Source organism: Lactuca virosa, chromosome 9 (genome assembly GCF_052849685.1).
Source record: "Lactuca virosa cultivar CGN04683 chromosome 9, Lactuca_virosa_CGN04683_v6, whole genome shotgun sequence".
In the NCBI taxonomy this organism is placed as follows: domain Eukaryota; kingdom Viridiplantae; phylum Streptophyta; class Magnoliopsida; order Asterales; family Asteraceae; genus Lactuca; species Lactuca virosa.
Genome location: NC_136434.1, coordinates 287,166,557 through 287,238,645, shown reverse-complemented (window position 1 = coordinate 287,238,645; position 72,089 = coordinate 287,166,557). Strand labels below are relative to the sequence as shown.

The window sequence follows — 72,089 nt, the reverse complement described above, 5'->3', positions numbered from 1 at the left end:
ATTAAATATATGGGTAGATTATGTAAATCTTCCATATCTTATATAGTGGGCTAAGAGGCTCCATGGATTATCAAGTTGGGTTCCACCCATAGGATGCTCCATGGATGCTCCATGGGAGTTACAAACCCATGGGTCATGGAAATGAAGAGTCATGACACATTAGGGTTTACATGGTGTAACCCTAGATGTGTCAACACTATATAAGAAACCCATTCTCCACCAAAATAGGCGACACTAAGAAACAAGAGGGCTAGAGCCGATTTTGCAAGTGTAAGATTCTCTCAAAGTTTACTCCTTTGCATTTGGTGTTGTGTGAAGCATTTGAAGCATCACACTTGGGGTGCTAGGCTCACAAGGTTTCAAGGATCATAATCAACAACAAGGTAAGTTATTCTATCTTTCATTCAAGTTAAAAATGTTCCCCATGTATGCTAGATAGGAATATAACCTTGGAATTCAACTTTGCATGATTATTAGACAAACATAGATCCAAGGTTATTAGGGTTGCATGTACACTTAGGAAGTGTTAGAATGCTCAAAACCCATCAGGTACAACCTATGTAAATCTCGTTAGAACTCTCTGTCTTTCCGTTAGCCATTTCTACGACGAAGGTTTCTTTTAGTGCTTCCGGTGCTTGATTAAGTAAGTGTTTAAATTTTTGGTTTACGAAGCTCCTCTCTGCCCCACTATCAAATAAGATACAAGCATAAGAGTTATCGAGAAGGAACGTACCCGTGACTACTTTGGGGTCTGCCACGGCTTCATTGTGGCCAATAGCAAGTAGTCTTCCTGCTCCTCCCGCATTCCCAGCTTTCGGACAGTTTCTTTTGAAGTGCCCTGTCTCGCTGCACCCGTAGCAGGCCTGGCTCACTCCTGCACCGGGAACCTGGGTGATGGGTTTGGGTGGTGTTCTGCAAAACCGGACGGTATGGCCCTTCCGGTCGTAATTAGTGCAGTGCATTTCCCGGTAGGGGCCGTTATGATGGAAGGAGCACTTGGTGCACTTGGGTAGGCTCCCTGCATATGGTTTGGCTGGTACAGGGGCAGCAGGAGTAGTGGCAGCATGGACAACCACCGTCTGTTGGTTCTTGGAAGAGGGTTGAGCTGATTTGCCCTTCTTTCGGTCCCAACGCTTCCTCTTGTTGTCAGCTGTTTTGGTTGGTGCGGGGGCAGTCATTGTAGTTGTTGTTGGAGTAGGAGGAACCTCGTGATCGATGAGCCTTTGGGCCAATTCCTTGGCACTATCAAAGGTCGCAGGGTGTGATGCTAGAACGTTCCCTCGATATGGGGGTACCAGACCCCAGATGTATCTTTCGATTTTCTTGCTTTCGGTGGGGACCATGTTGGGGCATAGAGTCACCACGTCGCAGAACCTGGCTGTATAATCCACTATGTCGGAACCCTTCATTTTGAGGTTCCACAGTTCCTCCTCGAGCTTCTGAACTTCGCCCCTCGGGCAGTACTCCCTTGTCATTAGGTCCTTCATTGTATCCCAACCCATGGCGTTAACTGCTACCAGTGAGAGTGATTTGACATGGCCATTCCACCACGCCAGGGCCCTTTCGGTGAAGGAGCAAGCAGCGAACTTTATCTTGCTTCCCTCAGGGCATGAGCACATCTCGAAGATTGCTTCTGTTCTTTCGATCCATTGGGATAGCGCAATGATCCCTCCGGTTCCGTTGAAGTACGTTGGTTTGCAGCTGATGAAATCTTTATAGGTACACTCCCGTGTACGTGGTTGGATTTCACCATGGCTGGAGTTTGTGCCAGTTCCAGCTCCACTAGCACCACCAGAGTTTACTTGGGCCATGGCTGCGGTCACAGCTGCAGTCACCGCTGCTTGAAACATCACCGCATCGAACTGGGGAGGGGGTGGTGGTGGTGGAGTTTGATTTACAGGCGTGTTTCTGGTCGGACGCTTTCGAGGCGGCATCTTTTACTGAAAGTTTATAAAGATGATGATAATAGTAAGAATCAATTGTTAGTATGATGAGAATGTTTCATGGACTAAATCGCCATAGTCCAACTACTAGATAGGGGCATAACAATAGAGTAGGGAAACACAAGAGTAAGGACTTTCCAATAGATTGGATAACTGCCAATATTACTGGTATTAGTGGTGTAAAATGAGTCCGGGAAAAGTGACCTAATAGTAAGTCTTACATCAAACCATAAGGGAAAATGTTGGCAGCTTAGAAGTCTAGTTAGAGCACTTTAAAAGTTTGGAAGGTTTTACAGACAAGTGCTCCATAGAGCACAGAAAAGAAAGGCTATTCCTTAACCAAAAGAGAAAGATGAGTCGACATCTTCTACCGGCGACGGGTATCCCTCGGGCGAACCCTCAGTTCTGCCAGTTGGAGTACAACTTCCTGAAGACGTCGCTCATGCGCCCTCTGACGCACTCGGAGTTCCATGACTTCAGCTCGGGATGCAGCTAGCTGTTGCTGCAGAGCCTCGTTGGTCCTTCTAGTTCCTTCCATAGCCTCTTCGAGTTGGCGAATGCGGACTGTGTTAAGGCCAGAGTTGGCGTCAACTTCCATTACTTGGTCGATGGCTGCATGACCTTGCTCGACATTCCGAGCAATCCTGCGGACCATAATGGGCAGGACTCGGTCAGCTGAGCCTCCCTCATCTTCAAGCCATCCACCAATGCCTTGGTTGGGATAATACGGATCGTCGGGGAGATGGAAGCCAACCATGTTATCTACGGGAGAATGGGGAAAAGAATAGTTAATAGACATACTAATGAAGATCCTTTTTAGTTGGCACATAAGTAATTATAGTAACACAAAATACTCCTATAGTATTTTGGGTTTATGTTCTGTTCTAATGTTCTTGTTGTAGTAGTGTTGGTAAGTTTTTAGACTTCATGCAACACCACAATCATTCTTAGGCACATGCCAGTCACTCGTCGGAAAAAATTGTTGATCAGGCTATATCCCCTTAGATTTGACTATATGTCTCTAAGCCTAATTGTGTTGTTCAACAATCGTAATACTTTTGTTCTGTTCTAGTATGATACTGACACTGGTATCAATAGATTTATATATACTTAGTTAAATATTTTATTATTTAAAAGTATATATTCTTGGTTAGAGTGTTTTAATCCCGTTGCGTTTATAGTTTGTATATCTTTTATGGGTTGATATACTCAATTCACTATAAACAATGCTCTGATACCAATATGTCACACCCCAAAACCGGAACGGCGGAAATGTTCTGGGGTGGAGGACGTCATGTACAATTTCATAACAATGCATAATAGTAAAGACAAGCAACAACATCCATTGCATTAATATAATAATTTTAATACAAGCGTGTTCTGTATAGTATGTAAGACACCAAAAGTATGATCAAAATAAAAGATGAGTCTTGTATGTGCTCCATCTTCTCAAAAGCTTCATCGGTACCTGTCTACTGATGACCTGAGAATACAAGTTATTTTGAAAGAGTTTATCAGCATAAAGCTGGTGAGTTCATAAGTACTTAGTGTCATTGCTTGTATAAAAATGTTTGTAACAACATAGTGTAAATGCTAGTAGCTACTTGTAAATCTTTGTAAATGGTTGTACTCCCTAGAAAATCCTATATTTTCTAGTGAAATGTAGTCTTCTACCAAAACCCGACTGTTTGTATGTTTGTTCTTTTGTAAATGTAAGAGTTTTCCCCAATAAAACTATCACTATGAAAAATATAGTTTACTTAAATGTGTATGTGACAAAATCACAAAGTAAATGTCATAGGAAAATAATGTCTTTCCTCAGCAGTGACACTGCTGATCATAAAGTGATGAAATGCAGACTCCAGATAGTACTAAATGTACAGTACACCTCGGGGAGTCTAAAGTAATAAAAATGTAGACTCCAGGTGTTATTAAATGAACAGTACGCCTAGGAGTGTCTATTTTGCCTTTAATTCTTAATTGGTTAATTAAAGGTTTGAATGTGAACTCGTATGTAACCATGCTGATCGACGGCTGAATAACTGATGACCCTCCGGTGTCATATGTAGTGAGGTAACATTCTGTCACCCCTTGGCCTTATCGGCTGGGACTGTAGCTAGCAGTCGAGATGTGGGAGTGTCTGTCCCATATAGATCTATACAAACAATGCCCGCTCTCCCTCCAGGAGACTCTGGTTACAAGGTGATACCACAATAAAGTGTCGTATCGAGAAATAGTATGTCACATTCTGTTTATCATATTCGAATGTTTGTATAGTATGTCATAGTGTAGTGATGTTTTCTCTGTACTAGTATATAGTATATTCTCTTGTATAGTATATAGTGTGTTCTCTTGTATGGTATATAGTGTGTATTGACTCATAACTGTACTGACTCTTGTATGTGTAGTTGTAATAGTAGTAGTGAGTAGTAAACCCTTAACTATACCTATTATAGTTAAATAGTAATGTTGTTTGTATGCCTTCGTTATAGAAAGGTACTGAACTGAAGTGAAAGCTTTTATATCCAACACACACACACACACACACACATATATATATATATATATATATATATATATATATATATATATATATATATATATGATATATAACTAAGATTTCAACGACATTCGGACAAATAACAGGATACCCTAAGTCCACAACCAAACAAGGAACATGAAATAAGGTGAGCTATCAGTCCTAAGTCCTTCAAGTCTTACTTATATAAATATATTGGTGTAGATATGGGTTTGAAAATAATGTAAGTTTAAAAGAGTTTGAAAACAGTTTTAGCATCTAAAAGAGTTTAATAAAAGGTTTTGAAGTGCTTGAAATCCATGAGTTTGATAGCAACTTGAAAGTAATAGTAAATCTTTTCTGTTTGTTCTAGTTATTCATCACATGTGATTAAAGAAATAACTAGAATGTTTCAACTTGTATTCCCCCCCATAAAAGCATTTAAAATCATTTCAAAGGTTGATTAAGGGGTATGAACTCACCTGAAATGAGTGATGCGAATGTAAGATCGAAAAAAGGATGCTAAGTGTCAAGTGAAGTCTTGAGCACACGTACGGATCCTATTTGGCATATAATGACATATATATGTATACAATTAGAGTATATTCAACTAATTAAGAAGGATAACACCCTTATAGTCTAGGAAACACTTATATGGAAGTGTTACAATCACCAAGGATTGCATACAAGGAGTGTATGGTCACTAAATGGAGCTTTCGGTCCAACTGGTATGTTCCTAGGAGCTTTCGGTCCTAATGGTTGTCGGTCCGAAGGGTTGTCGGTCCGAATGGTTCTCGGTCCGAAGGGTTCTCGGTCCGAATGGTTCTCGGTCCGAATGGTTCTCGGTCCGAAGGGTTCTCGGTCCGAATGGTTCTTGGTCCGAAGGGTTCTCGGTCCGAATGGTTCTCGGTCCGAAACCGAAAACTCAAGATATTTGGTGCATGTGGTGATTTTCAAGGGCTTTCAAACATGCATAGGGGTTCTAAGTTTTATCCAAAGCCTTAAGTGAGTTTTAAGGTCTTAAAGGCACCTTTCTTTAGGGTTTTCGGTCAAAGGAGATGCACTATACCGAAAACTCCTTTTGTTCTTGAAAAATGACGATTTCAAGGTCCTAAATCAAGTATCCTTACTAGATAACAAGTATGGGAGATAGATACTTACAATATGGAAGCAAATAAGGGTGTTTTCGGCCCAAAACACTAGTGTGTGTTCTTGAAGAACACTTGAAGATCTAAGAAAAAGAGGAGATTTCATGGATGAAATCATGTATAACTACTAGATGAAGTGTTTTATCAACAAATCAAGAGAAGAAACACTTACATTTTTGGAAGATTTGGAAGAAGCTCTTATGATACTTGAGAGAGAATGTGGGTGTTCTTGAGTTTGGAAGTAAGAAATGAGGAAGGAAGGAGTAAACTCATGCCTTAAGCATGAGTTCTCCGTCAAAGGGGGGTTTTCGGCCCCACCCCTCATGTTTGGTCGTAACACCTTATTAAGGTGTTATTTGTTTTATTAGTTCCCCAATAATCCTAAAAAAAATACTTCCTTTCATTTGTTTTTTCGAAAAATAAATATTAAAAATACCCAACCGGACTTTAAATCGAGCTAAAAATTAGCGGAAGTGAATTTGACTTTTAATTTACGCGTTTGACTGTAGAGTTCGTACAAATGAAAATTTCGGGTTGTCACAAAGTATGGCACCCAGAAGACGATCAGCAAACCCATCATTCACTTTGCCGCACTTCCCACAATTGCGGACCTTCTAACCCCCAGATCTGACATCAGCAATCTTAAACCACTTTGGCGCATGATGCAACTGCGCCGGGGCCGACCTCTGCTCCCTCGTCTGCAAATCAATCTCAATCTCATGCCGCCTGGTGGCCTCCTGCATCTCCAACAAAGTACCGTAGTGCTGGGTGGAGACAAACTGTCTGATCTCCGTCTTGATCATGCTCAAGTAACGGGTCATCTAAGCCTGCTCAGATGCAACAAACTCAGGAGAAAACATAGCTCTCTCCGTGAACATCTTGGTGATCTCCGTTACCATCTCAGAACCTGCCTCAAATTTCAGGTACTTCTGGGCCAAACTCTCACGCTCCACTAGCGGCACATATCGGGAGCAGAGCATCTCAGAGAACTGCTCCCAAGACACAACAGCTCTCTGCTCAGCAGAATATGAACTAGTAGCAAGTGAAGAAACACCCCCTTCACATCAGATAGCCACCTCATCGTGATGATAGGGTCATGCACTCCATCGAAAGTCGGGGGCTTCATATTGTCGAAGTCCCGATAGTGAAAAACCCGACCCGATCCAACCCTTGCAGCCGCAACGGCTGCAGTGGCTACAACAGCAATAGTCTCAGACAAAGTAACATAGCGCTCATCAAAGTACTCAATCATGGCGGTCTCGAAAGACCCAAACATCTCTGGAAACTGAGGTCGGAAACGAGCAATAACCTCCTCCTGCAGGATCTCCCTGATCTTGTCATCCAACGCAGCTGAATTACCCTGACGACCAGCTTCTCATCCCGAACCGGACCCAGCCTCAAATCGATGCGTAGTCACCATACTGAAAATGAACTAGGAGGATATCAGATAACACACATATCATAATAGGGGAACCAAGTCCCCGATAAAGCCCTAGGGGTTGTTACTTCCTTGTTACGCGTACGGGTCCTGTGCTTTCAGTAGTACGAGCCCATGCTACCTTCCACACCTACCCGTATTTGTCTTATAGGATCATCACAACACCCTAACAATACTCACTAGCATAAACAAACACTCAATCCCCACTCCCTAGAGGAAAGGCTACACATCTCGCAACTGGCCGGTTGACCCCACACAACTCATTCATGAAACTTCCACCAACCCTGCAGCACTCGTGTATGCTAGCCATACATAACACTGGACCCTATAGACAATCGAATATATGATCCTACCCTAATCCCTTCATCAAACAAGAACATGAAATAAGGCCAGACCGAACATCCTCAGGCTATAAGATCTTAGTTATGCATGACCATGAAGCATACACTAAGCAACTACAGTAATGATATCAATTTCATTAGAGAAGAAACCTAGGCTATCAGACATCATATAATCATGCAATTCTATCATGCAAAATCCTGAAGATCCCTAGCCTATCGCAACCATGCTGTTCTAACATATCACAATATCAAATAGCAGTATGGTATTTTGGGGTCTACTTACTGGCTCCGACTGATTGTACACATCGCATCCTCCTTGATTATTTTTAAAACCATTTGAAAAATCATTTTAAAAATCTTTTTCCTTAGTTTGAGACTGGATTCCCATGAGTTTTCCGCCAATTCACTCAAACCAAGGCTCTGATACCAACTTGTAACATCCATAAAATTCATGAAAATTTTAAACTTTTTAAAACAACCCATAAATCATCATTGTTTACAAATAGTTTTCAAAACAGGTTTAATATCAGAGTTTTCCCAAAATCATAAAATCAAAACTCGAGGAGGTGCACGATCACGCCTTTGCCTTCCCACGATCCTCTGAGGTACCTAAAACATAATCGAAAATTGTAAGCCCAAAGCTTAGTGAGTTCCCCAAGATACCAATACACAAACAAATAGCACATATATAATAACAACATGCAATGGGTCCACAACTAACAAACTGGATTACCCGACCTGGAATGCTCATGAGCCCTCAGTATGAGTCTGGTATGCCTTCCCCGACCCTTAACTTATATCTGGTTTGCTCCAGGGTTTGTTGGCTACAACACGAAGCAGTACAACCTCAACCCAACCCATACGATATTTCGACACACAACATATAATATCATATCATAGGTAGTCCTACAGATCTACCAGACTAGCATATCAAAACTAGCATGCATATCTATTCCATACTCGAAATATCAACAATATCAGGTTATCAAACCAACGGTTCGACCTTGGTGTCTTCAACCCAAAAGTATTATGAGGAAAACTCACCTCACAAGCTGAACAAAACTGATAAGGCCCGACTCCGAATCTCAGCTCTATACTCAATGGCTACATCCACCAAGTGACCAATTCCATCAAAATCCCAACAATACTCAAAATACCCTCAAAATTCAAACTTGGTCAAACAGGTCAAACTCAAAGTCAACTGGTCAAAGTCCATAAACCTACTGAGTCAACCCGACCGAGTCAACCCAACTGAGTTAACTCAACATGGGCTGACCTATGCGAGTACGCAGGGTGTACTCCGGAGGTATGCTCAACGTATACAAGGCTTCGTAGAGAACCACCATCGGGGTGGCTGAACGGGTACGCAGGGCGTACACAAGGCTACGCCGGGCGTACCCTCACAGATACAACTTCTTCATTAAGTGCATAATATCTTTAGCACTTGTGCTCATACTTCAGATCCAAGGTCCAGAGGCATACTAGGGTCATAAAGTTCCCAACTTTATGACTTTTTCACGTCCAAAAAGTCCTTAATGCAAGGTATTAATCTATTAAGACCTTTTACAAGAATCATGGAGCCAAACTAGCAAAAGGGACCTCATTTTTATAGCTTAGGACCCTTCCTAGGGTCCGAAAGGACAACACAAAACATCCAAAACCAAACATGCATAGAAATGGGATTTTTGAGATAAGAAGAACAACATAAAGCTACTAAAAATGAGATCCACGCAAATAAAGCATCAAGGTGAAGACTTTTTACCTTCTGGAGCTTCCCAAGTAGGTAATGATGCAAGATCCAAAAGCTTGCTTCAACTTCTAAGCTCCTTGATGCAACTCCTTCTTTAAGCACACCAAGAACACACTTTTAGCTCAAAAACACTCTTAAAGGACTAGGGTTTTCCAAAAATGACTCAAGGGCTTTGGAGGCTGGAAAGGCGGGGATAAATGAGCCATAAAGATGCTTAAATACCCCTCAAACCCTAAAACTTAGGGTTTCATTCTGACATGAGCACGCCCAACGTACATATTTGTACGCACAACGTACTAGGGTACGCCCTAGTATGCTTAGCGTAACCACATGTACGCTTAGCGTAATCCTCCTACATCAAAATTACAATCTTGCCACTAGGGCTTCCCATGGCCACTTCCTTCCAATTCAAGGACCAAAATGATATAATTTAAAACCAAGGGATGAATTTGAAAATACCTGAAAAACGGAGTGTTACAACTCTCCCCCAATTGAGTTAGACTTCGTTCTCGAAGTCTGCTGCAAAGAACAAATTTGGGTAATGCTCCCACATCTCAGCCTCCAGCTCCCAGGTCTACTCGGAGCCCCTCCAATGCTGCCATCGTACCTTTACCAAAGGCACTTCCTTGCTACACAAAACCTTTACTTTCCTCTCAATCCTTGGTGATAATAAAATTCCCCTGGCACTTCCAATAACCTAATGACTCATATCACTGACATCACCAGCTCCTTGCTACCGCTCCTTCCCTAGCAATGATAGTGATTGAACCCAAAGGTTCTCTCATGGACAACTGTCGGTCCCACTTGAACAAATGTTATCATGCCCGAACTCCAACTTCACTGATGAACTATTCCTGCTACTTTGACCATAGATCTTCCAATCCATACCCCTAAACTAGATCCACCCAAGGAACCAGAACAATCCACTGAACCACTGAATCCCGACCAACAAGATACGATCCACCGATGACTCTTGGCAAGCGAAATGGCATATGAAGATTCACAATACATAAATCAGGCAACACAGAGAACTAACCCAAAGACACTACTTACCAACACCCAACAAGATTCCAAGGCAGATACAACACTGATCAAGAACAGTTTCGCCATAATATCAATACAGAATTGGGAATTTCAAATTACATACCAGAGATTTCTTACAACTCGACCTTGACCTCCTGAGGAACGATGAGCGTTGGAACTTGAACTCCCTCCGCCTCCAAAGCAGGACAGATGGACCTGAAATGACCTGACTGGTGACAGTGAAAGCATATCTGATACTTGTTACAATCCCGTTGCACATGCCCTCTTTCCCCACACTTGAAACACCTAAACTTTTGAAAAGCAAATCCGTGAGTTCCCCCACACTTGCCATACACCTCATGATTCTTCTGACTTCCAGTACCCAGGTCAGCAGCCTCAGTCTCCTCGTCCTCTGCTAAAAGCTCCCTCCTCCTGTTTTCTAGTTGTGTCCCCACAACTAGATCTCCCCTAGTAGTCATCTCATTAGCAACACCTCTCACAGTCTGCAAAGCTGCTGTTTGCTCCTCGAGCCTGGAAATTACCCTATCGGTGATTCGATTTACGACACCGGACAATTCTACTTGCAAAATCTGAAAAACCTCCATGATAATCATCTCCCGCATCTGATCGATGGACAACACCGACCTATCCTAGCCACTAGCTCCTGATCCTGATCCAGATCTTGCCTCTAATCGTCTCGTCATCACCATACTGAACATAAACCAGGGAGATATCAAATGAAACACATATCATACCAGGGGAGCCAACTCCCAACAAATCCCTAGGGTTGTGACTTCCTTGCTACGCGTACGAGTCCTGTGCTTTCAGTAGTACGGGCCCATACTACCTTCCACACCTACCCGTATTTGTCTCAGAGGATCATCATAACAACCCTACCAATACCCGCACACTAGCATTATCATACACTTTATCCTTACTTCCTAGAGGAAGACTAAACATAATGCAACTGGCAGGCTGACCCCACATTACTCACCCTACCACTAACTGCCACACGACCCTCTATTGGTGCTAGATAACTATCGCATGAATACAATCACATGCCGCACAACTTAAACAATATTTGACTAAAAGATTCAATCATACAATGGTTAGACTCAGACAAGAGTTGCGCAGCAGGAGCAAATCCCTTACCCTAAGATCTTTTAACCCATGAAGCATGTGACTTAGCATATTCACTCAATAGTTAGTTCACACGCGAAAGATTCATACAACAATCAATCAAGTATTCTATAAGAGATATGGCATCATATATCAGACAATTCTATCATACAATTCCTAAAGATCCCTATCCTATTACTAGCATATTGTTCTAACATATCATAACATAATCTCAAATAACTATGTGGTAATTTGGGGTCTACTTACCGGATCCGACTAATCGTACGCATCTCATCCTCCTTGATTATTTTGAAAACCATTGGAAAATTGTTTTAAAAATCTTTTTCCTTAGTTTGAGACTGGATTCACACGAGTGTTCCTCCAATTCACTCAAACCAAGGCTCTGATACCAACTTGTAATATCCATAAAAATCATGAAAAATTTAAACTTTTAAAACAGACCCAAAGTCATAATTTTTTACAGCATAGCTTTCAAGACATGTTCAATGTCAGAGTTTTCCCAAGATCATAAGTCTAAAACATGAGGATGTGTACGGTCACGCCTTCGCCTTCCCACGATCCTCTGAAGTACTGGAAACATAACTCAAAAATGTAAGCCAACGCTTAGTGAGTTTCTCCCATGGTAACAACATAGCACATAATCAAAATAACAACATCAAACAACATGCATACATAGCCTTCAGTCTTACTGGAACGCCTCACCGGCCTACAGTCTATCTGGTACGCTCATAGAACCTTCAGCATGACTGGTACGCCTCACTAGGCCTTTAGCCTATCTGGAACGTTCTACGGGCCTTCGGCCTGACTGGTATTCCTCTATGACCTGCAGTCTATCCGGGATGCCCTGGGTCTCCCGGCCTTCAGCACACAGCATGACCGCCTCAACCCAACACACCATCACGTATCAACATATACCATATCAAACCCTAGATAGCATATACATACATTCATACAGATCTAACAGACCACTAATCCATAGCATCATACTCAATACCAGAACACATATATAACAGATCACCATCGCATACAAATCTAATAGATCACTATAGCGCATCAGCATACTCGATACCATAACACAGATCTAACAGATCACTATCGCATAACATCATACTTAATACCAGAACACAGATCTAACAGATCCCTACATCATACAATCATGCGATAAACCAACATAACCATCCAAAGGACCGAACTTGGTGCCTTCGACCCAAAAGTACAGTGAGGAAAACTCACTTCGCACTGCCGAATCTCACTGAAAGAATCTCTGACTGCTGCCCCGCTAAAATCCCTATGCTACAATCACCAAAATAATCATCCATCAAAAACTAGATCTGGTCCACACTAAGTGCCCAAAATAGGGTAAAAGACCTTTTTACCCTATAGTCAACATGACCCAAACCTAGGCCCAAACCAACAATCCAAAGGCCCAAAATCCAAATAAACACTCAAGGCCCATTCTTGGCCTAATTTTCCAAATTGGGCCCAAACCCTTACGTGGGCCTTGCCCGAAGGGACAACAACATTCCTAGTCCAAAACAATTGCATTCAAATGGCCCACAAAGCCCTAAGCATCAAAGCCCAAAAGAATAGCCCAAACCGAAGCCCAAAACGTATGAAGCCCACTGACTGAGTACGCGGGGCGTACTCAGTTGTACGCTAAGTGTACATGCTTTAGGACTTGTACATGGCGCGTAGTGGCTTGTACGCCCAACATACTCCTGCCATTCAACCATCTTCCATATTTGGCCCTTAATCCCTTAAGACATTGCTCCAAAACCTAGATCTGACATCCTTAAGCTATATTACCATGTAAAGTTGCTAACTTTACATTCATGCATGGCTAAATGAATCTCTTAAAGCTCAAAAGGACTTAATATGTGACTTAATGCATGCATGTGACCAAAAATCCCATAAAGCTTGCACATTTATGCTTAAGGAATCCATAATAAGCTCAGATATAAAAGAATAAGTCCTTAAAATGTCCAAACTCCTCAAACCAACCCAAAAAGGGACCAAAAGCATGAAAACTAAGATACGGAGAGATCTAAGAATGGAGAAGACAAGGTTTGAACTTGATACCTCAATAAGCTTGCAACAAGGGTGATGATTCTGAATCTATAACCTTCTCACCAAGCAAAGCACCTTCAAAATTATTTAGTTCCTTCACAAAGGGCAAAATAACCACCAAAATCTTCACAAGAGCTCAAGAATACCACAAGGAAGGCTTAAGGATTGATTTAAGGTTTTAGGAGGTTTTAGGCTGGGAAAGAGGCCAACCCTAAAGACTTAAGCTGCTTAAATAGGGTACAACACACTTAAATTAGGGTTCCTCGCACTCCTCGTACGCCTAACGTACGAGACCGAGGCTTCGCGATCAATATGCGGACTACACTTAACGTACGCTAGTTTACGCCTCACATAATGGTCCTCACACAAGTACGTCATGCGTACTCCCCATGTACGCCCCGCGTACTAGGGTTTTTCCCAAACCCTAAATTATTCTGAAGGCCATAACTTCTTCATTATAAATCCGATTTCGATGATCCTTATATCCATGAAAAGATAACGAGAAGCTCTATGCTTTTATCATCACATGATTGCCTTAAAATTTCCCGAACAAAAATCCAATTTCCATAAAAGTCCGAGCTCACAATTTACCAAGATACCCCTTGGCTCCAAACCACAAACCGAACCCCTGGACCATGTAAATTTACATCAACCACATCCAAATAGGTCAAGATCTTATTTCCTCAAAGGTCCTAATCCTGATAATACCCGATCTTTGGTCACCACCCCGAAATAGGAAACGACTCGGAACAGGGCATTACAGAGATAGATATATATATATATATATATATATATATATATATATATATATATATATATATATATATATATATATATATATATATTGACCCGGAGATGAAGAAGAAGAGGAAATCAGATCAGGATCAGAGTTCAGAGGGTTCGGGAAAGAGGCCCAAGGTATTTGATACGAGATCGAGGGGCTAGTAGGGTTGGGGCTGCTGCGGGAAGTGCAGCAAGATACATGAGGGAGCTTGTAGGGTGGGTGGTTCTGGCTGATTCAAGTGCAACATGACAGTCATATCAGCAGGGACTGCACTGCCACCACCAAATCCCAGGTATCTGATCTAATTTGCTTCCATTTTAATCAGAGGGGCCATAAGAAGGCCAATTTCCCGATTCTGTAGCGGGAGGATCAGTTGCAGCACCTGCTCTAGTGAGCTTACAAATTACAAATGGCCATCGGGGCAAGGCGGAGGCGCCTGTTATGAGGAGCAGGGAATTTCAGCTGACAGCCGAGGAGGCTCGTGCGGTACCATATGTGGTGACAGGTATGTATTCCTCCTTATCTCTTTATTTATTTTGATTTTTCCTGCTTATATCTGTGTTTTGTTTATTGGGCCGTTCCTTGTGAACAGTATCTCTACTCTGGTCTTATTTGATTCGAGGGCCACCCGATCCTTTGTATCTATTGCGCTCAGCAAGAGGTTTGCTGATGCTCCAAGGCAGCTAGATTATCCATTAGAGGTTAAGATTGTTGATGATCGTCCTATGTGGGTATCGAGGGTTCATCGGGATTGTATATTGGAATTGTTCAGTGAGCAGTACTCGATTGATTTGGTTCATATGCCTTTGCATGAGAACAAGGTTAAGTTGGGGATGGATTGGTTGAGCCCTAATGGAGGCAGTGATTGATTGTGAGCATCAGTTGGTACATATTTAGACCCCAAGTGGGGGAGAGTTAGTGATCCAGTGAGAGGGTGTTCAGCATGGACCGATTCTATGTTCAGCAGTTAGGGCCAGACGCTATCTTCATTAGGGTTGTTCTGGATTTATTACTTATGTGATGGATAACCGAGAGAAGGGCAGGGCAAATGTGGATGATGTACCGGTTGTCTGGGAGTACCCGGATGTGTTCCCCGAGGATTTGCCTGGTGTGCCTCCGGAGAGGCAGGTGGAGTTTTGGATTGACTTAATTCCTGGTGCGACTCTAATAATCAAAGCACCTTATCGGTTAGCACCTACAGAGATGTAGGAGTTGTCTACACAGTTGTAGGAGCTGTTAAACAAGAGGTTTATTCGGCCGAGTAGTTCACCGTAGGGAGCGCCGATCTTGTTTTTGAAGAAGAAGGATGGGTCGCATCGGATGTGTATCGACTATCGGGAGCTGAATAAGCTAACGGTCAAGAACCGTTATCCACTCTCGAGGATTAATGATTTATTTGACCAGCTTCAGGGTGCATCTTGGTTTTCCAAGATTGATCTGCGTTCGGGTTATCATCAGATGAGGGTCAGAGACGAGGATACACAAAAGTTGGCCTTTCAGACTCGTTATGGTCATTACGAGTTCGTGGTGATGCCCTTCGGGCTCACCAATGCTCCAGCCACATTCATGGACCTCATGAGTCGTATATGCAGGCCTATGCTGGATCAGTCTATAATTGTGTTTATTGATGACATCCTGGTCTATTCCAAGACCTAGCAGCAGCATGAGGAGCATCTGAGAATGGTATTGGATACCCTGAGGAGGGAGAGGTTATATACAAAATTCTCCAACTGTGAGTTCTGGTTTTGCGAGGTACAGTTACTGGGATAAATTGTCAACCAGAACAGTATTTTGGTCAATCCGGCCAAGATTGAGGCGGTGATGAGTTGGGAGGTTCTGAGGTCTCCATCTGAGATTTGAAGTTTCCTTAGATTAGCAGGCTACTACTAGAGATTCATTCAAGATTTCTCCAAGATAGCGGTTTCTTTGACGAGTTTGACGAAGAATTCAATCAGTTTCTATTGGGAGCCCGAGCAGAAGATAAACTTTGAGACTCTGAGGCAAAAATTGTGTGAGGTGCTGATTCTGACCCTGCAGGAGGGTGTTGAGGACTTTGTGGTATATTGTGATGCGTCGATCATGAGTTTGGGTGCAATACTTATGTAACAGGGCCATGTGATCGCTTACGCTTCGAGACAGTTGAAGCCTCATGAGGCTAGTTATCCTACCCATGATTTGGAGTTGGGGGCCATGGTGTTCTCCCTCAAGATTTGGCGACATTACCTCTATAGGGTTCGATGTACTATTTACACCGACCACAAGAGTCTGAGGTATCTTATGGATCAGTCAAATCTGAATATCAGGCAACATAGATGGTTGGCATGTGTACTGGACTTTGGCGGTAGTTGGGATACGTAAGTTCAATTGGCAGAATATTTGTATAACAACAGTTATCACGCCAACATTGATCAACCTCCTTTTGAGATGCTCTATAGGAGGAAATATAAGACCCCAATATATTGGGGAGAGGTCGGTCATTGGGTCATGGGGAGTACCGAGGTGGTACTCAAAACGACGGAATTGATTCAGCAGGTCCGCGACAGACTTCAGACATCACAGAGTCGACAGAAGAGCTACGTAGACAGACGCCGATCAGACTTGGAGTTTCAGGTTGGAGACATGGTACTCCTAAAGGTGTCACCTTGGAAAGGCGTCGTCTGATTCAGGAAGCGGGGTAAGCTACACCCCATGTATATTGGTCCTTTATGGGTATTAGCCCGGGTGGGAAGGGTTATGTATCATTTGGATCTGCCGAAGGTGCTCAGTCAGATTCATAGCACTTTTTATGTCTCTCAGCTACGGAAGTACTTGGTTGATGATTCCACAGTGGTTCCATTGGAGGACATTCAGGTGGATGATCGACTGAATTATATAAAGAGACCGGTAGTGATCCTTGACCGGAAGACGAAGACCTTGAGGAACAAGGTGGTGTGTAACACTCGGTTTCGAATTGTTTCGTTATTCAGGATCGTGGCCCAAAGATCAGTTATCATAAGGCTTCGGACCTTGAGGAAAGAGAGATTTATACCCTTTTGGATGTGGGTATTATATATTAGGTGATCCGAAAGTTCGGTTCGTATTTTGGAGCCCAAGCGTATATCGGTAATGTGTTAGTTCGGGCCTTTATGGATTTTGGATTGTAATTCGAAAAGCTTTATGGCGAGGGTGAGTTGATATAAGTGTAGAGCTCCTTATTTCCTGTCGTGGATATAAATAATGTCGGCATCGGACGTAGAACAAAGAAGTTATGGCCTCCGGAAGTTTGGTGGTTTAAGAGCTAAGCCTGGTATGGTGAGCGTACAAGGAAGTACGTTGGGCGTACTAGGCAGAAGATGATAGGGTTTTGAGCATTCTAACACTCCTATGGCGTACATGCAACCATAGATGCTTTGGATCTATGTTTTCTCTATTATACATGCATACATTTAATATTCCAAAGCATCATCCTAACCAGCATACAATGGAGTATAAACAACATGAAATACAAGTTAGATGACATACCTTTTAGTGTAGTTGAAACCTTGGACCTTTAAGAACTTAGTGCCCCAAGTGTTGCACCTCAAATGGAATCACACAACACCACCAACAAATGGAGGAACTTGAGAAGATGTCACTGGTACTCATAAAATCGGCTTTCCCTCTTGTGTTTACACTCTCTTAGGTCTAGGTAACCACTAGTGCCAATTTCATGAGCTAGAGGGGTTCTTATATAGTGTGGAAAACTGGGGTTACACCATGTAAACCCTAATGACTTTTCATATCCCTCATGCTCCATGGGTTAAAACCTCCATGGAGTATCCATGGGTCACCACATGGGTTTAGCCCAACATGAAGAACTATGGATCATAAGCCTACATTATAAGAATGAATGATTTACATAATCAATCCCCATTTATTTAATTAGGCTATTTTGATCACAAAATTAATTCCAAATTAATTCTTGATCAATACTAATTAAATAATATTATTTCATATTAATACATTATAACTTATAATATATTAATAAACCATAAATAACCTCTTCTCAATTATCCATCCTTCAGATTGTTCTGGTGTCATGCAACCCAAATGGACCATGCTACTCTCGAGTCAAGTACATACCAATTATAGTTATGGACATAGACACTAATCCAACAGTCTCCCACTTAGATAAGTCTAATAACTATCATTGCAAGCATGACTCCAACCCGACTAGCAATCGTAGCTCTTAAAAGCCGTTGTCGAACTCTGACCTAGTCAATGACACGTCCATTAGATAAGGGATCATATATTCCTCCATTCTAGATATCATATAGACTGAGACATGGATTATAATCATTCTCTCTATCCATCTGTTCTTTCCCGATTTCCGATTAATGAAGACCGACTAATTGAACAAATCAAATCAGCCCAGGCCTGATGTCATCACTAAATCGTCGAGGGGCCCAAAAATATCGCTTTTATCCTCATGGGGTAAAAGGAACAGATAAATTTCGACCCAAATGCGCGCTTGTACTTACTCATCAAATTACACACGACAATATGTTTTATAACATCCAAGTTACTGGGGCGTTTACATATGTCAATGTGTAACCGACTTGCAACTACACTCACACGTCTTGGTTTCAAGAATATAAGATATTATCATCTTACAATCACTCGTGATAAAATACATGAAGTGATTCAGATGAGCGTGGGTTGAATCCAATACTCGAATCTTATTCCAGGATCACTCATGAACACTGCAGCTATGTCCTAGACAAACTACAGACCCATTCATAACAGTCTTGCCTCAATACCTACTTCCAAAGTATGATCGACTGTGGATGGTTTGAATAACCTAGTTATTCGGGAAGTCAAAACATGCAAAGCGCAACACAAGAACAATACTAATCCTATATAGCCCAAAAACTTTTGAGTCATATTGATTACTCATTATTCATTGTATAATGTTTCGAATAATCAACTTAATACTTGAATTAAAACAATAGTCGTGCCATGCTCCAAGCATGCACACTATGTTTCTCTAAACAATAGGTGTGCCATGCGCCAAGCATGCACACTATGTTTGTCCATGGTCCTTACTTTGTGAAATAGATCAATTGAAAAACATTTCAATGATGCTCATTTCAAAATTTCAAATCCTTATTGCAAGTGTAAGAATTCCAAATTCTTGTCACTGCTAGAAAGTGTTAGATTCTAAACTATCATGCAATGATTCTTTTGTAATGTCTAGGGGCCAACAGTCACAGAGACTTGACCAATGATATTACAAAATATTCCTTTGGAGATTGTTAGAAGACAATTCCATGGAAATGAAGTCTCAAATTCAAAGTACATTCCTTTGAACATCCTTCTTGCATAAAAGTTTCTAACTTTTACATCTATTCTTCAACTCCCAATATGGAAACATTCCATATTTTCCATACGACAATTCATTATTAATAGACTCCTGTCTATTCATAATAATGTCAATATGGTTCATCCATTACTATACTCCCAACTGTCCTTAAGCGACCAATCCTTGGCGAACCTTAGATTGTCCTTAACAGTCGTTTAACTACTTTAGTCATATCCGGTTCTATTCGTTTTTCCCTCCAAATGCCCTAGGAATTCGGAAAATTAGAACACGAGAATATTATAGAATACAAATCGATCCTATACCCGAAGTATATGGGACACGATTCATAATGTCTAACATAAGGACATGATACTTGATCAGTCTTTTGCTATAATATTTCTATTTTCCAAGTTCTCATAATTTTGACTATGAAGTGGGATGCCATAATCATAGTCAAATTTTGAGAACGCAATTAACATTTCCATAGATAGATTTTACTTATGTTGAACCATTCCAACATAACATTCATATATATTTGACTAAATTTGATTAGTGACAAATCCAAACTCATATAGCTTAAGGATGTCAGATCTTAATTTCTTGCCACTTGGCAGCACAAATCCAAACTCATATGGCAAGGTTAGTGACAAATCCAAACTCATATGGCTTGAACTAGTTCAATCTTAATTTCTTGCCACTTGGCAGCACAAGGGCCTACCATTGCTTCCAGGTTGTTATGCAAACAATTGAGAACTCTCAGAACTCACATTCATAGTCAACTTTAACTGGAATGGACACAGAAACAAGAATATGTCAACATGATAGGTCACAAACCTCAAGTCGTGTGCTAGTGTTTAACAATAGGTTTATTCTTGATTAGTTCTTGAAACTTGTCAAGATCTTTAAGACTCTCACTAACCTCTTGACATATATGATTCAATTTGTCAAGGAACATTACTTGAAAAACCAATATTCAAGAGTTAGTGCGGATTCTAATCAAGACAAACACAATTGGCCTTAGTTGGTCTTTGTTTTATCCAAAACATCACAACTTACCAATTTCAAATGTACAAGAGTATAAAACTTTTACTCTACATTTGATAAGTGTTTTAAACCTTTCTTAAGATCATGTCACTCAGAGTTACAATCTCGGAGTATTACTCTAAGACTAGTTTTGGGAACGAAGTATGACTCGTCTTTTTTATTTAAACTATTTCAACAATTCACGATTCCTCTTCTTAGCCATACAAATGCACTAAGATGTCTTTAGAGGATCAATTGTGATATGGTTTTTCCATAAACATTAAGATAGTCATAAAACATGATACTAAAGTACTCTCCCATCTTTTCAGATTCGAGAAACTTTTATCTTTTTGCCTAATTTGATTCTTCTCATTCGTTCTTCCATACATTGAACCTTTTTCCAATGTTTCAGAATTATACTTAAACTTGTAAGCATAACCATCTTTACTAAACTTTAGTAAATCATGACGAATAGTCTTATTGATCTTTGTGGTGGATCTTGACCAACACACACCCAGTATACCCGATCCCCTAGTCCTTCACTTGACTCACATATACATGTGAACAAAGAATTAGTCTTAATTTACCAAAGACGAAAATTCTCATTCATCATACAATACAACTTGCATGATTCCAAGTTTCTGTCCAATTGAAACTTGGGTGATGAGAATGTTTCCTTATTTGGCAAGTACTCGACAATACCACAAACGAAAGAATTAAATTCATATTGCTAACATAGAAACATACAAACATCAATTTTCACAAATGTCATTGCAAGGAGATATAATAAAAATAAAACAAAATTTTATTTATTTATAAAATGCAGAAAAAACTTTTCCTTACAATGCAATTACAAATGAAAACTATGTTATAACATATTTCCTAGCAATCTATCATAACTCCTAAGCAGCAGATCAACAAACCGATCTTCAAACCATGCGATTGAAATCCATCTTCGCAACCAGATTCAGCATACTCTTCCTTTAAGCTTCCTTCCCTTTACTTGATCCTACAAAACATCAAAATGCAACCTTGTCACATCATGTATTAAGAATCAACAATTAGGAACTTAATAGAGTTAGATAGTGGACTTACCTGAAGTATAGTCAAACTTTTCGATTCTACCTTTCCTCAGATCTTTCAGGTAGTCAGGGCAGCTTTGCAACCAATTCCCCTTCTCTTGGCAATAAAAACATATAAAATCTTTGGGAATGGTACACGGGACAATCTCAGACTTAGCCTTTTTCTTTCCCTTTGAAAGAGAAATCTTTTCTGGATTTCCAATTTTTCCATTGTCAATGTTCATGGAAGTTTGGAGAGTAGATCTTCCCATCAAATTTGCTTTTCCAGTACGCCACATCATTGCTGATTCAGTAGCAACAAGAAAATAGTTAAGATCAATAAGGGTCATGTCGTGGTTTGTCACATAATAGTCCTTAAAGAACTCACTATATGACTTAGGAAGTGATTGAAGAACCCAGTCAACAGCCAACTTCCTTGAGACTTCGACACCTAATACTCTCAGCCTGTCAATATGTGACTTAATCTCCAAGACGTGAGTACACACATGCCTTCCATCTTGATGTTTCATTGCAAGTAGGGCTTGAGTGACCTTGAATTTTTCAAGTCTTTGAACTTGTGGGTCTGGGAGAACTATTGGAGGAGGTGGAGGAAGTGAAGTATGACTTCCACAATGCGGGACATCATCTTCAAGAGGAAAGCTTGTTCCAAAAGATTTGGGAAGACCATAGTTGTCTGAACTAGACATCTACAATGGGAGAAATTCAAGTTAGTTGATTTAAGTCCTTAATATAACACCCAAATGATATATTAAGGCTAGGACCCAACACAATATTTTACAATTTGGAAGAGGGATGTCGTAATCCAATTGCAAAATATTTGAAGGTAGGTAAATGATGATTTACCAATTTCCATCACGAACAAAGAAAAAAAAATTTAGGTTTTAAGTGAATTGAAATTCCTAGATCCTTTGAGATTCATTAAAACTTTCAATGGCATGTTTAAATCCCGATTGTGCCCTTCAAGTTTGTGACGGGGATGCCGAGGATCACAAACAAGGTGTCAATAACCATGCAAATTAGCTTGGTACACCCAATGTTACAACCACCTAATCAAAGTGCCGGTTAACCACACACGCTCAATTGATCCATGATTAACATTAAGCTACCCTTTGCCACACACTGTCAGTCGAGATTAGTGTGCCGGTTAACCACACACGCTCCACTAACGACTTAGCAAGGTGCAAACTGCAATTTCATGGGTTAGCACCATATTCATATTTTCCTAAGTAACTAATATTCGGGAATTTGTATGTGTTTAGTTACTTTATATTTATCATTATACTTTTAATGAAAGGAGACTTAGAGTCCTATCCTACCCGTTCGGCTAACGACCCTCCACCAGTTAAGGAAGCGGTGGGTGAGAGTGGACACCCATTAAACTGACATTTTATAGGCAGTAACCTTATACCCCCCTTATAGACCGACTTCGTGAATGAGGCCTACTAACGGTAAGAATGACTCTGTTCTTATACATATAAATATTAACCCTATAGTATTATAATAGTATAAGGGTACAATTTTAAACTTTAAAATTCTAGGGTTTGGAATTAAATGTTTCAAAAGTTAGACTTTTACATTTACAAATTCCAAAACTTGAGGGCAAGTTTTGAACTTTTCAAAAACTTTTGGAATCCATAACATATGAGTTTAATATAGGCTTTAATGAAAAGACTCTTGAAAATCCATAACTTGAGGACAAGTTATGGACTTCATAAAAACATTTATGGAAAAAACTCTTCAAGACCATAACCTATGAGTTTAATGAAGTCTTTTAATGGAAAAACTTTCCTTTTCCAAAACTTGAGGACAAGTTATGGAGTACATTAAAGGCCATAAAGATCATCGAATAAACTAACAAGCATGTCAAATAATGTCCATGATCTGGATTAAACTCATATGAACAAGATAATTCATATCAAACAAATTTCATGTAATGAGCCTAAACATACTAATACAAAACATGAAACTTTGACAATTATCTTATAAATTGGATTAGCATGATCATTACCACATCAAAAACAGGTTTATAAGTTCAAAAATAGCTTAGGGTAATGATCCTAGTCCAATTCCAGCTTAAAAACTCGAAAATCTGCACTCAGCGGCTCCAAGTCGTCGAGTGTATGAACAAACTCGGCGAGTTGGCCTGTTTTATGCTTGGACTCGGCGAGTCCCCCAGTGGACTTGGCGAGTCCACTGTCGAGAAAAGTAGAAAATCGATTTTTAAAGCATTTTCAAGCAAGTAGCATCAAGTATAATTGAAAACAACCCTAGGCTCTGATACCACTGATAGGGTTTTGAGCATTCTAACACTCCTATGGTGTACATGCAACCCTAGATGCTTTGGATCTATGTTTTCTCTATTATACATGCATACATTTAATATTCCAAAGCATCATCCTAACTAGCATACAATGGAGTGTAAACAACATGAAATACAAGTTAGATGACATACCTTTTAGTGTAGTTGAAACCTTGGACCTTTAAGAACTTAGTGCCCCAAGTGTTGCACCTCAAATGGAATCACACAACACCACCAACAAATGGAGGAACTTCAGAAGATGTCACTTGCACTCATAAAATAGGCTTGCCCTCTTGTGTTTCCACTCTCTTAGGTCTAGGTAACCACTAGTGCCAATTTCATGAGCTAAAGGGGTTCTTATATAGTGTGGCAAACTAGGGTTACACCATGTAAACCCTAATGACTTTTCATATCCCTCATGCTCCATGGGTTAAAACCTCCATGGAGTATCCATGGGTCACCACATGGGTTTAGCCCAACATGAAGAACTATGGATCATAAGCCCACATTATAAGAATGAATGATTTACATAATCAATCCCCATATATTTAATTAGTCTCTTTTGATCACAAAACTAATTCCAAATTAATTCTTGATCAATACTAATTAAATAATATGATTTCATATTAATATATTAGAACTTATAATATATTAATAAACCATAAATAACCTCTTCTCAATTATCCACCTTCAGATTGTTCCGGTGCCATGCAACCCAAATGGACCATGCTACTCTCGGGTCAAGTACATACCAATTATAGTTATGGACTTAGACACTAATCCAACAGAAGAATCGCAGGCAACTTATAGAGTATGCTGGGGGTACTATGTACTCCAGCCAGATGAAAATCGTAACTTATAGGGCATGAGCCATATCTAAACATCATTATGGCCTTTGGATACCTGCCCTCATCAGCTCCATTGTTCATTTCATCCCATTTAAACTCTAGTTCATCCTTCGAGTGTTCTTGAGCTATGAAGTCATTTTGTGGCATTTTGTGTGTATTCAAGAAGAAGGAACTTGGAGACCAAGCATTTTTCGAGGTTAAGCTTCTAGATCCAGAGTCTTCATCAACTTTGGGATATGTTAGATCCCAGTCTCTTCGTTGCTCATGATGCATAAAAATGTCATCTTGATGGTTCATATGAGTCTGTGCATAAATTTGAGTCCTTAATATGAGCTTTGATGGATAAAAATGGATGTTGGGTTCCATTAAATCACTTACAATCGGGTTTGGCTAGGAACCGGGCTCTGCGGGGGCAGAACTTCTGAGTCGAAAGCTTTTCTTCTCAGAGCCTTCTGGTGCTCCGGGACTCGTCTCTCGCACTTGAGAAGTGCTAGGGAAAGGGAGGGGTTTAAAGGAGTAATTGAGAGAGAAAGAATGGGAAAGATGTGAAGAAGAATGAAGAATTGTGCATCTATTTATAGGGTGGAGGCTTCGGACTATGTTGGGCGTGGTATCGAAGTACGTTGCGCGTACGAGGGAAAGCGAGGGCTCGGATCTAGGCCACGTGTCAGCCTCACATTCTTCTATAATTTAATAAACTTCTAAATTCTGTAACTTTCGCATTCGAGCTCCGTTTTCGACGTTCTTTATATCCACGTGTAGGTAACGAAGTGATCTACAACTTTTGTTTAGTCTTTGTCGGTTAATTTTGAATTAATATCAAAGTTATATTTTAACAGGCTTAGACAGATAAAGTCTGTTAAAAAATCATAACTTCGTCATCCGACGTCCGTTTTCGTCTGTCTTTATGTCGTTGAGTTCCTATTAACGAGATCTTCGATTCTTGTTTAGGTTTTGTCAGCTAAAAATCGATCGATCTAAAATTCAATTTCCGGGCTATGCACTGCTAGGCTAAATCTTAGAATAATCATAACTTCCTCATACAAGGGAGAGTTGGACGTTCTTTTTATGTACGTTCTCGGTTTAACATATACTCTCTCCGTCCCAAAATTATAGTCCATCTTTCCTTTTTGGTTTGTCCCAAAATAATAATCCAATTTTAAAAATAAATAACATTTTTACAAAAATACCCCCTCATTATTACTTAACCAACTAAGTATTTAATGAAAAATTAAATGCAAAGTAAGGACAAAACTGTCATTTTATTGTATAAAGTTACTGGTAATTAATGTTTCCTTAATCTATGTGTTTTTTGTCTGTGGACAATTATTTTGTGGTGGAGGGAGTACTACGAATTTTGTTTAGATCCCTAAGGCTAAAAAGTAGTTTATCAAAAATTCACTTTTTACTTTACGCGGTGCCGTGCCGGTTTAGCCGTAAAACTTCGACGGGTCATAACTTCTTCTTTATAACTCGGATTTCAGCGTTCTTTATATGTATGGAACCCTTGTGACATATACTATAACTTGGTTAAGATTATTTATTCTAAATAATCTTCTATGAAAAAGTCACTTTTGATGCTTATTGTCTCTAAATTGACTAGCCCGAGTCTGCGGGCGTTACAGTTACCTCCCCCTTAGGATGATTACATCCCGGAATCATCCACGAATAATGACTGCATAACTTATCTTTTCATCCTAGGTAATAACCGTAACTCTTATGTCTTTTCTAATGAGTATTTAACTCTTGGACTTCTTAACTGCTGACGGTGCTCGATCTTGCACCCGCTCTTCACACTATGTTGGACTTTCAACTGTAACCTTTGAGTTAAAAACTCGATCCTTATTGGAGACTCTTGCTCTTTCTTAAACATACTTAACTTAAGAGAAGTTCTTTACTTCGATTATCGTAGCAGACTGATGGGTTATGTTCTAATGACCTCTCATCGTATGATGCAGCACTTATACTCAGGTCTTTTAGAGTCAAATTCCAGAATGGAATATACATTCCTTCATGTTCTAATGTGGTATAATCACATTATATCATGTAGCACTTCTAGCTACCAGCTTCTTACTTTCACGGTGATTGCAATACTTCTATTGATCACTTCGATTATCTTTCACTTCAATCTTCTGGATTAAGTCAAATGCTACATCGAACTTGGTTCTCTAAACCACGTAACATACTAATCTTATTCGGACTCGATTTGATATGACCACCAGGGTCGGAATAATATTCATCTTCTTAGTCATTACTGAAACGATGGTAACGACATACATGAACAAAACATAATCAATTACTAGCGTCTTAGTAACCTTGTGACTTTCCCTGATCCAAGTGCGAGTCCTGTGCTTCCGATAGTATAGGCCTCTACTACCTTTTATACCTACTCATACTCGTCCCAAGTATTGTCTCGCAGTTCACCAAGTCACCATACAAGAATTTCACATATTCATTTAAGACATCAGATAACATAACTAAGGTTTATATTATTTATTGAAATGATTACATAGGTGTTCAAGTTCACCCTACATTATGCCTCTTATATTAGGCTACAACACATGATACTATCTATATGGCTACTTCATATCCCGATCTTCGGATATATAGATCCTCACTCCTGATCCCTTGTATTGTCACCTGCTTCGTCAAGGATCATTTGGAATGCTCTTGCCTTTGGCTTCGGCGACACATTTTGCCTTGCAACTTAGTTTTTCTTTGGGCACTTATTCGAAACATGCCCACCATCTCCACATTCGTAGCACTTCTTGTTGTCAAATGTAAAATCTCTGGAATAGTGACCGGTCCTACCACACTTATAGCAAGTCACTTCTCTATCTCATATTCCGAAGTGCTTCTTCTTGCACTTCTCACACCAGTTGGTTCCACCATTGCCTCCATACTTTTGGTCGTCTAGGTTGGGCTTCGTGAATCTTCCTTTCTTATCAGATCTTGAGGATACCTCAATCTTCCTTTTCTCGCCAACTTCAACCTTGTTAGCGGTTCTGCCTTTGATCATTTCTTCAACAAACTTAGCAACCCAGATGGCTGCCTCAAGAGTCCGTGCCTGGCGTACTGGCACAGTAGGTTCGTCCTTATTTTGTTGAAGTAGACGCCTTGTCTTTTCTATCTAACGATCCTACATCATCTTCATCATTGCTTATACTCCTGCGATCGTGATGGGCTCGGTTGCAACTGCTACTTCTGGTGCACGCTCAATTACTCGTGGCTCAGGCTGATGGTTACCGTTTCCCAATCCGCTTCGAGTTCTCACCATGTCGATCTATACACAAAATTAGACGTTCGGTGTGCAGTGAAGAGAATTAATATAGGGAAATCTTTATTTACAGTAGATATATAAATCTCCTTATCACTCCGAAAAGTTACATGCCAGTTCTAACATCGTAATTAAACGTTTAGAAATCTGAACACATTAAATTTCCAGATCCGGTCGGCAATATACCATAGATTCGATTAAATAATGGCATGATAAATCATCACATATCATCTAGCACATAAAAGCATTTTAGGCATCTTCCCTAATTAAGCTAGTGCTTATATCTAAAATATAGCAGACACTCATCTCACGATCATCGCTTAGCATTCTAAGTTTAAGTCTAGAAATTTCCTACGAATTCCTAGTTCGCTTAAACTAATGCTCTGATACCAATTGTGACATCCCCAAATTCACGGTCATTTTAAAATTTTTATTTATGCTTATTTTAAAAATCAAAGTATCAATTTTAAAGAATATTATTGCGGAAATTGTTCCCAAATAAACATAATAATAACATTATCAAAGCATTTGCGAAGAAATGTATTTTGTTTATATTAAAACATCGAGATGTCATCGTCAATACAAAAACATAAGCATAAACGAACCTTACATTCATTTACACTAATTATTTACATCTCCGTTAATCTCTCAGTGTAATGTAGCTTCGTATCGACACGTGTGATACAAATAAATTGAGTGGGTAAGGTTGGGAAACCTGGTGAGTACATAGGGTTTTCAACCCACAATAATATAATTATTATGTTTAATCATCAAACAATTAACCCAATTACTTATCCCTATTATCTTCTTTATAGGGTGGAGGCTTCGGACTACGCTGGGGGTAGCCCAGTACGCTACACATACTCAGTACGCTGCACGTACGAACGCCAGGTGTTGGCATTGCATGTGAAGCCGTGGAGGGAAAGCGAGGGCTCGGATCTAGGCCACGTGTCAGCCTCACATTCTTCTATAATTTAATAAACTTCTAAATTTCGTAACTTTCGTAACTTTCGCATACGAGCTCCATTTTTTGACGTTATTTATATCTACGCGTAGGTAGCGACGTGATCTAAAACTTTCTTTTAGACTTCGTTGGCTAATTTTGAATTTATTTTTAAAGTTATATTTTAATAGGTTTAAACATGTAAAGTCCGTTAAAAATTGATAACTTTGTCATCCGACGTCCGTTTTCATCTGTATTTATATCGTTGAGTTCCTATTAATGAGATATTTGATTCTCGTTTAGGTTTTGTCAGCTAAAAATCGATCGATCTAAAATTCGATTTCCGGGCTATGCACTACTAGGCTAAATCTTAGAAAAATCATAAGTTCCTCATACGAAGTCAGATTTGGATGTTCTTTTTATGTACATTCTCGGTTTAACATATACTATGACTTTTGTTTAGAATCCTAAGGCTAAAAAGTATTTTATCAAAAATTCACTTTTTACGTTACGCGGTGCCGTGCCGGTTTAGCTGTAAAACTTCGACAAATCATAACTTCTTCGTTATAACTCGGATTTCAACATTCTTTATAGGTACGGAACCCTTGTCACATATACTATAGATTGGTTAAGATTATTTATTCTAAATAATCTTCTGTCAAAAATTCATTTTTGACGCTTATTGTCTCTAAATTGACTAGCCCGAGTCTGCGGGCGTTAGAATTAAGACATGCTAAGTGTTTAAGTTGCCAACTTTATTTATTAGAAACCCAAGATGGTCGAGATCTGAAAGTTGGACCCTATGGCTGAACAGATTAAGCACTAAACGGCTTAGTGTGGCAGGCAACCCACTACACTAGGCGTACCAAGTGGTACGCTACGCGTACTGGTGATCGATGGTGTATGCCAAGCGTACAATGCGTACGCCGAGCGTATGCTTCTCAGTGGCTTTTTGGATATCGTTTTGGGCTTTGGTCATTTAGGCCTTAGTTAGGTGTTGGGCCTTGACCTCTTTATAGTAGGTGGGTCTCAGAATTTATTAGTGGGCCTTAAGTTGCATGAGTTGGTCGTTATGGGCCTTGAGGTCATTATTTTGTTATTGGGCCAAGTTCGGGTAGGCCCGAAATGGGAGAGGTAAAATGGATTTCTATCCTAGGATTTGGATTTGGGTTTTAGACCCACGGATATAGTTTATAACCTAATTTTGATTAGGGTTCTTTGTTTGTGATAGTATGGGATCTTCCAGTTCTGCAGCCGAGCATCTAGTTATTTATTCAGCAGCTTGAGGTGAGTTTTCTCACTATATTCATTGGTCGAAGACACCAATGCGGATCCATTACTTGTTATGTGGAATGCTAGTTGTCTCTGTGATGCTTGCATGAAAGACCTGGATCTGGCCCCTGGAAATTGTATGAAAGGGCAAGATCTGGCCCCTGGCAGTTGTATGAAAGACCATGATATGACCCCTGGCACCTGTATGTAAGACCGAGATTTGGACCTCAACACTTCAAGGAAAGACCATGGGGGTAGCCCATGACACTTGTATGTTTTGGTATGAGGTATTTTGGGGAACTCACTAAGCTTTGTGCCTATGGTTTATGGTTTATGGTTTCAGGGACTTTCGGTATGAAAGGGAAGGGTCCGACATGACTGCACTGCATCCACCTATGTTTCTGTAATGTGATGATTTTGGGATTGTACTCTGACGACTGTTTTATTATAAACTACTTTTGAATGTTTGAATAAAAGATAATTGGTGTTTTGGTTGAATTAAAAATGAAATTTTTACCTCATAATTTTTTGGTCGTTACATGGTGGGTTTATTGAAGGTGCAGTGCTTTCACCGAAAGGCTTCAGAGTGGATGTAGGAGCCTGAGGAGGAGATGAGGGAGCATTATCCCAAGTTATTTTCGGTGATGGACTTCAAGAACGAAGTCTGATTCTAGTGGGGGAGAATTGTAACATCCAGATCATGGAGGTACTTAATTTCTTGAATTTCAAACCTTTTGGAAGAGGGTCACGATGTGAGATATGGTGGTCACGTCGTGAGTGGCCACTAACTTGTTGACCCGCGTTTTCGAATCTGACGGCGTGAGGTATTAAGCCGCATGATGTGGGAACGACCTAATGACCAAAACCCTAATATTTCGGGTATTTAATGGAATTAGAGGGCTAAGGTTGCCCATCCTCAGCCTCCCTCACTCTCTAGCCTCTTGAAAACCCTGATCTCGACTTGCTTGAGGTCCTTAGCCATTTTGGTAACCTTGAAGAACTTATTTGGTAGTCTTTGGCTCATTGAAGTAGAAGAAGACTTTTGTGGAGCATTCTCTTGGTAATCCAGCTTCTACCTCACTTTCTTTCAGAGCTTTTGGACATTTGTAAGTCATAAAGCTCTGGTCTTTTTACCTCTTGCATGCTAGATCTAGGTTTTAAGCTCCTTTTTTCATGGTTGAGTTGGATAGCAAGTATGGGATAAAGTTGGCAACTTTATGGATCATTGAGACAACTTTTGTATTATAAGCTTTGGATCTGAGTTTTGGAGTTGGTTTTAGACTCTAAGTATGAGTCTTGATCTCATTTTTCTTTCTTTTGACCTAGTGAGTGTTTAAGTCATGCATTGCATATGCATGACTAAAAAGCTATGATTTTTATAATCCTTTGGGTGAGGGAAGACCCTCTGGAAAGTCCCAAGTAGTGCCTTAAAGGAATAAGATCTTAATGCTCAAAGCTGGCCAGGCAGCACTCATAACGTGAGGATGAGCCTGTCCCGATGTGAGAATGCATGCCATCCGCGACTGTTTTGTTTGGTTTTGGTCACGACGTGACCCAGGAGTGGCCACAACGTGACGATGATTGGAATCAAGACCGGATGAGTTGATTGGCTGAGTTGACCCACTAAGTTGGGACCGGGCCCAGTTCATACTCACGACGTGACCATGAGATGGCCACGATGTGAGGGTCAGCTGTTGAAGCTTGGACCGTTGACTTTAGGCCATTTTGGAACTTTTAGGCCTATATTGGGCCTTAGGGTTCTCTAGTTGGACTTGGGCCATTAGTGGGCCTAGTGTGGTCTTGGGCCAATATTGGGCCTTATAATTATGGGCTTAACCTTAGATAGTAACTAGGGTTGGTATTTTGCGGTATTTTGCAGAACTCACTATGCTTCATATGTATGGGATGAGGTATTTTGCGGAACTCACTATGCTTTGTGCTTACGGTTTTTAGTTTATGTTTCAGGTACTTCCGTTTTGAAGGGGAAGAACTCCGGATGATCGCATCACACACACACCACGATTTCTCGGCTTTGTTGACTCTGATGTATTTTGGATGATTATTTATACACTATGACTTTTTATGGGTTTGACTATCACGTTTGGTTGATGTTTAATTAATATAAAAACCAAATTTTTGGTTATGGGTTTTTGGGATGTTATAGATATGGTGATGCATGATCTCCGGTGACTATGTTCTATATAATCCGACAACAACGAAGTTAACAAAAAGTGCGGTATTTTTTGAACATTTGAAAACTTCATTACGCTTTTAAGTCATTTTTCCATTTACCTCAAGTACATGGTTACCACAAGGTTTTATTTTAACACGTGTATACTTCGTTGATATTATCTGTACAAATAATATACTTTAATGATATTTTTTATACTAAAAAAGCAATAATGGTATTTTTTGAACATTTTGGAAACCAGGTAACCTGATAGTTACCTACAATAGCAGGTGCAATGGTATTATGTGTACTAAAAAAAGAAAATGGTATTTTTTGTATATTTTTGGAACGTCGTTTCATTTTTAAGTGATTTTCCCTAATACTTATTAGTTTGGTGGTTTAATAAAGTATTTATTATAGGTTTAATGTATTGCATTTTTTCTATATTTTTGGAGAAAAAAAATCTGGATTTAAAAAGAAAAAAATAGTTTTTACGCATTTTGCTGATGGATTAGCAACGGAAATTTCGTGGTAAAATGTTAAATCCTCCGGTAAAATGGTCAAACAAGGTCAAACAAGGTCCTATTGACTTGGTCCATAACTAATTCTATTTCGGTTCCATCCCTGCCAAACGTGTGTTGAAGTACCTTTGTTCTGTAGTGTCCAGTTATGTTCCGTCTACCAAACGCACCCTAAGGGTCTACAAAGTTGACCAATATAATTATTAGAAATCAAGTCAGATGTTATTATCCATATTCAAAAGGTTCTCATATTCACTATATGGAATTGCAAAGAATGGATCAGCAATCGGTTATAAAAAAAAAAGATATACATTGTGACAATATTATTATTTAAATAAATATGAAAAAGAACATTAAAGCTTGTTATGCAAAAAACCTAAATTCCATGTGTATTTATTCAATTTAATCAGTTCAACCGGGTTTTAACGGTTCAATTTAACCGTTTCAACCAGATTTTTTGTAAAAACTGGTTGGTTCATTCTGGTCTAGAAATAAGGATAAAACCGATGCTAGTTAAACCACTCATTTTTCCGGTTTATGGTCAAACCAGTTCGAAGCGATTCTTAAAATATTGATTAAAACAACACAATTTCATGCAATATTAGAAGGATTTAGGTGCATCATTAATACATACTATACTCCTTGATTTGGTTATACAATTATCATCATTTTTTTTATTTAATTGATTAGATAGAAATGTATATAATCTTGACAACTATTCGTCGTGAAGAATTGCGTATCTATTTATAGGGTGGAGGCTTCGGACTACGCTGGGCGTAGCCCCAGAGTACGCTGTGCATACTTAGTACGCTACACATACTCAGTACGCTGCACGTACGAACGCCAGATGTCGGCATCGCATGTGAAGCCATGGAGGGAAAGCGAGGGCTCGGATCTAGGCCACGTCTCAGCCTCACATTCTTCTATAATTTAATAAACTTCTAAATTTCGTAACTTTCGTAACTTTCGCATACGAGCTCCGTTTTTTGACATTATTTATATCTATGCGTAGGTAGCGACGTGATCTAAAACTTTCTTTTAGACTTCGTCGGCTAATTTTGAATTTATTTTTAAAGTTATATTTTAATAGGTTTAAACATGTAAAGTCCGTTAAAAATTGATAACTTTGTCATCCGACGTCCGTTTTCGCCTGTATTTATATCGTTGAGTTCCTATTAATGAGATATTTGATTCTCGTTTAGGTTTTGTCAGCTAAAAATCGATCGATCTAAAATTCGATTTCCGTGCTATGCACTACTAGGCTAAATCTTAGAAAAATCATAAGTTCCTCATACGAAGTCAGATTTGGATGTTCTTTTTATGTACATTCTCGGTTTAACATATACTATGACTTTTGTGTAGAATCCTAAGGCTAAAAAGTATTTTATCAAAAATTCACTTTTTACGTTACATGGTGCCGTGCCGGTTTAGCCGTAAAACTTCGACAAGTCATAACTTCTTCGTTATAACTCGGATTTCAACATTCTTTATATGTACGGAACCCTTGTGACATATACTATAATATGGTAGACACTCACCTCACAATCATTTTAGGCACCTTTCCTAAAATAAACTAGTGCTCGTGTCTAAAATATGGTAGACACTCACCTCACAATCATCACCTAGCATTCTAAGTTCAATTCTAGAAATTCTACAATTTCTTAGTTCGCTTAAACTAATGCTCTGATACCAATTGTGACATCCCCTAATTTCTCGCCAGAAAAGACCGATTTAATTTATGCTTTTTAAAATAAAATCAGAGAAATCTTTTCAAAAGATGTTGCGGAATAGGTCCCCAAAATAAAACATGATAAAAGTTTATCAAAACCCTTCTTTAAGAAGGTATATATTTTCCATATATATCAAAACCTCGGGATGTCATGTTCCGATACAGATCAAAAGAATAAACAAGACATTATAAGCCTTTCAACAATTATTTACAACTACTGGCCTATAATCCAAAAATCTCTCATTGTCCTCCGACTATGCTCGGGGTCCACTACCTGTAATCATAAAAAGCTGAGTGGGTCAGGCTTGGGAGCCTGGTGAGCATATAGGGTTTTCAACCCACAATAATAATAACTTATTAAGTTCACCAATCAACAATAACCCTGATTACCCATTCCCATTATCCTCACTTTACGTCCCTAAACACCTAACACAAGGGACTTAGCCTAAGGAATATCATCGGGTTGGACATTACTGCTAAGGGGACTCCTCAGCCATACATGTCCTAAAGGCAACCATGAGGGGGATTGGAGTACACCAATGAACATTTAGTTCATCAACACCTACAAGTTGCGAACTTGCTAGTGTACCACTGGACTGTCTAGAAAGGTCCGTGATCGTCATCTATACTCCGCTAGACGACTACCACAACACCAACAACAACACCGACACCGAGGCCTCTCATCATTTTAACACCCACCGACTATTTTGTCTACCCATGTTCTACCCAACATATTTGTAGATAAAATACATATACAGTTTAAAACTCGTATAAATCATCAATTCAACAGTCACCTCAAATAAATAATTAACATATTTACACATAACACGTATTTTAAGGTAAATACTTCATATCTATGTGGAAATTGAAAGTAACTACACACTCACATGTTTTGATGAAAATCGGGCAGCAATTCGTTTCCTAAAACGTTCGTTTCTAATAAAACCGGGAATTTTATTCAGAAACCGGGCTCTACAAAAGTCGGGCTTCGAAACCGAAAAGATAACTTTTCCGGGCTTCACGGGCACTTCGTGGCGTATTCCGGGGCTTATAATTGATACCGGGGCTTCGGGGGATGTTAATATGAAATAAATATGGGTTTACGGGCTAAAAGTGACAAGTTTTCAAAATACCCCCGGGAGGTCTCGCACCCTCCTATTTATAGGGGCAAGCCTCCTGATCCAACCGCTGAGAAGAAGCCACGCGTCGCAGATCCGAAGCTCGCAGGGGATGGCTCGCACATGGCTCGCACATGACTCGCACCTGCGAAGGCTTGCTGGCAGCTTCCTACTGGACCGAGGTCTAGGGTCCGAAGTAGAGGGGTCTGTGGCATGCTGCGAGGGTTCGGACACGCACCAAAGGGCACGCGTCGGATTCTTAGTGGACCGCGGGTACTGTTCATGCGAGGATGAGTCATGGATCGGACACGGGGATTGGGCCGCTGCTCGGACGAATCAGAAGGCGACGCGTCAGCAGCTGGGTCTTCGGCTCGGACACGTGGCACGATGACTCATCGAAATCAGCCTTATCCTTGCGAGATTTCTCGGAAATTATGCCCCGACCTTCTAAAATCCGTAACTTTTGCATACGGGCTCCATTTTTGACGTTCTTTATATGCACGCGTAGGTAAAATTACGCTCTATAACTTCCGTTTAGACTTCGTCGGCTAATTTTGAATTTAATTTTTATATTATTATTTTTAATAGACCGGGACAGGAAATCCGTTAAAAATTCATAACTTCTTCATCCGACGTCCGTTTTCGTCAGACTTTTTACCGTTGTGCTACTATTTACGAGACCTTCGATTCTCGTTTAGGTCGTGTCGGCTAAAAATCACTCGATCTAAAATTCGAGTTTTTAGCTGTCTGCTGCTAAGCTGAAACTTCGAAAAATCATAACTTCCTCATACGAAGTCAGATTTGGGTGTTCTTTTTATACCTACTCTCGGTTTAACGAACACTACGAGTTTCGTTTAGATCACTAAGGCTAAAAAGTAGTTTATCGAAAACTCAGTTTTTACGACATTCAGCACCGAGCCGGTTTTGTCGTGAAACTTCGACAGGTCATAACTTCTTCGTTATAACTCGGATTTCGGCATTCTTTATATATCCGTAATCCTTGTCACGACCACTACAACTTTCTTAATAGATATCGGCTTTATCTAAAATTTAATTTTGACGCTTATTTTTATTCTTAATTAATTAACTCTTAGAAGTTAAGCATAAAACACATAAAACACATAGAATTCACATAATTCCTTTTTCATTTCTTCAAAATGAGTTACAAAGGTTAAACTAGACTATCACCTTAATATTAATGCCTAGGCTAGAAACACGAGTGTTACAATTCTCTCCGCCTTAGGATGATTCCGTCCCCGGAATCAGATATCACCAAACAACTGCGGGTAGCGACTCATCATGTCACTCTCCGTTTCCCAGGTGAGATTTGGTCCATTCGTATGTTTCCAGCGCACAAGCACTAAATCGACCATCTTGCGTCGCAACTTCATAGTCTTACGGTCAACGATCGCCTTAGGTTCTTCAATCAACCTCTTGTTTTCATCCAACCTTAACTCAGAAATGGGAATTATGTCGGGCACATCTCCCGTGAACTTCCTCAAATAACACACATGAAATGTGTTATGAATACCCTCCAGTTCTTCTGGTAATTCTAGCTTGTAAGCTTGATTCCCGATCTTCTGAAGAACTTTAAATGGTCCAATAAACCTTGGACTCAACTTTCCCCTTTTACCAAATCTTATAAGTCCCTTCCACGACGAGACTTTAAGTAAAACCGAATCTCCAACTTCGAAGGATACCGGTTGTCTTTTCTTGTCAGCATAGCTCTTTTGTCGATCTTGAGCAGCTAACATCCTTTCTCTTATCACCTTCAACTTTTCAGCAGTCTGATGGACTATTTCAGGTCCTATAAACTGCTTTTCCCCAGCTTCCAGTCAACATGATGGCATTCGACACTTTTCTCCATACAAAGCATGATAAGGTGCCATCTTAATGCTTGAGTGGAAACTATTATTATAGGAAAATTCTACTAGAGGTAAGTGTTCATCCCAGTTACCTTGGAATTCTAGGGTACATGCTCTCAGCATATCCTCCAATGTTTGAATTGTTCGTTCGCTCTGGCCATCGGTTTGAGGATGGTAAACCGTACTAAAACACAACTTGGTACCCAATTCCTCTTGTAGACTCCTCCAAAACCTTGAGGTAAAACGGATGTCACGATCGGATACAATCGTTAACAGAACACCGTGTAGCCTTACAATTTCCTTCACGTAAGAATTCGCAAGTTTATCCATAGTCTATTTCTCGTTAGCGGCTATGAAATGCGCACTCTTAGTGAAGCGATCAACGACCACCCAAATCATGTCGTGACCGTTCCTTGTCTTGGGCAGTTTAGTCACAAAATCCATGGTAATGTCCTCCCATTTACCCATGGGTACAGGTAAAGGTTCTAAACTCCCATACGGTTTCTGATGTTGTGCCTTAACCCTATCACAAATTACACACTCAGCCACATACTTAGCAACATCAAGCTTCATCTTCGGTCACCAGTAATAGGGTTTTAGATCCCTTTACATTTTCGTACTGCCGGGATGAATCGAGTACATGGTTTTGTGAGCTTCTTCCATCAGAAGACCTCTTACTCCTCCCGTCTTAGGTACCCAAATACTATCTTTGAATACCTTCAATCCTTGACCATTTATATCAAACACCAACGTTTTTCCCAAACGTTCCTCCTTCCGGTCATTTTTCTCCAAAGCTTCCTCCTGAGCTTTCTTTATACTTTCCACAATTGTAGAGACAACTTCAATCTTCAGCGCTCTTGGCCTTCTCTTTTCAAGATTTACCTTCCGACTGAGAGCATCAACAACAACATTTGCTTTACCATGGTGGTAAAGTATCTCACAGTCGTAGTCCTTGAGTAGTTCCAGCCAGCGCCGCTGCCTCATGTTCAATTCCTTCTGATTAAAGAGATATTGAAGATTCTTATGATCAGTGAAAAGTTTACACTTGGTACCATAAAGATAATGCCTCCATATCTTTAAGGCGAATATTACCGCTGCCAACTCCAGATCATGAGTGGGGTAGTTCTTTTCATGTTCTTTCAACTGCCTCGATGCATACGCTATCACTTTATCCCTTTGGGTCAGAACACATCCTAACCCAACTCCAGAGGCATCACTATAGACTGCGAAGTCATCAACTCCTTCAGGTAACGAAAGAATCGGTGCTTCACACAATCTCTTCTTCAACTTCTCAAAGGCTTCCTTATGCTTCTCATTCCAAGTATAAATAGCTCCTTTGTGGGTCAAAGCTGTTAATGGAGTAGCGATCGAAGAAAAGCCTTGGATAAATCGGCGATAATATCCGGCTAATCCTAAAAAGCTTCGAATCTCCGTGGGACTTTTTGGTTGTTCCCACTTCATCACAGCTTCAATCTTTGCTGGGTCTACCATTATTCCATCTTGGTTAACCACATGACCTAAAAATTGGACTTCTTGAATCCAAAATTCACATTTGGAGAACTTCGCATACAGCTTCTCCTCTTTCAGAACTTCTAGCACTTCGCGCAGATGCTTTTCATGCTCCTGCTTGCTTTTCGAATAGATCAAGATATCGTCTATGAATACTATCACGGATTTATCAAGGTATGGTTTACAAACCCTGTTCATCAAATCCATGAAAGTTGCTGGGGCATTGGTTAATCCGAACGACATAACCAAAAATTCATAGTGTCCATATCTTGTTCTGAACGCAGTCTTCTCGATATCCTGCTCCCTCACCTTTAGTTGATGGTACCCTGACCTAAGATCGATCTTCGAAAAATAGCTCGATCCTTGCAACTGATCGAACAGGTCATCGATCCTCGGCAACGGGTACTTGTTATTTATCGTCGCTTTATTCAGCTCTCTGTAATCGATGCACATTCTCATGCTCCCGTCTTTCTTCTTTACAAATAACACAGGGGCTCCCCAGGGTGATGAACTAGGTCGAATGAAACCTTTGTCCAATAACTCCTGAAGTTGTGTCATAAGTTCTTTCATTTCGGTTGGCGCTAATCGATAAGGTGCTTTGGCTATCGGCGTCGTTCCTGGTAACAAGTCGATACGAAATTCTACTTGTCGATCAGGGGGCAATCCGGGAAGATCTTCGGGAAAGACTTCCGGATAATCACACACCACCGGAATATCCTGCACCTCCTTCTTTTCCTTCTTAGCATCGATCACGAACGCTAAATATGATGTACACCCCTTGGCCAAACACTTTCTGGCTTTCATTAGGGAAATGATTCCAGAATTTACTCTGCGTTTGTCTCCATACAACATAAACGACTCTTTCCCTGGCGGGTTTACTTTAACTATCTTCTTCCTACACATTATTTCGGCATCATTGGCGCTAAGCCAATCCATTCCTAAAACTATGTCGAAACCATTTAACTCGATAGGCAATAATTCCTCGTGGAACTTATTCCCATCCAAGTCAATGATGATGTTTTTCATACGATGGCTAACAGGTACAAACTTGCCACTAGCAATTTCGACTAATAAAGCATTAACTAGTCTATCAACAAGCAAAGCTAGTTTTCTACCAAATTCATGCGATATAAAGGAGTAATTGGCTCCAGAATCAAACAAAATTTGGGCAGGCAATTCGTTTACGAGAAAGGTACCTGAAGTGACATCGGCTTCTTCTTTCGCAGCTTCGAGTGTCATCTGAAAGGCTCTCGCCTTCGGCTTTGGTGGCAAATTGGGTTTCGCTGCGTCCTTCTTCTTCGGGCAATCCCTTAAAATATGCCCTTCTTCATGGCACCCATGACAGATGCTATTAGTGAAGGTGAAATTATTGGCATAATGCCCTGACTTTCCACACTTGTAACAAGTGATTTCCACGCTGCACTTCCCAGCATGTTTCTTCTTGCACCTGTCACACCACTTGGCTTCGGCTCCTCCTCCGAATTTTCTCGAACCAGACTTCGAGAATTTGTTCTTTTTGTTGGAACCTGACGTTCCTTCAAACTTTCTCTTTTCGCCAACTTCAACCTTGCTGGCAGCTCTCCCCTTGATCATATCTTCAACAGACTTGGCAGTCCAGATAGCTGCCTCCAAAGTAAGTGCCTGACGTACTGGCACCGCATACTCCCATGGAAGTCCCTTTGCGTACCTGTCAATTTTCGCCAGCTCATCTGGGACAATACGCAAAGCAAACTCCATTTTGTCTGTGAAGTTATTCGTATACTCGTCAACGGTCATACTCCCCTTCTGCAACGTTAGAAATTGGTTTTCTAACTCAAGTACGTTTTGGGTCGAGCAGTACTTACGTTTAAAGTGCACCAAGAACTCTGCCCAAGTCATTTGAAATGGATCATTAGGGCTTAGGGTTTTCCCCAATGTGTTCCACCAACGAGCAGCACTACCCCTGAACTGACGTACTGCAAAGGTAGTTTGTAACTTGCCTTGGCAATCACAAGTCATGAAAGCCAACTCCATTTCCGAGATCCAGTCCATTACTCCGACAAGATCTTCTTTTCCGGTGAAGGTCGATGGCTTGCAAGTCATAAAATCCTTATACTTGCACCCATTTCTCTCCACTCTATCCTCGTGGTTATTCCTCCCAACCACAAGCGGTTCACTATGACCAACCGATCTGCTGTTGTTCCCTTCTTCAGATCGATCGTCATTTAGTTCACGTTGTTCAACAGGAACTGAAGGTTCATCCCTGTTGTTCAACATCATTTGCCTCAACTCCTCCCTCTGATCAGCCAACATGGTCTGAATCATAGTTCGTACTCCAGCCATAGTATGGGTTCTGGTGCAGCTCCTACTATAGGCACCTGTTCCACCACTTGGGGTTGAGGTTGTTGGTTTCTGTTTGCATTTCCCGCTCCACTTCTAGTTTTTGCCATTGCAATCTATATACCGAATAAGGCGAATTTAGGTCTTTATCCTTGTTAGACATGTCAATTCCCTTATCACTCCGAAACGTTTACATGTTACTTCTAATCTCGTAATCATACGCTTAGAATCCTACACACATAAGGTTTCCAGATCCGGTCGGCAACAGACCATAGATCCGAATAAATAATAACATATATGGCAACATATAGCATTTAGCACATAAAGGCATTTTAGGCACCTTTCCTAAAATAAACTAGTGCTCGTGTCTAAAATATGGTAGACACTCACCTCACAATCATCACCTAGCATTCTAAGTTCAATTCTAGAAATTCTACAATTTCTTAGTTCGCTTAAACTAATGCTCTGATACCAATTGTGACATCCCCTAATTTCTCGCCAGAAAAGACCGATTTAATTTATGCTTTTTAAAATAAAATCAGAGAAATCTTTTCAAAAGATGTTGCGGAATAGGTCCCCAAAATAAAACATGATAAAAGTTTATCAAAACCCTTCTTTAAGAAGGTATATATTTTCCATATATATCAAAACCTCGGGATGTCATGTTCCGATACAGATCAAAAGCATAAACAAGACATTATAAGCCTTTCAACAGTTATTTACAACTACTGGCCTATAATCCAAAAATCTCTCATCGTCCTTCGACTATGCTCGGGGTCCACTACCTGTAATCATAAAAAGTTGAGTGGGTCAGGCTTGGGAGCCTGGTGAGCATATAGGGTTTTCAACCCACAATAATAATAACTTATTAAGTTCACCAATCAACAATAACCCTGATTACCCATTCCCATTATCCTCACTTTACGTCCCTAAACACCTAATACAAGGGACTTAGCCTAAGGAATATCATCGGGTTGGACACTACTGCTAAGGGGACTCCTCAGCCATACATGTCCTAAAGGCAACCATGAGGGGGATTGGAGTACACCAATGAACATTTAGTTCATCAACACCTACAAGTTGCGAACTTGCTAGTGTACCACTGGACTGTCTAGAAAGGTCCGTGATCGTCATCTACACTCCGCTAGACGACTACAACAACACCAACAACAACACCGACACCGAGGCCTCTCATCATTTTAACACCCACCGACTATTTTGTCTACCCATGTTCTACCCAACATATTTGTAGATAAAATACATATACAGTTTAAAACTCGTATAAATCATCAATTCAACAGTCACCTCAAATAAACAATTAACATATTTACACATAACATGTATTTTAAGGTAAATACTTCATATCTATGTGTAAATTGAAAGTAACTACACACTCACATGTTTTGATGAAAATCGGGCAACAATTCGTTTCCTAAAACGTTCGTTTCTAATAAAACCGGGAGTTTTATTCAGAAACCGGGCTTTGCAAAAGTCGGGCTTCGAAACCGAAAAGATAAATTTTCCGGGCTTCACGGGCACTTCATGGCGTATTCCGGGGCTTATAATTGATACAGGGGCTTCGGGGGATGTTAATATGAAAGAAATATGGGTTTAGGGGCTAAAAGTGACAAGTTTTCAAAATACCCCCGGGAGGACTCGCACCCTCCTATTTATAGGGGCGAGCCTCCTGATCCAACCGCTGAGAAGAAGCCACGCGTCGCAGATCCGAAGCTCGCAGGGGATGGCTCGCACATGGCTCGCACCTGCGAAGGCTTGCTGGCAGCTTCCTACTAGACCAAGGTCTAGGGTCCGAAGTAGAGGGATCTATGGCATGCTGCGACGGTTCGGACACGCACCAAAGGGCACACGTCGGATTCTTAGTGGACCGCGGGTACTATTCATGCGAGGATGAGTCATGGATCGGACACGGGGATCGGGCCGCTGCTTGGACGAATCAGAAGGCGACGCGTCAGCAGCTGGGTCTTCGGCTTGGACACGTGGCGCGATGACTCACCGAAATCAGCCTTATCCTTGCGAGATTTCTCGGAAATTGTGCCCCGACCTTCTAAAATCCGTAACTTTTGCACACGGGCTCCGTTTTTGCATATATGCACGCGTAGGTAAAATTACGCTCTATAACTTCCGTTTAGACTTCGTCGGCTAATTTTGAATTTAATGTTTATATTATTATTTTTAACAGACCGGGACAGGAAATCCGTTAAAAATTCATAACTTCTTCATCCGACGTCCGTTTTCGTCAGACTTTTTACCGTTGTGCTACTATTTACGAGACCTTCGATTCTCGTTTAGGTCGTGTCGGCTAAAAATCACTCGATCTAAAATTCGAGTTTTTAGCTGTCTACTGCTAAGCTGAAACTTCGAAAAATCATAACTTCCTCATACGAAGTCAGATTTGGGTGTTCTTTTTATACCTACTCTCGGTTTAACGAACACTACGAGTTTCGTTTAGATCGCTAAGGCTAAAAAGTAGTTTATCGAAAACTCAGTTTTTATGATATTCAGCACCGAGCCGGTTTTGTCGTGAAACTTCGATAGGTCATAACTTCTTCGTTATAACTCGGATTTCGCTATTCTTTATATATCTGTAATCCTTGTCACGACCACTACAACTTTCTTAATAGATATCGGCTTTATCTAAAATTTAATTTTGACGCTTATTTTTATTCTTAATTAATTAACTCCTAGTAATTAAGCATAAAACACATAAAACACATAGAATTCACATAATTCCTTTTTCATTTCTTCAAAATGAGTTACAAAGGTTAACCTAGACTATCACCTTAATATTAATGCCTAGGCTAGAAACACGAGTGTTACAACTAGGCGTACCAAGTGGTACGCTACGCGTACTGGTGATCGATGGTGTATGCCAAGCGTACAATGCGTACGCCGAGCGTATGCTTCTCAGTGGCCTTTTGGATATCGTTTTGGGCTTTGGTCATTTAGGCCTTAGTTAGGTGTTGGGCCTTGGCCTGTTTATAGTAGGTGGGTCTCAGAATTTATTAGTGGGCCTTAAGTTGCATGAGTTGGGCGTTATGGGCCGTGAGGTCATTATTTTGTTATTGGGCCAAGTTCGGGTAGGCCCGAAATGGGAGGGGTAAAATGGATTTCTATCCTAGGATTTGGGTTTGGGTTTTAGACCCACGGATATAGTTTATAACCTAATTTTGATTAGGGTTCTTTGTTTGTGATAGTATGGGATCTTCCAGTTCTGCAGCCGAGCATCTAGTTATTTATTCAGCAGCTTGAGGTGAGTTTTCTCACTATATCCATTGGTCGAAGACACCAATGCCAATCCATTACTTGTTATGTGGAATTCTAGTTGTCTCTGTGATGCTTGCATGAAAGACCTGGATCTGGCCCCTGGAAATTGTATGAAAGGACAAGATCTGGCCCCTGGCAGTTGTATGAAAGACCATGATATGACCCCTGGCACCTGTATGTAAGACCAAGATTTGGCCCTCAACACTTCAAGGAAAGACCATGGGGGTAGCCCATGACACTTGTATGTTTTGGTATGAGGTATTTTGGGGAACTCACTAAGCTTTGTGCCTATGGTTTATTGTTTATGGTTTCAGGGACTTTCGGTATGAAAGGGAAGGGTCTGACATGACTGCACTACCTCCACCCATGTTTCTGTAATGTGATGATTTTGGGATTGTACTCTGACGACTGTTTTATTATAAACTACTTTTGAATGTTTGAATAAAAGATAATTGGTGTTATGGTTGAATTAAAAATGAAAATTTTACCTCATAATTTTTTGGTCGTTACATGGTGGGTTTATTGAAGGTGCAGTGCTTTCACCGAAAGGCTTCAGAGTGGATGTAGGAGCCTGAGGAGGAGATGAGGGAGCATTATCCCAAGTTATTTTCGGTGATGGACTTCAAGAACGAAATCTGATTCTAGTGGGGGAGAATTGTAACATCCAGATCATGGAGGTACTTAATTTCTTGAATTTCAAACCTTTTGGAAGAGGGTCACGATGTGAGATATGGTGGTCACGTCGTGAGTGGCCACTGACTTGTTGACCCGCGTTTTCGAATCTGACGGCGTGAGGTATGAAGCCTCATGATGTGGGAACGACCTAATGACCAAAACCCTAATATTTTCGGGTATTTAATGGAATTAGAGAGCTAAGGTTGCCCATCCTCAGCCTCCCTCACTCTCTAGCCTCTTGAAAACCCTAATCTCGACTTGCTTGAGGTCCTTAGCCATTTTGGTAACCTTGAAGAACTTATTTGGTAGTCTTTGGCTCATTGAAGTAGAAGAAGACTTTTGTGGAGCATTCTCTTGGCAATCCAGTTTCTACCTCACTTTCTTGCAGAGCTTTTGGACCTTTGTAAGTCATAAAGCTCTGGTCTTTTTACCTCTTGCATGCTAGATCTAGGTTTTAAGCTCCTTTTTCATGGTTGAGTTGGATAGCATATATGGGATCCATAAAGTTGGCAACTTTATGGATCATTGAGACAACTTTTGTATTATAAGCTTTGGATCTGAGTTTTGGAGTTGGTTTTAGACTCTAAGTATGAGTCTTGATCTCATTTTTCTTTCTTTTGACCTAGTGAGTGTTTAAGTCATGCATTGGATATGCATGACTAAAAAGCTATGATTTTTATAATCCTTTGGGTGAGGGAAGACCCTCTGGAAAGTACCAAGTAGTGCCTTAAAGGAATAAGATCTTAATGCTCAAAGCTGGCCAGGCAACGCTCATAACGTGAGGATGAGCCTGTCCCGATGTGAGAATGCATGCCATCCGCGACTGTTTTGTTTGGTTTTGGTCACGACGTGACCCAGGAGTGGCCACAACGTGACGATGATTGGAATCAAGACTGGATGAGTTGATTGGCTGAGTTGACCCACTGAGTTGGGACCGGGTCGAGTTCATACTCACGACGTGGCTATGAGATGGCCACGATGTGAGGGTCAGCTGTTGAAGCTTGGACCGTTGACTTTAGGCCATTTTGGAACTTTTAGGCCTATATTGGGCCTTAGGGTTCTCTAGTTGGACTTGGGCCATTAGTGGGCCTAGTGTGGTCTTGGGCCAATATTGGGCCTTATAATTATGCGCTTAACCTTAGATAGTAACTAGGGTTGGTTTTGAGGAGCCATTGTGCAGGAGACTCGGGTGTGAGATTTTTCTATCTTCTGATCGAGGTGAGTCTTCTCCCAGTGTTTCGCGGGTCGATGGCACCAATGCCGACCCATGGATTATGGTTATTAGTTTGCTAGTTATCTGTGTGACTCTTGCATGTATTGTATGTGTTTGTATGTATACCGGGCGAGGCCCGATGCCAGGCAGGGCCTGATGGATATACCGGGCGGGGCCCGATGTATGTATGTATGCATAATATGTATGGGATGAGGTATTTTGCGGAACTCACTATGCTTTGTGCTTACGGTTTTTAGTTTATGTTTCAGGTACTTCCGTTTTGAAGGGGAAGAGCTCGGGATGATCGCATCACAGACACACCACGATTTCTCGGCTTTGTTGACTCTGATGTATTTTGGATGATTATTTATACACTATGACTTTTTATGGGTTTGACTATCACGTTTGGTTGATGTTTAATTAATATAAAAACCAAATTTTTGGTTATGGGTTTTTGGGATGTTATAGATATGGTGATGCATGATCTCCGGTGACTATGTTCTATATAATCCGACAACAACGAAGTTAACAAAAAGTGCGGTATTTTTTGAACATTTGAAAACTTCGTTACGCTTTTAAGTCATTTTTCCATTTACCTCAAGTACATGGTTACCACAAGGTTTTATTTTAACACGTGTATACTTCGTTGATATTATCTGTACAAATAATATACTTTAATGATATTTTTTATACTAAAAAAGCAATAATGGTATTTTTTGAACATTTTGGAAACCAGGTAACCTGATAGTTACCTACAATAGCAGGTGCAATGGTATTATGTGTACTAAAAAAAGAAAATGGTATTTTTTGTATATTTTTGGAACTTCGTTTCATTTTTAAGTGATTTTCCCTAATACTTATTAGTTTGGTGGTTTAATAAAGTATTTATTATAGGTTTAATGTATTGCATTTTTTCTATATTTTTGGAGAAAAAAAATCTGGATTTAAAAAGAAAAAAATAGTTTTTACGCATTTTGCTGATGGATTAGCAACGGAAATTTCGTGGTAAAATGTTAAATCCTCCGGTAAAATGGTCAAACAAGGTCAAACAAGGTCCTATTGACTTGGTCCATAACTAATTCTATTTCGGTTCCATCCCTGCCAAACGTGTGTTGAAGTACCTTTGTTCTGTAGTGTCCAGTTATGTTCCGTCTACCAAACGCACCCTAAGGGTCTACAAAGTTGACCAATATAATTATTAGAAATCAAGTCAGATGTTATTATCCATATTCAAAAGGTTCTCATATTCACTATATGGAATTGCAAAGAATGGATCAGCAATCGGTTATAAAAAAAAAAGATATACATTGTGACAATATTATTATTTAAATAAATATGAAAAAGAACATTAAAGCTTGTTATGCAAAAAACCTAAATTCCATGTGTATTTATTCAATTTAATCAGTTCAACCGGGTTTTAACGGTTCAATTTAACCGTTTCAACCAGATTTTTTGTAAAAACTGGTTGGTTCATTCTGGTCTAGAAATAAGGATAAAACCGATGCTAGTTAAACCACTCATTTTTTCGGTTTATGGTCAAACCAGTTCGAAGTGATTCTTAAAATATTGATTAAAACAACACAATTTCATGCAATATTAGAAGGATTTAGGTGCATCATTAATACATACTATACTCCTTGATTTGGTTATACAATTATCATCATTTTTTTATTTAATTGATTAGATAGAAATGTATATAATCTTGACAACTATTCGTCGTGAATCTTCTTGCAATGGACAACATACATTTAGTTGCATAGTTCTTAATATAGAAAAGTGGTAATCGATAAACGTACATCATATCATACCTACCTTATATTATCAATCTTCTTGCTAAATTGATATTTAAAGCCATTATTACAACCATGTACCCTTGTAAATTATTTTCATCACTTGTCTTCAAGAACATCCTCCAGGGCCAAATCCGATCCTTCCGGCAGTCAGATCATACACAACCTCCAATGTCTGTTGCTGCGTATTCCCAAATATACCCAGATCAGAATCATCCTGATTCGCAGTGAAAGCAAAGCAGTACACTTCATCGCTAACTGGAATAAGTATCCCTTGAGGTGGAATTTCAACGTTTACATTCCCACTCCAAACCACACTTATCTTGGGTATCGTGACATTTTCATAGTTGCTAAAATCATAGCATGTATCAAATAGACGCGGTCCTTGGGTCAAAGGGTATTGTGTCATTTCTGCTTGAAATGCCTCACTTAAAGCCGAGTAGGCTGTAGGTGGGAGCCTTGTGATGACAGTTCCCGAGTCTATGATCATGCCTGATGTCGTAAACACAGTCGGACTTATTTCTAGTTTGTTTCCTTTAACGTATATAGCGTCAAGATCAAGACCATAAAAAGTGTTCTCTTGTGAGGCAGAGAGTGGCGTGTAACTAATATTGCTACCAATTCCGCTACTTCCAAACGTTAAGAAACCAGTAGAGCTATCTACTGAGGGGAGACAATAGGAGAAGACTTTCCCATATTTGTTAGCGGACTGCAACACAATAGAGAACTTATCCCTACCAAGTCCTAAGAGCCCAGCAATACCTTCAAACAGTCCTTCGTTGTCTTGGCCACATCCAAAGAAGAAATCATCAATTACATCTTCCGAAGACAGTGTGAGCTTATCTTTTGCAAAAAATCCAATAGTGAAAGATCCGTCTCCATATCCGACACGGTAGACACATGTGGATGAGCTGCAACGGGCTGAATCTAGTTGTGCACACTCGGATGAACTGCAAGAGATGTTGGAATAGGTAGAAGATGAAGAAGGTACAAATATAGGATCTTGTTGGCTATAGCAGGACCCAGCACATGGTTGGCATTGTGTCCATGTTAGATCGCTTCCTGTGTCAAAAGAGAGTAAAAAGTCGTTCTTTGGGGTTCCCAGTCCGATAGTCACTATGTAGTTTAGGGTTCCGATTGATCTGCCGGATTTTGCAGGGAGAGTGGTCTTCGACCCTTGGATGTCTTTTCTCACTGTGTTGAGGATTGAGTCAACTCTTGACTGATCATGAGAGAAGATTTCGTCTATGGTCAAGGGTTTCACCATGTCTTTACTGAACTTGGAACATGGTCCATGTTTGTGAACCACTTCCAAAGACCCCCTTCTCTTCTCACCTAGTTCATGAATTTTGATCTTATTAATTCCGTGATTAATTATCAAATAGTTTATATTCACATTGCATATGCGGGGTAAAGCATTATAGTAAAATTTGTTTGATATGATTAGCATGAAGCTATTGAGTTAGGTAAAGTTGTGATACCTAGCTACATAGATTAGCACGTATGGTATTTTGTGATTCAATTTTGCTTAGTTTGTCTATGAATATGTGTAATAATTACTCATTAAAGACTGTTAGTTTTGCATAGTTAGCAATTTTAATGAAATTTATATTTCAAACATTTAATCTTTGGTTTATAACTTAAGTAATTTAGCAACAGCTTAGTCCGTTTGTTAATTTCGAGTGTTATAAATGAGATATTTTGTTAGCAATAACTAAAGATCTTTCCTATTATTGTAGCTTTTCCGTAGCTTTCTTCTACAAAACTCTTACCCTTTTCCAAAAACAAAAAAGTTAAAATATGTACTTACCATAGCGTCATATCATCAACACTTTCCCGCCAATGGTCTACCATTTGCATTTTTTTTAAAGGCAAGTCCAACATGTGCATTTGATGTAGTTTCCATATCGTGATAGAGATTTTCATTTTCTCTCTTATTGTATTAGTATACACTTATTTTTTTAATTGTTATTATGGTTTGGTAAATTTAAGTGCGAGAACTGAACTAGAAATAAATTATTAAAAAAAAAGTGTGATAGAATTAAAGGTTGAGTATTTTAATGAAAGACAAAAATAATTTTCAAGCAACATATAGGACGCATTTTTACCCAAAGTATGTTTTCTAGTTCATGGGTGCCTGAAATTACCATTCCAGTCCCCGAAAAATATTCACCCTTAAGATTACCATTGTACCATTATAATTCAAAATAATAAATTTCATAGTAGTCGTTAACTTTAACCAAATTTATAATTTTAAATATATTTACAAATTTTAACGTGACAGTTGTTTACTGCAAAAAAAGAAAAAAATAGAATTAGGTCAAAGGTTATTGTTCAATTCGTTAAGTAGGATTTTTTTGGCTTTAACTCATTAACACATGATGTACATATTAAATTAGACTATGAGAGTATGAGGTAATATAGTAAAATATAAGATAAGATATTAAACTAGACTATGAGAGTAAGAGGTAATATAACAATATAATACCCTATTGAATTGGTTTTTAATTGAAGCGGTGTATTTAAATAAAGCAAACATATTGCAAAAGAAAGTTCAAACCATGTTTTTGTTTAGTTCTAAGCCACTTGTTCAAGAAATTTAAATAAAATAAAATTTATCAAGGGTATCGTTACCACAAATTTGTCTTCGTCGGCTAATGCCAATGTCATATTCGCCATATACTTACGATATTTTAGCTAGTACCATTATGAGCCGTTCAAAAAAAAAAAAAGCTAGTACCATTATGAAACCTAATTAACCATAAGTATTAAATTATATATTGACAAATTTAGTTGATCAACTGATATATAAAACGATTTACCCATTACTCGTGAATAAAGGAAACTCGATACACATGAAGAGCTTAGTGGACCGACTAAAAATAGATGATAACTAGTAAATTATATCTAGGAAGAGGAAAAGGTATCTAAGGAAAACTAACCATTAGTGGAAGGGCTACATATAGATGATGATACGAAAGAGCTTAATTTGAGTGCATGATAATGATGGGATATGGTTTCTATTTCATCTTCACTTCTTTCCAAAACATTTTCGCTTCTTGCAACAACCAAAGAGAAGAGAAAACAATATGAAAGCACCGATATGACACACGTAGATGGTTCCATTTCGTCTTTCTTAGTAATACTTCTCTTACTTCCTCACCAACTCTTATTTATAGCCATTATTAGAGGTGAAAAATTGTGTTTAGAGATGAGGTCGGTCCCAAGAAAGTTGAATGTCATACCCCACTACCTTAATATATGACGTAAAACACAAACCATAAGTATAACAAATAAAATATTTGAAATCAACAAAGTCTTGCTAATCTTTTTCTTTTTCCGTATTTGCGTATTATTTTTTATTTTTTTTTGGAAAGAATGAATTCTATATGAGCCAACAAAATGCTAGAAAAACGAAGATTTACAAAGAACTCGCCGATAAAGGGTGTTGTAAGCACGAAACCGAGTTGACTAAGTCTTCTGTTTCTAGAAACAAACCAATTGGAAGATTGGAAAACAAAATTATCAAAAGTAATATCTACAAAAATGATGAGCACAGAATACCAACGCAATCCGAAAACTCCAGTGCGTCCACATAGTCGTCATGAGAACCGGTGCATCCACATAGTCGTCATGAGAACCGCATCCAAAGCATTGCTTTTCGTCGAAACATGGCCAAAGTTTTAATCCAAATAAACAAATCTCTAACTGAGCAATCGAGTAATACATAATAAAACTTTTAGTCATTTCATCATAATAAATGAATAAATAATCAGTATCCGCAAGATGATTCGAACAAACATTACATACAATCCAACCCATTTTCACACCTTAGTTGTTCGGATTATATCTAGTAGGGTTTCTATACAAGATATGTATAATAATTTTCGTAAAGGTCTCATGGGTGATGGTTTTCTAAGAATTAGATCATTAGAGCATGTCATAATTATCAAAATAGTTAAACAATGTCATATATGAATTTCTTACATAACTTAAATGATGAAAATTTATACTACATTTTTCATGTATCCTTTTGAATGTTACAATACTTGTTGAATTCCATTGATGCTAAATCATCAATATCAACTTACCTAATCAAAAGTTATGTACAAAACATAAACCAAAAACATTTGAAATTGCATACTATTAATTTATAAACAAAAAGAAAACATACTTGAAATACACAACAAATTGAGTATGGTAGGATAGACGCATATAACAATATGCATTGTTATAAAAAACAATTCTAACATAGGTTCTGTATATAGGGTAGAACTATAAATCCATGGGAATCATGAATGTGTTGATTTGATTTTATGTCCACACGAAACTATCATTTATTGACATAATCATCTATGGAGTTAGTTTGAAATTTACAACTTACAATGAGGCTTTAGTGGAGTTTTAGCTTGTGGTACGTTTTCAATTGGTTTCTAATCGATTGGAACCTTAATTCTTAGCATTAACCAAATTTTATTCATGAATTAGATTGATATTTTTTTGTTTAGAATCATCAATAAAGCATGTATCATGATTGGTAGCTAATTGAATCTATCTACTTAATTGAATGTGAATTTTAGTTCACTTAATGGAGTTTAAGATTAATATTTATAAAATACCCGTCAATTTATTGGATTTAGTACTTAATCAAGTTATCAATTTCTTAATATGATCATGAATTAAGTAATATAAATCTAAATGCAAATCATGGGCAAAAACTCAAACTAGTGATCATTTTCAAGTTTTGAAGTATTAAAATGGAGTTTCCTAAACAATCACATTAATCCATGATTCAATGATGTTAATGATGATATAATAATTCTAAGTAATGAGTATTTAAGTTTATAATGTAGCTTAATCAATAAGCATCATAAAAAATGGAGTTGAGGTGTTAAAATCAGATTTAGCAAAGTACGTTGCTATTTTTGGCCAATTCCTATGATCTGCTATATCAAATGGGTTGTGTGTTTTCTTTGTAAAATGACACATGGTGTGTGATTGTATGAATCGAACCCTAAAGGAATTTTTAATGTGATCTTATGGCACCAAGAACACATTCAATCAATTATATTGTTGCTTTAGGGACAAGCAATCCATGTTAGGGGTTAGATTTAGTTAAATAAATTGATAATGTTGGTCCCAAAATCTGAAGACTTGTTTATGAAATTGATAACAAATTCAGAATAAAAGAATAGAACTCACATTATTCAACAAATAAAATCTTATTACCTTTGTAAGTTAAAGTTTAAGCACAATGATTCAGAAAGAGATTTTTCAATCCTCTCTCTTATTCCTCACTTAGAACTCTCATAAACTTACTCTATAGGAAGCTATTTATCTCTAAAAATATAACACAAATCACCACAATTATAACATATGAACAAAACTATTGTATATACTAGGCAAGCCAAAATAAACCACCATAAAGGTAGGAGACGAGTTTTTCAGGAGTGAATCTTTAGATGTACAAATCAAATAAAATCCATAAATTATAGGAATTGATATCTTTAATAAGAAAATTCAAATCTTAAAGATAATGACCAACTCTAGATAGGGCACCAGGTGATTGACACCAGATAGTTGATATCCATGACAAACTAGTGGACTGATAGGTCTTCAGCTAAGGCACTAAGCCAGTTGGCGGATGGAAAACATCCTTTATATATGATCATCTTTAGTCTTGATTATTGTTCAACAACTTCATATATAATATTCAAACTCTGTCATCTCTAGTATCTTACACTGTAAAATAAATAGCTCATGACACCAAACAGGACCAAGCTATTTGACAACTCAGCAAAAAGTATAGGTATGACACATTGTAGAAGTTTGGCATCATCAATCATCAGGCTTGACCCTAAAAATCTCCCATATTTGATGACAAAACTAAAACATTTACATGATTATAAAAATCAACTCACAAGATAACTCACTAGGCTTCTAAAACTGATGATGAAACAAATAACATATTTTCTCCCCTTAGCAGATGAACATCATTAGATTTTTGTGCAGTTTCTCCCTTTCATTTGTATAAGATTTATGAGGTTTGCTCCACGTCAGATGACCAAATTGTTATTTAACGTGTGCATGTTTCAATTGGATGAGCAACAAAAACATAACATAACTGATAACCATTTTCTCCCCTTTTAACAACAACAATAACTTCAGAAAGGTAAGATCTTGTTATTTTGTTTGTTTTTTTCTATTATAAATAAATGAATACATTGTTTGAAGAAGCAGATAATGTCTCATTTTCAAAAAAGAAATTTCATTTTTATGTAAGGATAAATCATTGTTTTTCAAAAAACCAAGTCAAATAACATAAGTATCAAAATACAATAATCTTAGAAACATCAGAGTATCACAACATGTGAAACCACAGAACTGCAGGTGGATGTGTACAATCAAGCATTCACCTTCCCGTGATCATCTGAAGTACTTGTGGCACAATATATCAACAAATGTAAGCATGAAGTTTAGTGAGTCTCCCCAAAATACCACATGCAACATATATAAGAACACATAGCTGAATCGGGTCCGTAGCAACCCTAGGTCTGTATCAACCCCGAGTCCATAATAACTCCGAGCCCAGATCGGCTCCATCGAGTCCGTAACAGCCCCAAGTTCGTAGTGACACCAAGCCCATATCAGCTCCATGCATACAACGTACAATCATACCAACAATAGTCATATAAACACATGCATAAATGCCACCTAGTGTCCCATTGTATAGTGAGAAGACTCACCTCGTATATAGTAGCTAAAACACAACAACTCTCACACGATGAAGACCAGTACCACAAAACACCTATTCATCAATAAGGAAGTACCAACTCAGTCTACACTCTATATCCCCCATATTCACTAAAAGTCAACCATGGTCAAAAAATTCAACGGTAAAAGTCAACAGTTAAAGTCAACTTTGACAAATCTCCACGTTGTGGCCACTCATTAGCCATGTCGTGGGCACTCCAATACAAACAGTCAGCAATCAGTCGATGCCCACAGCGTGGCCACCATTGGCCATGTCGTGGCCACCATTGGCCATGCCGTGGCAACATCCAAACGAAATAGACTCATAAATACCAGTCGCCACGTCGTGGGCACTAGGCACCAACAACTTAGCAAATTAAGCTGTTATTCCTCAATCCCAATAGATCTAAAGTTCAGATCTGGATCCCTTCAAGGTCTTGATGGATAAAGTTTCCAACTTTATCCATTAAGACATCCTATTAAGATAATATCTCAATTTCCACATTCTTAATGACAACACCAATGCATGGGTTCACTCAATAGGCCATGCAAGCCAAATTTCCAACCAACCCAAGGTATAGAAGCTAACAAATGCACTCAAGGGTTCTGGAGTGCACTCAAAATCCAAGAACAAGAAGATTTGGGACCAACAGCTCATAAAATGACCTAAAACTAGATCTAGAGAAATAATGAGCAAGGTAGAGACTTTATACCTCCAATGAGTCAGAAATGAGATGAAGATGACAGATCTAAGATGAAACCACACTCACAAGCAACATCAAGAGCTCCTTCTTCCTTCAACCTTCATAAGATTGGAGTTCAAGCACTCAAAACACAAATAGAGTCTGAGGTTTGGATGGGGTTCGTTTTCAGAGGGTAGAGGCTGCCAAATGAGGCAAACCTAGGAGTTAGTATCCTTAAATAGGACACCAACCCCAAGATTAGAGTTTTAAGCCCAAACAGCCACCACGCCATGCCAAACATTACGCCACGTCATGGCCAATCACGGATGTGTGTTTCTCGTCAATCGAGTGACATGTCGTGGCCAAGAAATATAAACAAAAATAAATAGCTAAAACTCATAAATGAATACCTGGAAATAGGTTGTTACAATTCTTCCCCACTTGAATTAGATTTCTCCCTCGAAATCCTCTGCAGTAAACAAAATCGGGGTAGTGGGTATACATTTCCTCCTTGGGTTCTCAAGTCAACTCAGAACCCTTATGATGCTTCCACTGCACCTTTATTAAGTCCACCACATTGTTAAGCAGGGTGTTCTTCTTGCTGTCAAGAATCAATATCGGTCGCTCGATATAATTCATACAGTCATCGACCTAAATATCATCCAAAAGTACTATCACTATATCGTCGGTCACGCACTTCCGCAACTGGGAAACATGAAAGGTGTTATGAATCTGACTAGCTCCTGTGGCAAGTCCAACCAGTATGCCACCTTGCCTACCCTGGCGACAACTCTGAAAGAATTGATAAGCCTGGGGCCCAACTTTCCCTTGCTTCCTGAATCGGATAATGCCCTTCTAAAGTGACACCTTCAGGAGTACCATATCCTTCATTTGAAACTCCAAATTGGAACGACACCAGTCCGCATAACTCTTTTCACGACTCTGGGCCCTCAAAAACCTCTGTCTGAACTAATGTATAAGCTTTGTTGTGTTGAGTACTATCTTCATGCTCCCCATGACTCTCTGCCCAAACTCTCTCCAACATATAGGGGTATGACACTTCCTCCCATGGAGAGGCTCGAAGAGAGGCATACCAATGTTGGAATGATGGCTGTTGTTGGATGAAAACTCAGCCAAGGGAAGGTAGGAGTCCCAGATCCCATCGAAATATATGATGTAAGCCCGCAACATATACTCGAGCGTCTGAATGGTCCACTCGCTTTTCCTGTCTGTTTGTGGGTGATAAGCAGTACTGAAATGCAATTGGATACCCAAATCTTCACGGAACCTCTTCCAAAATATGGAAGTGAAACGAACACCCCGGTATGAAACGATAGCTTTGAGTACACCGTGTCGAGCAACCACCTCTCGAACATAGATATCTGCCAACTTCTCAGCAGAAGAGCTCTTATGAACGGCCAGAAAGTGAGCACTATTCGTCACATGATCCACATTCAACCATATGGCATTAAAATCCTTTGCAGTCTTTGGTAACTTTTTGATGAAATCCATGGTGATTCTGCTCCCATTTGCACAATGGGACCTCCAAAGGCTGCAATTTTTCATGAGGGCGTTGATGCTCGGCCATGACCTTCCGGAAGGTCAAGCACCGCCCCACGAACCAATCTGTATCTCTCTTTGTACATGGCCATTAGTAACTATGTCTTATATCGTGATACATCTTCATCACGCTCGGGTGAATAGAAAATCTCAATTTGTTTGCCTCTTCCATTGAAATCTACCAGGTCCCACCCGAATAAGGCACCCAAATCCTGCCATGCAGCGTTAACAATCCTCGACTATCATAATCAAAAGATGATATCTGACTGACCACCCGCTCAATCTTCTGATTCTCTTCCTTGATGGCCTACGACTATGCAACCCTAATCATCTCCAAAACTAGAGTCAGAACAGTCATCCATAAACATACATCATGAATCGGAGTACTAACCGCTCTGCGACTTAGCATATCGGCCACCACGTTGGACTTAACCAGATGGTACAAAATCTCACAGTCGTAGTCCTTTACTATGTCAAGCCACCTCCGCTGACTCATATTCAGGTTGGGCCGATCCATTAGATATCTCATACTCTTATGGTCCATGTAAATACTACAGCGGACCCCATATAGGTAGTGGAGCCAAATATTGAGAGCAAAAACCACCGCCCCTAGCTCCAGATCATGAGTCGGATAATTCTCCTCATAAGGCTTCAGTTGCCTCGATGCCTAAGCGATCACATGCCACCACTGCGTCAGTACTTCACCCAAACCCATAATTGATGTGTCACAGTATATAACGAAATCCTCAACTCCTTCGGGGAGGGTAGGCACCGACACCTCACATATCTTCTGCCAAAGAGTCTCAAACGTTGCCTACTGTTCAGGCCCCCAATAGAAGGTGTGATCCTTCCTCGTCAGTTTAGTGATAGGAACCACAATCTTGGAGAAATCCTTGATGAACCTTCGATAATAACCTGCCGGCCCGAGGAAACTCTGAATCTCAGGTAGAGACTTCAGAACTTCCCACCGCATCAGCGCCTCAATCTTGGCTGGTTCGCCCAATATACCATCCTGGTTAACAAGGTGCCACAGAAACTGGACCTCGTGCAACCAGAACTCACACTTGGAGAACTTGGTATACAACCTCTCCGCCCGAAGAACTCCAAGATGCGCACGCAGATGCTTCTCATGTTGCTCCTTGGTCTTGGAATAGACCAGGATATCATCGATGAAAACAATCACAGATCGATCCAACATAGGCCTACACACACGGTTCATGATATCCATGAACATTGTAGGTGTATTGGTGAGCTTAAAAGGCATCGCCATGAACTTGTAATGTCCGTATCGAGCTCGGAAGGTCGTCTTCTGTATATCCTCCTCTCTAACCCTCACCTGATGGTAACCTGACCATAAATCGATATTGGAAAACCAAGATGCTCCCTACAACTGATCAAGAAGATCATCAATCCTCGGCAACGGGTAACGGTTCTTCACCGTCAGCTTGTTTAACTCCCGGTGATCAATGCAAATCTCATGTAAACCATCCTTCTTCTTGACAAAAAGGATTGGTGCTCCCTACGGCGAGCTACTCGGCCGTATAAACTCTTTCCCCAACAGCTCCTGGAGCTGAGAGGATAATTCCTACATCTTGGCCAACACAAGGCGATAAGGCACCTTCACAATCGGGGCACCCCACGAATCAGATCGATCCTGATCTCAACCTGCCTCTCGGGAGGCACACCAGGTAGATCATCTAGAAAAACATAGGGAAATTCACTCACAACTGGAACATCGGTGGCTGACCTCTTACCATCGACCCGCGTGTCGACCACATATGCAAGATAAGCCAAACACCCATACTGAAGGCATTGTCTCACCCTGACGGCATAACAAAAAGCTGAACCTGCTCTATTACCCTCGCCTTAGATGGTCAATGCTCCCACACTTGAGTCTCGAACCATCACCAACTGTCACACACAATCAATCAGACCTCCATGCGGACTCAACCAATCCATACTCACAAGAAAAAAGACACCCCCCATCGTGATAGGAATAAGATCGATCAGGAACTCGAAACCGAAAATCTGCAGTACACAACCCCGGTAAACATCAGAGGCTGAAATTATGTGCTTATTCGGAATAGATACTCATAAAGGTCGATCCAAAGGCTCATGAGGAACACAAAAGCCCCTACTGAAAGATGTCGACACAAACGACCGACTCGCACCAGATTCGAATAGCACTAAAGTAGGTACAGAATTTGCAAGAAATGTACCTAACAATATCACAATAATAATCATGCATATAGTAAGACAACATAAATATAAAGGAACACATACTAGAAATGACATCTGACACCCCCCTGGCCTCCTCTACTGTCAACTGAAAAGCTCTCCCTTTGACCTTCAGAGCCTCAGCCTTCCAATGACGACCATCGGTAGTGTGCAGGTTCGCAGAAGCAGGAGTCTAAACCGAACTTGATATAAGTAGTGGAAAATTGACCTTCACATGGCCCATATGTTTGCATTTGTAGCAGACTCGAAGACCCAACAGACAATCCATCACAAATCGTCCCTGATTGCCACACTTGTAGCATACCGTCCCTACCTGACAGGGACCCTCATGAACCTTTCTGCACTTGGTGCCAGTGAATCCCCTCTGACCTCTTGGTATCAAATTAGTGGGCTTGAAATGATTAGTATCCGGGTGCGACTGTACTGTCCTCCTGTCTCTCCATTGTTTCTCTACCTCAACCTCTCTCACCTGTGTTTCCAACTCAAGCTCTCTCCACTTGGCATTGGTCTGCAGCCCAGCCAATGTCGAACACTGGGTGTTCGACACGAACTCTCAAATATCCTTCTTCAATATTCTCAAGAATTAAGTCATCCGCACCTACTCAGAGGATGTGTACTCAAGGCAGAACAAGGCCCTCTCGTGAAACATACTGGTGATCTTTGTCACCGTCTTTATTATCTGCTGGAGCAACAAGAACTCTTGGGCCAGCCGCTCCGTCTCCTCGAATGGCACAAACTCAGCACATAGCATCTCAGTAAATTGATCGTAAGTCACAACGGACTGCTCCGCTAGAGAATAATCTGCTGTCACAAACTTCCACCAGTCCTTCGCTCCTAGGCGAAGAAGGTTCAACGTGAAAAGAACCTTCAGGTTCTCTGGACATGAACAGGTGTAGAATCATCCCTCAACATCTGAGACCCATCTCATAGCAGCAATCGGGTCCTTGACCCCATCGAACTCAGGAGGCTTCATGTTGTTGAATTCTCGGTGCAACATCGAATCACCCCCATACGGTCTAGCAGAAGCAACAGCTGCAGTGGCTGCGGCAACAGCAGCCTCAGTGAGAGTAGCATAACACTCATCAAACAACTCAATCATAGCGGTCTTGATAGACCCAAACATCTCTAGAATAGTATCCCTGATTTCTGCAACCACCACAGCGGCAACGATCCTACGGATCTCATCATCACTATTACCCGGCCTCTCCAGGTCGCTCGAACCTAAACCTCAGTTAGTCATCACCACACTGAAACACACAAGGAAAGGTCAAAACCAGACTAAATTGTACACAAATGTAATACACTTCCACAAGTTCCTTAGTACCCCAGGCTTCTTCCTAAATCCCTTACGAAACTTGTGCTTTCAATAGTACGGGTCGTACTACCTTCCACTCGTATATGTAGTTGATTCAGGTTGTCCTCCCAAAGCCCTAAGTCACTAACTCACTGTAAGATAGGTGTATCCACACACGCACACCTAAGGATCACAAATAAGTACCTAGATACTCATTCTAGGTTCCTTCTCGACCACCATTCCACTTCACATGAATCTCTGCTAAACTCACCAATTGGTTCACGTATGCCAATTGTACACAATCCAGGAGTCGATAGACGGTTGAATAAATGATTCTACCTCAAATCCACAACCAAACAAGGAACATGAAGTAAGGCTAGACCAAACATTTTACGGCTATAAAACCCTAACTATGTACCACCCTAAAGCGTACGTAAAGTAATTAACCATCTTAGTTTCCATTCTAACAAAACAACACAAGTAATCTCCAAGGCAAAAAGCATCACAATTCAGGTAACTCTATCATGCCCTTCCTGAGGGACCCTTATGCTATCTCTAGCATGAATTTTTATCAGTTCATGCAATAACTCAAATACAGCAAAACACAAGTATGGGTATTTTGGGAGATCACTTTCAAGCTCCAGCTGATTGTACACATCTCTTCCTCCTTTCTTCTCCTTTGAAATTCTTTACTATTTAAATAGTTTTTTTGAATAAATTTCTCAGATCGTAGTTTAAGTTTGGAAACCCACGAGTGTTCATCCAAATCCTTCAAACAATGACTCTAATACCAACTTGTAACGTCCCATTTTCAAAACAAACGTTTCATTTTTAAAGAAGGAAAAATCATTGTTTTTCCAAAAACCAAGTTAAAGAACAAAAGTATTAAAATACAATCATCCCAAAAATATCAAAGTATCACAACATGCGAAAGCACAGAACCACGGGTGGATGTGTACAATAAAGCCTTCACCTTCCCACAATCATTAGAAGTACCTGAAACACAATTTATGAACAATTGTATGCACGGATCTTAGTGAGTTTACCCAAAATACCACACACAACATATATAACAATACATAACTGAGTTGGGTCTATAGCAACCCTGGGATCAACCCCGACTCCATAATGAGTCTGTGCCCAGATCGGCTCTAACGGGTCCGCAAAAACCCCGAGTCCATTGTGACTCATAGCCCAGATAAGCTCCATGCATACAAAATCGAATGATACCAACAATAATCATATAAATACATTCACAAATGGCACCTAGTAGTATGAAACACCTTTTTAGCAATATAGAGGTTCCCTCTCAGTCTACTCTCTATATCCCCCATATTGACTAAAAGTCAACCATGTTAAAAAAGTCAACAGTCAAAGTCAACTTTGACAGGTCTCCACGTCGTATCCACTCATAGGCCACGTCGTGGGCACTCACAGACAAACAGTCAACAGTCAATCAATTCCCACGTCGTGGCCACCACTGGCCACGACATGGCAATGCCCAAACAAAAGAGTCGCCGAAACACCAGTCTTCATGCCTTGGCAATTGGTAGCCAGACCGTGGGCACCGGTCACTAACATCTTAATGGATTAAGTTGTTATTCCTCAATCCCAGCAGCTCTAAAGTTCAGATCTAGATCCCGTCAAGCTCATGATGGATAAAGTTTCCATCTTTATCCATTAAGACATCCAATGTAGACAAGATCTCAATTTCTAATTTCTTAATGACAACACCAAGGCATGGGTTCACTCAATAAGCCATGCAAGCCAACTTTCCAACCAACCCAAGGTCTAGAAGCTAACAAATGCAATCAAGGGTTCCGGAGTTCACTCAGACTCCAAGAACAAGAAGATTTGGGACCAAAAGCTCATAAAATGACCTAAAACTAGATCTAGAGAAATAATGAGCAAGGTAGACACTTTATACCTCCAATGAGTCAGAAATGAGATGAAGATGACGAATCTAAGCTGAAACCACACTCACAAGCAACACTAAGAGCTCCTTATTCCTTCAACCTTCACAAGAATGGAGTTTAAGAATTCAAAACACAAATAGAGGCTAGGGTTTGGATGGGGGTTCATTTTCAAAGAATGGAGGCTACCAAATGAGGTATCCCTAGGAGTTAGTGTCCTTAAATAGGGAACCAACCCCGAGATTAGGGTTTTAGGCCGAAAGGTTACCATGCCATGAAGAACATAACGCTACGTTGTGGCCAATCGTGGATGTGCATTTCTTGTCAATCGAGTGCCACACCGTGGCACTCCTAATGCCAAACCCATCCTATTAAGATAATATCTCAATTTATAAGTTCTTAATGACAACACCAAGGCATGAAATCATTCAATAAGCCATGCAAGACAACTTTCCAACCAACCCCAAAGTCCAGAAGCTAACAAATGCACTATAGGGTTCTGGAGTGTGCTCAAACTCCAAGAACAAGAGGATTTGGGACCAAAAGCTCATAAAATAACCAAAAATTAGATCTAGAGAAATAATAAGCAAGGTAGAGACTTTATACCTCTATTTAGTCAGAAATGAGAAGAAGATGATGGATCTAAGCTGAAAACACAGTCACAAGCAACACCAAGAGCTCCTTTTTTCTTCAACCTTCACAAGAATGGAGTTCAAGCATTCAAAACACCATGGAAAAAATAATGCCATACCGTGGCCAATCACGAATGTGTGTTTCTCGTTAATCGAGTGCCACTTCATGGCACTCCCAATGCCACGCCATGTCCATGCCAAATAAATAAAAATAAATAGATACAACTCAGAAATTAATACCTAGAAAGAGGATGTTACAAAGCAAACACCTTGCCTCCTATATCTTTAGTTTTCTCTCTTCCTTGTTATCGTTTCCTTCAAAGTGAATTTACCATCCCTGATAGCTTTAGAAAAATAGATGTCATCCCATACTCTTGTCATTTACTAAATTTTGCAGCCATATAGTTTTCAAGTTTGCTTTTGATGGTAGGTGACCGGTTGACAATGTAAAAAAATAAAAGTGACATTTCTTTTGAAAATCATAATTAACCCATACCCGTAGAAGAGATTAAATAATAGTAGCCAAAAAAACAATGACCCGAGTGCCTATTACCAATAACTTTCTTCTTCTTTGAAAATATAAACCATAATACCCCTATTTGTGCTTCAATTACTTTTATAAACTCTCCGATGAGCCCTATGATTTTTTGCATTTATTTCTGAGTGTCCACATGACACAAGAAAAAGTGGCAACAAAGGCTTCTTTAAAACATTTAATCATATTGACTTCTTTTCGTTATACTCATTCCTACAAAAAGATTGTTTAGTGGTGTCTTTAGATAAATGCCATGTAAACCTTATGAATAAGAAATTAAACCCATGTGTATATTGCCTTTAGAGACTTTCTTCATTTAAAAATAGTTATAAATCAGATTTACTAACTACATGATAACATTCCATGGTATTACTTATGTGGGTTTTTAGACTGTTATTTTCTTATAATATTTATCACGTATTTCTTTGCAAAAAATATAGTTCTTGACTGTGAACAAATCTTAGACTGAATAAATATTCCCAAATGTTTATAAGTATTTGATACATTCATTTGTAGACTAGTTATTTAACATATTTGTTTTCACACATAGAGAGAAAGAGCATTAAGTAACATTCCAACTTTCAAGAATGTCTCTCATATCTCTTATTAGTTAACAAGAGATTTTAGAAATGCATTTAAGTTTTAGTATAGGAGATTTAACTTGGTAAAGTCTCAAATATTCTGAATACTTTTGTATAAATAAACAACCATACTCTTTAGGTTTATGAACTTTCCACTTATTTCAATAATCTTTCTTAAACTTATGACTCCATTACACCTTTCTAACTTTGTTGGTTGACTTTGTTTCAATTTCAAGAAATGTACTCTTTGTAACCCATACTTGCTTTATCTTTCTCTTATGCTTCTTTATCTATGAAAGCTTTGACTTTGAGAAGGAACTTTTGAACAAAGAACATACATCATAATATTTACCAGTTTAGTCTTTTCTGTTGGTTGTAGTTGGCTTGACAAGTGAAGTTATCTTGATAGTTGGATCTCAAGTTGTAGGAGTTTGACCGTTCTTTAGAAAAAGGTAGTAGGTTTTGGTGGAGTTTTTCATGCATGATCTGAATTGTCATATGATGCTAATGGGTCACACTAACAACAACTTGATATAATTGATTATTTATTAAAAACCGATTTTAATAAATATTCAATAAACTCTTATAATTAAATTGAAAATTATTTATTTCTAGCAAATAATAATTTTCATTAGAAAGCAACATTATATATAATTCATATAGTATGAATTAATAAGTCATGCAGAACATTTTGGACTAGATAAATTCTTTTGTCTTTTACCAAAATGTTAAATGGTTTATAAAATATAAAGCTTTTGTCTTCTTCCTTTTATTATTTTTATAAAATAAGAGTCAAACGACAAGAGTGTGGCTTTCAAGTTAATTTATTCAAAAGTAATAGGTATGGGAGAGAGAATGGGGGGACAAGCTTGTCTAAAGGGATCAATGGTTCAGGACCTTTAGATTAAGTCTTCACTTTAACTAGCTTAGAGGCTTTCATGTCATGTGTCCCTTTTTACATGCAAATTTCGAAATTCCTAAGTTCTCACTCATTCTCTCTTGTAATTAAGAACACTTGAAGATTACTTGCATTTATACTCTCTTGAAATTCATACTTTGGTTATAAACTTCAAGATTAAGAGTGTAAGAGTTTATGGACTAGCATCTATATCAAGTTAGCTTCATGTTGGTGTCTCAAAGGTTCCACATTCTTCATCAACTTCCAAGCCTCCCAAGAGGACCCAAAGAACAACAAAGGTTGTTGTTTCTTCATCCTTTCTTCGGTTGGTGTTTAAATCTTTCTATAACTTGCAAGAAGATCCATGGTGGGTATAAAATGTTTATGTTATTTCGAAAAACATAAGTCTTCCGTTTATGCAGATATATTTTTATGTTGGGTTTTACTTAAGTGAGAGCTTCTACAACAACATTACAAAAATATTTTTGGTCCCCTTAAATGTCCCTTTAGGAATGGACTTCGCATCTTTTGTGTTGGATCACAAAAATATCATTAGTTGGTAATGTTTATGCATATATCTTTTTATGCATGTTTGTGTTGTTTATTTTATGCAATTATTTCGTGTGGTTGATAAATTAGTTTTTTCACATGCTGAAATAATTTTGGACAAAATACATAACACATGGAGTTTGGTTTTCAAAATTGGACATAAGATGTAACAAGTTATTATTTTAAAAATAAAATACAGTTTTATATAATCGTTAATAACGGTACATTTTGAAAGGAAAAACTGCAATAAAGTGCTTACATATTGACCTCATAATCGATTTAGTCCTTATATCTTTTTTTATTCAATTAAGTCACAAAAACCGGTAATCGTATTCAATTTAACCATTTTACCAGGTCAATAGGTCATCAAACTTTCAAAAATTACATTTTTGACCTAGATTTCAATTTTTTTACATATTTGGTCCAATATTTACACTTTTGGCCCAGATTTTAAATTTTATTACAATTTTGGTCCATAATTTACCATTTTTGCCCAAATTTTAGAATTTTGTTATGAATTTATCCTAAATTTAGTTTTTTTTACAACTTTTTTTTTCTCAAAATTTTGTTTCAAATATGTTTTTTCTTTATAAAATCATATTTATACAAAAAAAAGAAAAAAACATATTTTCACATAAAAAATCTTATATTTTCTATATAATTAAAAAAAAAACATTTTTGTATACGAAATACCTATTTATAAAAATAGGTATTTATTCAGTACATAAATATATATGGTAAATTACACCAATCGCCCCTCGCCCAAGTGCCGAAAAAAGCGTTTAGTCCCTAATTTCAAAAATTAACTCGGACCGTCCCTTGTTTGTTTTAAATGTGCATGCTTCGTCCCTAATATGCTATTTTATTGTGGTTTTAGTCTGTGTCATATTTGAAATTACCATAATGCCCTTTATATATTTCTTTTCTAATTAATTTTATGTTATTGTTATTATTATTAATTAAAAAATAAAAAGAAAAAAAATATGGTCCCACTTCATATCCAACCCCACCTCCCCACCTAACCCACCTTCCCGTTACTGTCTTTCTTCTCTAAAGTTTTTAAAAAATCCTACAGCCATTCATCCTTAAGCCACCGCCGGTGGATAATCTCCCCGATGAACCCTCTTTGCATCCATCACCATCTTCGGTGAACCCTTTCTCTTTGTATATTGTTTAAAGAACACTTAATCACCACCATCAATGAAAATCAACACCACCATCGCCTGATCCACCACAGGGAGACTACAACACCACCGAAAACTTACCTTCCTCAGCGTTGCAACTCTTCACGCTCGCACACTTCCACAACTGATCTGTCCCTCAAAACCCCTTTGTAAATTTGTTCCTCCCTAACAAATTCGACAAAAAAACCTCAGGTAATACTCCGGTGGAACGTACATCAGATCTAGGGTTTGGAACTGAGGTGGAGGTGGAACTAGGGTTTACAATCGAAGATGAAGGCGAAAAATAGCAGATTTGTTCTTCCTTTTCTGTCGGTGAGGGTGAGGGAGAACACAGTGACAGTGGTGCGGAGAAGAAGGGTTTAGCTGGAGTGGAGATGAAAGGTGGTGCTTTAGGTGTCGCCGGAAGTACAGATGAAAGGTGGTGCCATATCTAGCTTTCAGTAACACCATCACCGCCTCCTCTTAGGATTTCAAACCGATGCAGAAATCCATGGATCTCATTCACTTGTGCGCTACCATCGATCTTCATTGGCTAGAGTTTCGAGATCGACGATGCTAAGACCGATCTCCTTCTTCACCTGTGTTCATATCGATTTTCGACAGGTGTAAAGTTTTCAGATTATGTTTTAGTTGGAGGAGGTATTGGAGGTGATAGATGGTTGTACCGGAGGAGATGACAGTGATAGGTGGTGGTGCCGGAGGAGATGACGGTGGCAGGTGGTGGTGTCGGAGATGTAGGCGGTGATAGGTGGTGGTGGGTTATTTATGGAGAACCTTGTTGCAGAGATGGGGAAATGGAAGGAGAGAGGGGATATTTGATTTATTTTTTTAGTTTTAAATTTAAAACTAATAAATAAAATAAAATAAAATGAAAAAGAAATTACTAAGGGAAAAATAGTCATTTCATGTCAATAAGGACCAAGCATGCAAGAAAAAAGAAACATAGAGACGGTCCGAGTTAATTTTTGAAAATAGTGATTAAACGTGTTTTCTGGCATGTGTACGAGGGACGATTAGTGTAATTTACCCAAATATATACAAATCCATTTTGATAAAAAAATGTATACATACATGTATTTTACAATATATATATATATATATATATATATATATATATATATATATATATATATATATATATATATATATATATATATATATATATATATATATATACAAGCACCTATTTTATTATAAATACATTTGTATGCAAACATATATTTATAAAAAAATGTATACAAACACCTATTTCATAGCAAACGTATACATTTCTTTTATAAAAACATATTTATATGCACCCAAATAAGTGTTTGTATACATTTCTTTTGTAAAAACACACACACACACACACACACACATATATATATATATATATATATATATATATATATATATATATATATATATATATATATATATATATATATATATATATATTATGAACACATATAATATAATAAATGCATTTCTATTCAAACACGTTTTTATAAAAGAAATGTATACAAACACGATTTTATAAAAAAATATAGATACACGCTTTTTTATGTGCATATATATATATATATATATATATATATATATATATATATATATATATATATATATATATATATACACGTTTACTATGAAAATAGGTGTTCGTTTACATATATTTATAAATACATGTTTGTATACAAATGTATTTATAATAAAATAGGTGTTTGTATACATTTAATTTTTATAAAAACGGATTTGTATATATTTTTGTACTTAATATATACCTATTTTTATAAATACATATTTCATATACTAAAAAGTTTTTTTAAAAAAAGGTTTTTATATAGAAAATATAAGATTTTTTATGTGAATATATATATATATATATTCTATAAATATGATTTATAAATAAAAAACATGTTCGAAACAAAATTTTGAGAAAAAAAGTTGTAAAAAAACTAAAGTTAGGATGAAATTATAACAAAATTCTAAAATGCGGGCCAAAATGGTAAATTTTGGACCAAATTTGTTATAAAGTTTAAAGTATGGGCCAAAAGTGTAAGTTTTTGACCAAATTTGTAATAAATTTTGAAATATGGGCCAAAAATGTAATTTTTGAAAGTTGGATGACCTGTTGACCGGGTAAAAGGGCTAAATTGAATAGAATTACCGTTTTTTGGACTTAATTGAATAAAAAAAAGATATAAGGATTAAATCGATTATGAGGTCAACATGTAACGACTTTATTGCAGTTTTCCCATTTTGAAATACTTCATTATAAATTTTAAAATGGTGATTTTTATAACTTATACAAACTCCAAATATATAAGTAATAAAATGAAGTTTTATTAAAGATATAAAAAGGTTCAAATGTACTCAAACTTAATACCGGTTATTAAAATTGAATTGCGTCAAATTGTATAAATATCTAGTTTTTTTTATATAGAACCTTTAAAAGTGATTTTCTTTTGAAAATTGATACCATAGTTTATTATATGCATGTAATAAACATGATATAGTATGTTTTTTAAACTAGAATTATAAAACATATAAAGACTCTTTTTTTATAAACCTCAAATCTATGCAATCCTTTTGAAGAACACTCGCACATCTCTTGTATGCACTAGTGGGATAAAGAATACCTAACCGCTTAGTGTTATCTTTTGATGGCCGGTGTGTCTTCGCGAATTTTCTAACCAAGTTATAGGTCGATTACACAATTTTTTCGAATTGGATGATTTGATCGGAAATCTTTGGTGATAAAGGATACCTAAGCAAGAGAGATCCGAGGCATAGATGGGATCAAAAATGTCTAATTAAATTTGTTATTAGAGATCCTATAAATCTAGGAATTATATAGTAAGATATAATTGATAATCGATATCTACCGGGTTGAATTCAAATGGATGTGATAAATAATACCTAACCATTTATTTGTTTTGCAACTTGGATCCTAGACTTTGATAATTAATGTTTTTGGAAACTAAAAGGATATTAATTATTGAAGATTAAATATTGAAAATACTAAATGAATTTTGTTAAAATTATATAGTCAAACAATCCATTCTCATTATCATGAATTGTAATTTTCTTTAATGACTTAATGAAACAATAACATTCAATAGATACAATTTCAATAAATGAGTTCATATCTTAAGAGACAATCTTGTGAGAGATATGAAATTGTATACACTTAAAGGTCCTAGTCCTAAAATATTTTCTTTGAGAAATAAGTCTGAACATGAAACCTAGTAAAAGCATCATTGTGATGCTAAAGATGCTTCTAACATCAAGCTAGGAATAGTTATTCATGACTTCTATGAAGTCTTGGATAATTTAAACATATATCTGATGATATAACATGTCAAGCAATATTCCAATAAATATAGTGATATTTTATTTAAAGCTAGTTTTAACATTGGAATAATACAAGGCTAAAAGAATCACTTTGTGTGATCCACGAGACCCATGTTTTATGGACTAAACACCTTTAAGCCCAAGAAATTTACTAAAGCCCACATAGATGGATCTTGTTTTTTTTTTCGAAGAAACTGGACACTGGAATAGGACTTACTCCTCTTATTTGGAAAGAAAGTCTGGAAAAGACTAATACTTCTAGTATCTACTAGATAAAACTCATACTTTTCATAAAACACTTAGGTACTTGGTAGTTAACTGTTAATCTTATATTTGTAAATGGTTTGCAGATATTTATTGAAGAGTAACCAGCTGAGCACAACCAAGTTGGAACTACAATCTTGGAGTTTAGTTTATTATTTATGCTTAGAACAAAAATTACTTGTAATTTAAAACAATATTTCTTTTAGAACAATGTATGTTTTAATATAGCTTGTCTAAATTTATGTCTTAGTTATTTTGTTCAAATGTTTGATAATTTACTCAATCGTTTTTCATAACGATAATATTCATACTCTGAAATGATTAACTTCTATTTATCAGACTAGATCTCTTAATAGAATTATAAAGTAAATATGAACATTTTATAAATAAAATCGAGTTCTATATACAAACACTTTTGACTTAAACTTGTTTTAAATCAAACTAATCTTTGACATTGTTATATTTATTATATAAATGGCATTCACATATTCCAACTTCAAGAAATGGGTCTTTGAAGGCAAATAATGTAGTTTATTTGACATATGTGAACCTTATTTATATGTAAATGATTCCTAATGATATTTTCACTGAAGTGTAGAGAAAATAATTAAGGAACTATACACGTTGGTGTATGACTTCCTTTCTAATGAATGTCTAAGATTAAGCACAAGATACAAAATCAACTTTATTAACAACTATATTAGTTTTAATTATATTTTACGTGGTAAAGCATAATTGTGAAATCTTTGTTGAAGGTTTCAAAAGTTGAGATACAAACCGATAAGAACCATCTAAGGCCTTAATGATAATAAAGGATGAATTAAATCTTACTTGGTATGATTTAGTTTCTAATCGGTAGAAATATCCTCCTTTTATTTCCTTGGGATAACACATATAACACTATTAATTGTACCTTGAGTACAAATACCCGCTAATAAGTAGATTAAACACTTTATAAGAATTAATATGGAAAGGCTCCATCCTCATCTTACTTAATGTTTTGTGGATTTGAAGCCGATGTTGGACTAAATATTCTAAACCCAAAATCTACTAAATACATATTTGTATAACACTCTAAATGTGTCTTAGATTTTTAGAGAATATGTTCTTTTATTCATGTGACAAAGCGAGTGGGAGGTACATAGAACTTGAAGCAGCTCAAGAACCATAACCTTATGTAGTAATAGTTGTTGGGTTTTAGTATACTACAACATCCCATGGTGCACATACAACCCTAAACACCTTGGATCTATGTTTTCTCT

At 38.6% G+C, this 72,089-nt stretch overlaps 1 protein-coding gene across 1 annotated transcript; it reads right to left on the bottom strand.

Annotated features, from left to right (window-relative positions):
• Positions 1–48,317: 48,317 nt before the first annotated feature.
• Positions 48,318–51,567, bottom strand: LOC145137096 (aspartyl protease family protein At5g10770-like). Its single transcript, XM_079071237.1, has 2 exons — positions 51,353–51,567; positions 48,318–49,745 (listed from the first exon to the last, which is right to left on the bottom strand). The coding sequence occupies exons 1-2, from the start codon at positions 51,534–51,536 to the stop codon at positions 48,520–48,522; spliced, it is 1,410 nt and encodes a 469-aa protein (XP_078927363.1). The 5' UTR covers positions 51,537–51,567; the 3' UTR covers positions 48,318–48,519.
• Positions 51,568–72,089: the final 20,522 nt, after the last annotated feature.

What these genes read in the sequence shown, in the direction of transcription:
- LOC145137096 (XM_079071237.1), bottom strand. Translation starts at nt 51,536, where the DNA reads ATGGAACCATCTACGTGTGTCATATCGGTGCTTTCATATTGTTTTCTC. An exon ending in ATGTAGCCCTTCCACTAATG is followed by an intron (nt 49,746 to 51,352) that starts GTTAGTTTTCCT and finishes TTCATGAACTAG; the next exon opens with GTGAGAAGAGAAGGGGGTCT.